Source organism: Lactuca virosa, chromosome 3 (genome assembly GCF_052849685.1).
Source record: "Lactuca virosa cultivar CGN04683 chromosome 3, Lactuca_virosa_CGN04683_v6, whole genome shotgun sequence".
Classification (NCBI taxonomy): domain Eukaryota; kingdom Viridiplantae; phylum Streptophyta; class Magnoliopsida; order Asterales; family Asteraceae; genus Lactuca; species Lactuca virosa.
Window position 1 is genome coordinate 62,777,310 of NC_136428.1, and position 72,089 is coordinate 62,849,398.

Sequence of the window (72,089 nt, forward strand, 5' to 3'; positions counted from 1 at the left end):
TTTGGGCCTGAGCCCTATTTAAAGCCATTTATAGCCTTCAGTTGCGGCTACCTTCCCAGAAGAAAGAACCCTAGCATATTTGAGTGTGTGTAGTGAGAGAGAGAGAGAGAGAGAGAGAGAGAGAGCCATCTTGAACCATTTGTTGTGATTTTGCTAAGGAGGAGAAGAGATCCAGCAAGAAGGACCAAAGAAGGTTGTTGTTCTGAGGCTTTCAAGCAAGGAGGCTTCACTTTGAGGTAGCAATTTGGCCCTTTTCTTCTTTATTGTGTAGGCTTCTTGAATCAAGGGTTTCTTTACCCTTTCTTGAGTTGGAATAAGAGCATGAGAGGTCCCAATGTGAAATAGACCTTAGATCTGGACCTTGAGAGGTCCAGAGAGCCCCAAACATCCAGCTTTATGCAGTCCCTTTTTGGGTTTTAGAACATGGTTGTCATATTAGGGCTAAATCATCATATAGAGCCACATGAGTGTTGCATGAGCATAAAGTTTGGACCTTTACGTAACTTTTGAGTGTTAGAAGGCCATATCTATAGGTTAGAGAAACAGATATGACCTCAGAAGGTCGTTTGAGCATTCTCATGGAAGAAACTCGCCGAGTCCATGAGCGGACTCGACGAGTCGGATCGTGTTGCACCACGATTTGTGATCAGTGGTAACCCGTTCAGAGAAAGGTTAACTCAACGAGTCGAGTGAGGCCTTAGGAGGATTCAGAGGACACGCACGGACTCGCCGAGTCACCCGAGTGCACTCGACGAGTCTGGTCAAAGTTGGACCGTTGACTGAGGTTGACTTTTAGGGTTTGGTCAACATTTGGACATTGGACCATTGGAGGGGTAAAATGGTCTTTTTCCCTTCTGGGAAATTATAGGAAGGGATTAGTCTAGCCTATGAGAATCGTGTTAATAAGAGATAAAGTACTTTATATGATTAGGCAGAGGCTAGATCGGGGATATCGAGCACGAGAGTTTACTAGACATCATACGAGGTGAGTTTTCTCACTATACCTTACCTAGAGTGGTAATTATGTGTGACCAGAAGGTCTTATGTGCTATAACGAGTATGTGATATATGTTTTTATGTTTCTATGTATGTGTTATGTATGTATTGAGTAAGAATGGTATGGACCAGAAGGTCAGTATGGTATGGACCGGAAGGTCAGCAGTGTATGGACCGGAAGGTCAATATGGTATGAACCGGAAGGTCGAAAGAGTAGGACCGGAAGGTATACTCAGATTGTGGAACCGGAAGGCCCCTGAGACACATTGATCGGAAGGTCTCGTAGAGCTACAGCCTCGAGTGGCTTATGTGTTGTATGTAGTATCTTGGGGAACTCACTAAGCATTTATGCTTACCGTGTTATGTGATATGTGTTTCAGGTACTAGCGAGGATCGCGGGAAGGTGCCGGCGTGATCTGTACACACTGATAGAGGATTATGTATTTGAGATTTTGGGATATGTTTTATTATGATGACATTTGATACACGGGATTTTGAGAATATTATATGAGTTTTATTATGTGGAAAAATGAAAAATTGTTTTATAATTTACGTCATTACACATCATATAATCAGGCAATTCTATCATGCAATTCCTGAAGATCCCTAGCCTATCTCTAGCATGTTGTTCTAACATATCACATAATCAAATAATTGTATGGTATTTTGGGGTCTACTCATTGGCTCCGGCTGATCGTACACCCTGCATCCTCCTTTACTTATTTGAAAACCATTTTAGAAATCATTTTTGAAAACCTTTCCTTGATTTGAGACTGGATTCACACTCATGTTCCTCCAATTCACTCAAACCAAGGCTCTGATACCAACTTGTAATACCCATAAAAATGAGACCAAATTTAAACTTTTCAAAACATTAAAGATCCATTAAGGATTACAAATTCGTTTTCCAAAATAGTTTATATCAGAGTTTTTCCCCAGAACCATAAACAAAACAGGAGGAGCTGTACGATCATGCCTTCGCCTTGTCGCGATCCCCTGATGTGCCTGAAACAATAAACTGAAATTGTAAGCCCAAAAGCTTAGTGAGCTCCCCCAAAATACCGATACACTGCACATAACACACAAATAAGCAACAACATGTACTGGGTCCACAACTTTGCAGACTGGATCACCCCTGAGCCCACAGTGTGAGTCTAGATTGCCTTACGGGCCCACAGCTCACATCTGGATTGCCATCGAGCCCATAGTACGAGTCTCCCTTAGCCCGTAACTGGAATGCTCTCGGGTTTGTTGGTTACCGCACGGAGCAGTATCACCTCAACCCATCCCACATAACATATCAACATATAACATAACTACTGAGCATGCAGATATTCATATAACAACACAGGTAGGACTACAGATCTACCTAACTGGCATAACCACTAGCATGCAACACTAACTCATACTCAATATAACCACTGCTAGGATAACATATCCAATGGGCCGGCCTTGGTGCCTTAGACCCCTTAGTATAGTGAGGATAATTCACCTTGCGACTGCCGACTGGAAATAGAACGCTCAACTCTCGAATCACCGCCACGAACCCCACCACCTATACCCAACACATCTTAAGGTTTATAAATTCCTGAATATCCCAGAAGTCAACTGGTCAACCCTTGGTCAAGGTCAAAGTCAACTGTCAAGGTCAACAGTCCATGTTGACCTCAACTCGTCAAGTACCATCAACTACTCGCCGAGTTTCTTGCAATACTTGTCCGCTCGCCGAGTCACCATAATGACTCGTCGAGTTCCTAAGGTTCGTGGTCGAAGCTCCACGGCCACCCATCGGGTTTTCCTTCTTGCAACTCAACAAGTCCACACGCATCCATTATTTGGGAAACCTTAACTGACTCGCCGAGTTGTTCATCCAACTCGTCGCGTCTACGACAATCTTCATCGGACTCGCCGAGTTGTTCATCCAACTCGTCGGGTCCATGCCCATCTTCATATGACTCGCCGAGTCGACCATGCGGCTCGCCGAGTCCCTTCAGTCCTTTAACCATACAGACACTTTTTAAGCCATGCCAAGGCTCCAAATTGCAGATCCAACTTCCTTAGGCATGCTTATCACGTAAAGTTACAAACTTTACGTGCATGCAGGGCTTTTAAGACCCTAAAATGACAAAACTAAGCTTGCAATGAAGTTACACACTTGAGGGAAGGCTCATACTAGGCAAAGCTGATGACTTTATGAATCTAGAAGCCACGGGGAGTCCAGATCTGAAGTTACAACTTCAGATCTTGGCTTAAGCACAAGAAACCTTTCTTAAAACTCATGCAAAAGAGGGTTTAGGTGAAAATGAGCCAAGGAGAACGGTCAAGTACCTTCAAGAGAGTGCTTACTGATGCAGATCTTGAATCCCACGAGCTCTTGCTTCAACTAGCTTGTTTCCCCAAGTGTTTCCTTCACCCAAAATCCTTCCTCCACGCTCAAACTCTCCAAAAGAACACACACACACGACTTAGGGTTAAAGAGGGACAAGAAACAGTAAAGGGGAGGCTGGGGGAGGCCAATGATCCTTTAAATAGGGTGAAATGCCCCGAAATTTAGGGTTTCATCTGCCAGCTCCTGCTCGTCGAGTCCCTTCTTGGACTCGGCGAGTAGGTCACTAAAACGCGTGGACCATCCCGCTACTACTCGACGAGTAGGGCGACCAACTCGTCGAGTAGACCCATAGACCAAGAAGGATTCATACATAAATCAATACCTGAGAATCGGGGCGTTGCAACTTAAGAAGAGAAATGGGAGGATACGGAGGGAAAGTGAGGGTGTCGAAGGAAAATCGTGTTCCCGAGTTTCATTAATGGAAGGAAAGTGAGGGGAGGGGAAGGATTTTGGAGCCATATTTTCCTTCCAAATTTTCCTCCCAAATTGGGCGGATTTAGGAAGAAAGTGAGGGGAAGGAAAATTTCAAGTTTTATTTTCTTTTTCTTCCTAACTCGGGAACACAAAACTTAAAATTTTCCTTTCATTTCCTTTCATTTCCTTCGAACTCGGAAACACGGAATAATGAATATTTTCCATCACCTCCCTTTCTTTCTGTCAAAATTTTCCTTCCCTTTCCTTTAATGAAGTTGCAAAAAAAAAACTCGGGAACAAGGCGTAAAGCAAAATCATCACCACCACCAGACAACCGCGCACCACCATAGACCACCGCGCACCTCCACTGGACCACCACGCACCACTGTCGACCACCACTTCTTTGTCTCTCAAAAAAACTATCGACGACCCATTATTCCCTCCTTCTCGGTGTTCCTTAAGTCATCATCATCGACCTCCAGGTCCTGTAGAAATACCAGCTAGAGTAATCACCTCTTCACAGATCTACACTCCAGGTGGTGGTAGATTCATTTTTTTTCACAGAGGTTAACAATTGCAGACTTTATTTTTTCAAGGTTGAAACTCTGTTGAGTTGTATTCAACACAAAACCCTCTCCCTCTCGTAATACTCCGGCGGAATGTACCTCAGATCTAGGGTTTCAAAATGAGATGGGGGTGAAGCTAGGGTTTCAAATGGAGATGGAGGAGAAAAAAGCAGATCATTTGTTCCATTTTTTTCAGGTGAGGGTGAGGAAGAACACAATTATGGTGGTGCGCAGACGAAGGGTGATGATGATTTCGAATGGAGATGGAGGCGACAATGATTGTTGCGACGATGGAAGAGAAAGAAAGAGAAGATATGTGGTCGTGGTTGCCAGCAGCTTCATGGTTGCCGGCGACTTCATGAATGGTGTGTAGAGGCGGCAAACGGAAAACAAAGAGGGAGTGTTGGTCTTCATCTGGTTACCTGGTTTTCAATGATGTAGAAGGAAAAGGGGAAAACGAAGGGGAAGGGGGAGCCAGAGGGGTGGGTTGATGAGTGGGTTTTTTAATTTTTTTTCTTTTTTTTTAAATCTAAACAAATGATAAATGAATAATAAAAAAAATAATAAATTATTAAGGGTAAAAGAGTAATTTTATGTCTGTAGGGACGACCCGAGTGAAAAAATAATTATTCAGGGACGGTCTGAGTTAATTTTTGAAAATAGGGTCTGAACGTGCTTTTTGACACCTTGACTAGGGACGATTCGTGTAATTTACTCAAAAAAATGATTAAAATGTTGGCGGAGTCACCAAGAAAAAACCTTTTGGGTTTGTAACCAGAACCTATGAGGTTGAACCCAAGAAACCGGAGAACCGTTAAAATCGACTCCAGAACCTGAGAAACCGAATAGACCAGAAACTGACCTTATTAGGTTTCAACAACTAGAAACCGACCATTTTCGGATTGGGTTAAGTTTGGGTCTAAAACCAACCCAAACCGACTCATGCACAACCCTAATATTACGTTGCATACTTGCATATGATTATAAAAATATATATTGTTACAATAGTCATCTAAAATATTTAAATATAACAAGTTTAAAAGTTCGTACACATTAAAAAAATCAACCTAAATAACTTTCAACGCCTTTTTTATGTAGCTAAAAGTTTACTCAAACATATTTGATCAACCGACATGAAACCTAACCAATTAAAAATAGATAAGTTAATCTGTCATATAATAGAAAGAAAATCTAATGTGCTGATTTAAGACCTCAAAAAATTCTCAAAGTAAAGCCTACATGATACAAATACAATGATATATTATTTAAATATATATCTGGAAAAAGACAAGAACTGTTTTGGACCCTTGATGAACGTCGACCGATATAAAGTTGAATTAAGATATTAAATGTACGTTGTCATCATTAACAAATTATTTGCTAGGCATGTGACGAGTGGTTTCACACTTTCACTTCTTCTTGAATGAATTTGTATTTGTATGTCATGTGTATGTATTATAAAATTAGAATCATACCCTCTTTGTCGCCACCTCCCACATCTGCTACCATAAAAACATGCACCTTCATTTGTAAAACGAGGGAGCCTATTGATGAACACAACTCTTTTCACAAAAGAAACGTTTATTTCGATTTTTATTTTCAAATGATATTTTAAAATTTTGATAATAAGATTTAATCCATATTAATTGTTTACGATGTCAAATTTTTTGATAATGCAAGTATTCGAATTATTCCTTCAATTCATCTGTCAAAATTTTAAATTGCTCAACATTCAAATATCATCTCTTAATTTTCAAACTCCTATGAGTATTGAAATTTCTCAATGTTTGTTGGTTGTTTATGACATCTCGATTTTGATAAAATAGTAGCTTGGAGCTTTATCGACAATGCTAACATGGGAATTGACAATCATTTCCCACATAAACCCATGGGCGCATGTATAAGGTTGGAACTTGGAAGGGCATGCACTTGCATATCTTTAAAAATTGATTATTAGGTGTTGCTATATTTACATTGCAACTTTGGCTATAGTTAGACAAAAATAATTGGAAACTAAAGTTTTTAGTTGTATACAGACTATTCGTTCCAAAGTGGTTGAAAATTTTTAAAACATATAAAATTACATAAAATGATTTATCTAAATTCACATCATTGATTTAAAAAAAGAATAATTAAGTCAATTTGCAAAATTATATAATAGTTTTTTGTTAAAGGCTACTTGAAGTATCTTTAGAATTTGAAGTTTTTTGATTTAGTTAAAAGCTAGAAGCTCATACTTCGGAACGAAATTTTTTTTCCGAGTTCTTTCTTAAAAACTAAAATAGGCTTATAATATATATTTTTTCTATCAACCAAAATAGGCTTATAATATATATTTTTTCTATTAAAGCCCAATAAACAAATTACATCATTCCAATCAACCAAAATAGGGTTATAATATATATTTTTTTCTATCGACGGAAAGGTGTTATAAACCCCCAAAATCAATTTGTTTGAAAAAGCACATTAAACATTACAAGCTTTTAAAGATGAAAAACACCAATCATGTCAATTTAAACTTTTAAAGTAAAGAACTTTGTGATGGGTTTACTAGACATCTATACATATAAATTAGGCAACGAAAGCATTTATAACAAACCCTAAATGTGCATGCACCCTAAGATCTATGTTTTACTATTATGATAACGTACTTTCAAAAGTAGCATTATAAACTATAGAAAATGATTCATTTACTAACCTCTTAACAAATCGATTTTTTCTCTTGAACACTTGAAGAAATCGAACCCCTTGTTACTTTTGGAAAGACTAGCATCCAAAGTAAAATGTATCTAATGGCTCACACCTAAAAAGGCTAAAAACACTAGAACTTTATGAAAGAGAGGAGAGAGGTTGAGAAATCCGATTTCTCAATCTAGAGGAGAGTAAAATCCGTTTTTCTAAGGCCTAGAGGGGTCTCTATATAACTATGGTATTTAGCGGATAAATATGATTTGAATTAATTAAATAATCAGATTTAATCCTGATTCAAATTCTTATCATTATCATCGATCTAAAAGATTCTGGAAGCCTTCCAGAACCGTCCACCATAATGGAGTTCCAAAATATTATTGTTTTTCAACTATTAAACAATTACTATTTAGCCCATGTACCTTTAAATTAATTCCAAATTAATTGTAATTAATTTTAACTAGTTTCAAAATTATTTATTAACTTGTAATAAATTAATAAACTATTTATCTCAATCTCTCAAATTAGTTCTAGATACTTTAGTGTTTGAGGGCAACCCAAAGAGGACTTTGTTATTATTCCCAAAGTTATAAAAATTAGTTATGACATTGGACACATCTTTCCAACAGTCTCCCACTTGGACAAGTCAATAACTACTATTGGTCAAATACTTTTTGAATAACCAACAAAGCGTGCATTCCACAGCAACTGCCAAACTCTGATCTTATCAAAAGTCAACCCTTAGATAAGTGATCAATTACTCATTTGCTTCTACAAGATATCATTGTGAACTGAGTCATGGATAATGAATCAAACTAACAGTTCAACTTTTAGTTTCTCGGTTTTCGATTTATGATGATCAAATCAGACTACAAATTGAACACATCAATTCAGTACGGGCCAAGACTAGCACTTTAATGTCATCGTTAAATCACTGATGGGCCCACGATATCGCTTTTCCCACTAAGGCGAAAAGTAACAAATAAACTTCGACTATATAGTTTTTATCTTCTCATCAAATCATCCATAGACTTACCCGTTATGACTACCAGTTACGGAGTTGTTCAAACAAATGGGCACGAAGTTAAATTTCTCTACTAGCTTTCATCCCCAAACTGATGGACAGACGGAGAGAGCGAATGCCATACTCGAGCTATACTTGTGATACTATGTGAGTGCTAATCGAAGAGATTGGGTTAGGCTTGTTGATATAGCCTAATTCTCTTATAATATGCAAATAAGTGAAGCCATGGGTCAAAGTCCCTTCAAGATTGTCACGGGTGACAACCTTTGACCCCGAATGCTTTAGCCGCAATTTGTGAGGGAAGTAGCCGTGCTGCTTATAAGTCGGCAAAGGAGTGGCATGGGCAAACATATATGGCTCGAACGACGTTAGACAAAGCAGCCAAGAAAATGAAGAAATGGGTGGATAAGAACAAAAGGCATGTAGAATTCGAAGTTGGAGACGGGTCATGGTGAAACTTCTGCCACAACAATTCAAGACATTGAGGAAAGTACATAAGGCTTGGTGCGAAGATACGAAGGACCATTCGAGGTGATCGGAAGAGTGGGAAAAGTTTCGTACCGACTTGAACTCCCACTCAAGTTGAATATTCATCCGGTTTTCCATGTCAGCATGCTCAAGCCGTGTTACGAAGACTCAGAAGATCCCCAACGAGGAATATCGAAGCGTGCACCAACATCGTTTGTTACGTCTTTCGACCGCGAGATTGAGGAGATACTTTCGGAACGAACTATACGAAAGCGGGGAGAGCCGAGCTTCAAAGAATACTTAATCAAGTAAAGGAATTTACCCGATAACGAGGCGAGTTGGGAGTCCGAAGACTTACTATGACAATTTCAAGACGAGATCAAGAGACACTGGGATGCAAGCGTGAAGAGGACGTCACGAAAATAGGTGGGGGAGAATGTAACGATCTGCCTTATTTATATAGTTTTTCTAATTATTTTACCTCTAGAGTAGTCTTTTCTAGAAAGATTCTAGAAGATATCTAGAAACTCCATGGAAGGCTCATGAAGAGACATCTTCTAGAAACATTCTAGAAAATGTCCCTTAGTTCCTAGTAGTTTTTGTCTCTTGTATATATATGGCTCTTCCATTTCATTTCTCCTCACCTTGTAAATCAGTTGAGTTCTCTAGAGTAATAAAGAGCTTTCGAGTGTTGAGTCGCTTTCTTCCTTTCCTTGTTCCTGTGTTGGTGTTTCGAGCTAGGCTGACTTAGGCCTCGTTTGATAGACATCTTTCCAGATCCAAACAGATCTTTCTGGCTGAATGGACCGGAAAGACCGTTTGATATGCATAAAAAATGGGTCTTTCCCGGTAAGATGTGTCTTTCCCAGAAAGTTTCAAAACCATATCTTTCTGTCTAAATAGGTTGGAAAGACAATTGTGTCATAAACTCTGCCCTCTTTCTTTCTTGTATTATTAATTTCTTTTAAATAATCTTTTAATTTCTTTCTTATTTAATTATTATACATTAATAAATATTATTTTAATATATAATATTTATGTATTAATTAATATTATTTTATTAGATTATTAATTTCTTTTAAATAATTCTTTTTTATTTCTTTTTAATGGATTATTATATATTAAAAAATATTATTTATAAATATATAATACTTATATATTAAGAAATATTATTTTATTGGATTATTAATTTCTTTTAGTTAATTTTTTTAATTCATTTTTTTTCAACACTACCAACATCCTAATATATTTTGAAAAAATCCATCCATCCCACCACTATCGGACATAAACCGAGTCAAGAATCACATGTTGAGTTATAAAAAAATTAATTGTTTGAAAGAATAACAACGTAAAATTAAATTGAAAAAAAAAACTAAAAACAACTTAATCGACAATCTATTTTGAATTTAAATGATTATTATGTAATTTTGATTTTGTATGACAATTTGTATGTTTTTATAATTATTCAGCAACTTCATCCATCACAGTGAACAGCAGGGTAATATTGTCATTTTTTATCATTCAGTACAGTCAATCGGATGTACAATCAAACAACATGGTTTCTTTTCCAGTCAGAAAACTTTCTCATACAACACTTTCTCAGACAGCACTTTCCCGGACAAAAACTATCAAACGGGGCCTTAGTTTAAGAACTAAGTGCCGCCCGATGAGCTTGAAGAGTCAAGACCGTGACAATAGGCATTGCAAAATGTGTTGAATGGGTTGGGTCGAATCCACATAGTCCAAAATGGTCTCTGGAATGACCCATTCAGGATAAGATGGTTATTTTGAAAAAAAAAAATCAAATTGGTTATTTTTTATAAAGACTAATATAAAAGTGGTTAGTTTACTTAATTTTCCTAATTTCAAAAGTAAATGAATCATTTTTTTCAAACGGGAGAACCGTATAATTTTCTTAATTTTTTTATACAAAACCCAAGATTCTTAGGTAGTATTATTCGTTTATCATCATATTTAATCTACTCTAATAAAATATTTTTTTTTCACATGTCACACTCTCATTTATTTTGCTAAATGTTATTTTAAATTTTTTTTTTCACATGTCATTTTACGATTTTTTTTTTATTTTATTAAACTTCATATAATATTTAAATGTCATTGTTGTAATAAATATAATAATAAATATATATCAAATTCATTAATGTAAATTTTTTTTAATTTTTAAATTTGTAAACTAAAGCTCAATTATTTTCCTTATTTAATTATTTAAATTATTTATTTAAATTTCAATATTTCAATATTTTTTTATTTTTTATTTATAAACTCAAACTCCTAATGTATATTTAATTTTCTTTAAATAAACCGATATGTAACTATTGTATATACCCGTAAAAAGAATCTTTATTTTTTTACTATTACTGTTGATGGGATTGACGAGCCTTAAGTCGTGTAGAGAAATGAGTTTTGAAAGTTGAAGACTTTCTTTCTTATTTCTCTTTCTCCACCGCATCTTCATCTCACTCAACCAAACATCAAGCTGAAGTAAAGCATAAATCAGATTACAAATTCAAAAAAAAAAAAAAAACGAGTTCAAACAAGATTGCAGGAAAGGATTTGAAGGAACAACAAACAAAATCTCACAAGACCCATAATAACATTTGGTAATTTTTCACCCATCATTCTAGTTTGTTGACGCCTTATTTCTGATGTTTAATTATGTTTCTGTATAGCTGTTTCCTCCATTATGTGGTCATACGGATGTGGATTTGACGTGTATGTTCTGTTTTAATTACATTGCATGTATAGTTTAACCCTTTTGAGCTGAAATGAAGTTCATCTGTTTTGCTCTCAGTTTCTTATTCATTACTCCGATTTAATTTCATATTCCCGATGTATATGCAGATTTCAAATGGTTTTGCTAAATTTTTGTAATTATCGAGGTAACTGCTCAAAAATTAAACTTACTTTACCATAACGAACTTTTTCTCCCCCTTTCCAATTTAGTTTTGGCTTTATTTTCCCATCGCTTGCCGTTTTATAAAGATCCATACGCTCAAATTGGCAAAGATAATCCCTTCTTTCTGATGCATATCAAGTGTTTGCATATTTGCTTGAAAGAAATGTATACCTAATGTCCTAATCTATTTTCCGATTCTTATGCTTGTGATAGTGATTGGAATTTTGTTTTTGTAGATGCATTGTGATTTCTAACAATACCCCCCACAAAGGGCAATTTGACAGAATCTTAAAACCATGGTTCTGGGGTTGAGGTCTAAGCACAGAAAAGATGGATCAATTCAAGTAAACTATCTTGTTCATGTACAAGAGATTAAGCCTTGGTCTTCACCAGTACAATTTCTTGATCCAAGTCAATGTCTATCACTAGTATGGGAAAATGGTGATCAAATGTCTGGTTATCTTTCCCCCACTCTTATAGATTCCAAAATCGAGTTCAATCAATCTTTCATACTTCCATTAACCTTACGTAGAGATAAAAGGGATCGCGATAAGTTTCAAAAGAATTGTCTGGAGTTCCACTTGTATGAGCCTCGAAAAGATAAGCCAAATAAAGATCAACTTTTAGGGTCAGCTATAGTTAACCTTGGTGATTATGGGATCATTGAAAACATTTTGAGTGTTAGTGTCCCAATCAGCTCTAAAAAGAGTTCTAAATCTGTAGCACAACCGGTTTTGTTTCTTAATATACAATCAAATGACAAAGACGAGACTAATTCATCAAGTAAAAGTAGCTTATCAAAGCAATCATCAATGGAGAAGTATGGGCAAGAGTCTGCTTCAGAAGTAACAAATGATGGAGAACTTGGAATCGCTTCTTTCACAGACGATGATGACGATGATGATGATGCTGATGATGATTCTAAACATTCATCATACCAAAATAACAAGGTACCCTTGTGCACTATATTTTTCTTCCATTTATATGCTTGATATGATATCTTTATCAAACTGAAGTTGTTGCACTATTGCCAGTTCCATAAGTAACTGAGGTTGGAATGCAGGATTCCATGGAGGGCACGAAACAAGGTAATGGAAAGCACCCTGTTCTTCCCTTGGGAATGGAATCAACTTCAAAGCATCCTGAAAGGAGTATGACTTCAGTTAGAAAAGAACCTGCTTCCCCATTTCTTCAATCATCTTTTTCAACCATGGGTTCTCAAAATAAGACAGGAGAGCCCAAGACTCGCATGAGAATCTTGGAACCTAAAAATGGAAGCCATGGGGTTCAAGAAGATAAAGAAGGCAATCCACCTCCTGTTATTACCAATTCTGTTAGTAAAGTTGCATCTTTGCATGAACAAAGTGGAAACTCTGAAGCTACTAAAGAGGATATGAGTGAACCAGAAAGTGGGCAGGGTGAAGAGAAAAAGCAATTCTCAGAAGACAATCTTGTTGGTAAGTTTTTAGCTTCAAGAAAGCAAGATAAGTTAAGAAGCAACACTCTTGTGTCTAGTAGAAAAACACCTGGAGGACAAGGACAAGGGCAAGGGCAAGGGCAGGGAAGTAATAAACTGAAGCATTTGAAGTCTGTTCAGATACCGAAATCCGGTGGGATTTCTGGAAATGGAATTCCTCCTGCTAGCCCAAATAGAGATAAAGATAAAGGTGTAAAGAGTGAGTCAAGTGGGGTTTCAAAAAGTGAAGAAAGGTCAAGAATAGAGATGCTTGAAGAAGAACTTAGGGAAACTGCAGCTATTGAGGCTGGACTTTATTCCATAGTGGCTGAACACGGGAGTTCCACTAACAAAGTACATGCTCCTGCCAGACGTCTCTCTAGATTCTATTTACATTCTTGCAAACAAAATTTACAAGAAAGAAGAGTAAATGCAGCTAAAGCTATTGTCTCTGGACTAGTTTTGGTTTCCAAATCATGTGGAAATGATGTTCCAAGGTTCGTGTTAATGGGAGTTGAGACTTCCACTACACACATCTAACCAACTTTTTTTTTTTAAAAAAAAAAAAAAGATAAAATTTTCAAGATTTGGTGTGCTTCATTCTGCAGGTTAACTTTCTGGTTGTCAAATTCAGTCATGTTGAGGGGGATTGTCTCCCAGAGTGTTGGAGATTCTCAATCCAAAAACAAACATGGTTCAATCAAAGTACCTGATAACTGGCGGGACCCACAAACATTCATTGTTGCATTAGAAAAGGTTGAAGCTTGGATGTTTTCAAGAATCGTTGAGTCCGTTTGGTGGCAGGTAGCATTCACCCTGTAATTATGTTATATGTATAGCTCTTTTGGTTGACTTTGGTTTGACTTGACTATCTGCAGACTTTGACTCCACATATGCAAGCATCCTCCACAAATGCAACCGGAAAAATGATGGGTTTGAGTTCAAAGAAAACATCTGGAAGTAAAAACGGTTTGGGTAATCAACAAGGGAACTTATCTGTTGAGCTATGGAAGAAAGCTTTCAAAGATACTTGTGAAAGATTATGTCCTACACGAGCTGGAGGCCATGAATGTGGTTGCTTACCCGTGTTGCCAAGATTGGTATGATTTAACTAACATTTACTTCAAAGAGGGGTAAAATCGTAAATTTTCACATTTCCAATGTTGGTTTGGTTTTAGGTGATGGAGCAGTTGGTGGGTAGATTGGATGTTGCAATGTTTAATGCAATTCTTCGTGAATCAGAAGAAGATATGCCTACAGATCCGTTATCTGACCCCATTGGTGACTTGCGGGTCCTACCTATTCCTGCTGGAAGATCAAGCTTTGGAGCTGGTGCTCAATTGAAAAATACTGTGAGTTTACGTTTGACCTTGAAAGTCAAAGTTTAGACCTAACTATGAATGGTGTGTTATCTATGTTACTAGATTGGGACATGGTCTAGATGGCTAACGGATCTGTTTGGTATTGAGGATAACGACTCTCATGAAGAAGAAAATGATGATACGAATTTTAAGGCTTTTCGATTACTTCATGCATTGAGTGACCTCATGATGCTTCCTTTTGAAATGCTTGGAGATAAGTCCATAAGGAAGGAGGTACTTAAATTCATTTGATTTGATTATTTACTCGTTTTTAGCCTAATAATGTCTTATAGATTCTTTTTATTTTTTTATTTTTTAGGTTTGCCCAACATTTTCTACTCCATTGATCAGAAGGGTTGTTTGCAGTTTTGTGCCAGATGAGTTTTCTCCTAACCCAATTCCCAATTCCCTTATTCAGGCCCTTGATGCAGAGGTTGGTAATATATGCATTATTACGAATTTGCCCTTGGTTTTTTTTCTCAAATATTTTTTGAACAGATACAGGATGAGGAAATCGAGGCTTTTGATGGGTCCCACTCCCAGATACACTTCCCATGCATTGCACCTTCATCAACTTATACACCACCTCCATCGCATTCACTTTCTGGTGTAATCAACATGGAAGGAGCCCAATCTTTAAGGAGAAGCTCATCATCCGTGTCGGTGCTGAAGAAATCATACACAAGTGATGATGAGCTTGATGAGCTTGACTCACCTTTGACCTCAATCATTACAGACAGTTCCAGGGTTTCCTCAAGTTCCAAAGGACCTCAGTGGGTCCCCAAGGGTGGAAGGAGTATTGCCAGATATCAACTCCTTCGTGAAGTATGGAAAGATGGTGAATAGATTGTGACATTTTTTTCTTTAAAAGTTTAGTTAAGGATACTGCTTTTATCTTGTTTTTTTTTTGGTTATATAGCATGAGAGATGTTTGTATCAGAATAAGTTTTCTTGCATTTCTTTTGAAATACAATCCTTATTACCACTAGAAACTCTTGTTTGATTGTGTCACTACGTGCTTGTCCTAGCAGTAAAGATCATCTATAATCTATAAGGGAGGTCTATTCCAAGAAAAGATAAACATAATAACAGAATTTTAGTAACCTATGTTCATATGAGATTTTAACATAAAAAAACTGGCAAAACTTTGATTTCTCGGTTAATGGGTTTTAACCCATTTTCCAGTAAATGTAAACAACCTATCAAAGTAACTCATATTCTTTTCCAACCATTTAAAACAATCAAAAACACCAAAAATCAACTAAATTGTTCATGGAAATAGTCCATTACAACCAAAAGTTCAAGGGAGAATTTCGTTCTTAATCTCTTAAAATATCGTATTTGACCAAAACCTATTTTTTTAGTAGTTTTTAATATTTAATAATCCTTTTTTTTTATATATTTTAAAATCTTAAAAAAAATGGACGATTTTGCCCTTTACTCCTAAAACGCAGGAAATCTTGACAGTTTTACGCTCTGCCCTTCTTCCCCAGGATCGTCCTTGTTCAGTCTCCCGTTTGTCTCTCACCAGATTTGTTATTTTAGTCGCTAATAAGCACCAGGTATGCTCTTCCTCATTTGTCCTTTTTGGCAACATAATCAACCAAGAGAAAAGTATTACTCTAGGAAACTGATTTGAGCTGATTAATTGGTACTATTGTCTTTTGAGAATGCGTGATCAATTACCACTTTGACTACTTTCAGCATTTTTACCCAACACTGCAAAAAACAAAACGATCCTCAAAATGCAAGACAAAATAAGATAGGAATTAACGAAATCATTGAGGTAGCCTTTTCTTCCATTTACAATAAGCCTTCAGTGTACTTATAAGAGCAGGGCCGGCCCAAGAGGGTGGGCATGCTGGGCGACCGCCCGGGCCTCGCCAAATCTTGGGGCCCCCAAAATTTACTATCAATATATATATATATATATATATATATATATATATATATATATATATATATATATATATATATATATATATATATAGGTTTAGAGGATATAACTTATAATATGCAACAAAAACCACAAACTGATTCTAGTTGAGATGGTTCAATCGAATGGCAATTTTAATCCACGAGAAGATGCCTGTGTTCGAACCTCTCTCGTTATTATTACTGTTCTTGTATTCCAGAGGTAAAGTGGTAAACGAGGGGTCGCTTGCAACCTTAAAAATATTCCTTATTTTTCATTCATAGCAATTAGCAGACTGAAAACAGCAAATCCTCATCTTTAACGTCCGAAAACAATTATGTTTCATCCATCGATCATGAGAAGCGAACTTAAACACCTCTTTTCTTATACTTTTTATTTTTTCTGAGTTGATTAACTGTTGATTTTTTAATTTTGAGCTATTAAATGCTTCTGAATGGATTTAGAAACCATTGTGTTTATGTTATTATGATCATCCGTTTAGCTCCATTTTGTAGGGTATTCATAGGAAAGAAGCACATGTTATGGTGATTGTACTTGGTTTCCATCTTTTCTTGATTTTAGTGAATTTTTTATTTAATGTTTTGGGATTATTTATTTGATCTTTATGATTTTTGATGGGTTATTTGATTCAATTAACTTCATTGTTATTTTGGAGTTTTTTCCATGGATTCATTTTTGTTAAACCAGAAAAAATAGAGATCGATAATGTGTCTGAGTTAATTAATTATATTAAGAATTTTAGGTTCTAATATTTATTCAAAGAAAATTACAAAAATATAATTATAATTGAAGTCGGTGAAATTCTCCCTGAGGTACAAGTTTTGGATTCGAAAACAGTATTACGGATTTTGTTATGAAATTTACACCAACAAGGGTGTCTATGTTTATTTGTTTTTTTGCCTCTTTAAGACTAGATCAATTTAGGTACTGTAGCAATTAAAAAAAGATGTAATTTACGTTAATGCGGCTTCCTTACCTTTTGCTTCTATTATTTTCATTACAACTGTTTAATTTCTTTAATCTTGTTGCACAGTGCAAGAAGATTCGTAATAAGTTATTCGATTATAGGCATACTTGTCTTTATGTATTCTTGCTATTTGCAAAAGTTACAGGTCATATACATAGATACATCTGAATCAACTTATCAATAAAAGTGAAGATGCTTGGCAAGTGTTTTGAAAGGGGTTTTACATGTATATGGCTACATATTTTCTAGAGAGTTATATCCTGTGAAAGAACATTACTATGATTCTTCGCAAACTTAGTAAATCCATATGCTAATGCTAGTATTAACATGAAGGGCCTTTTTTTGCATTTGCCCCGGGCCTCCTCAGATTTGCTTGGACCGGCCCTGTATAAGAGCAATGACTTTGGCTGCTGTAGAGACCAAATAATATAATATCTACTATAATCGTCAAACCTTTTCATTTTCATATTAAAAATATCCTGATGAAAACCCTACTCCCAAAACTGAAACATCAACAGATATTGAAAATGATCATAGCATCCAAATCAGGAACTATAACATTCTACTTTCAAAGTACAACACTTTAATAAAGAAAAAAAGTAAAGAGTAAATTACACCAATCGTCCCTCGTACAAGTGTCAAAATACACGTTCAGTCCCTATTTTCAAAAATTGACTCGGATAGTCCCTGAATAATTTTTTTTCACTCTCACCGTCCCTACAGACATAAAATGATTATTTTACCCTTAATAATTTCTTTTTCAATTTTATTTATTTATTTATCATTTTTAAATTAAAAAGAAAAAAAATATATCGACACAAACCCACCCATCCCTCCCTTTCCCCAGATTCGTATCCCTCTCATTCATACCCATTCGTCTTCAACTCGATCGATCAAAAAACATCCCCCTCCGACGAACCTGAACCTTTCACCACCACCGCCTAATATGTTCATCGGCAGCCCTGAAGCCACTCCGGTGAGATCATGAAACCGAAGGTTCTACTTCCACCTCCGACAACCATCCGATTCCAGATTCTGATCTGGAAACCTTCATCATCTAAAACCGAATTTATCTAAGACACTCATTCCGAAACAAGATTTGCAGGTTCCTGGTGCATCATCGTTGCCCATCTCCTTCTCGATTTCATACTAAAAATGATGGTTTAAATAGATTCGAAGGTTTTGGTTTTATAAAAATCCCAAATCGACATCCCTTATTTTGTTTTCGATGCTTCAATCGGATTTCCAGAAGTTGATTATTTAATAGGGTTTCAAAACTTGATGAATAATATTGGAGGAATATGCTCTCTTATGACCGCTACATTAACTGGATCTTAGTGTTTGAATTAGCTTTGATGAATGAAGGAGGGTGCGGACTGTCGAATGGTTGTGACAGGTGGTGTAAAGTTTGATTGTGTCGACTGTGATGGGGATGACAATGAACATCGTACAACTGGTGAGGTGAGGGTAAAGGGCAAGGGGTGGCGGTGGTGCTCCATTTCCAGTAGTGGAGCAGATGATCGGTTATGGTGGTGGTTAAGTGTGATGGTTTCAATAGATTTGAATGTTTTGTTTCTGGTTTGATTTTCGAATTTAAGTTTAAGGTTTGATTTCTAGGTTTTCTTTTGATTTTGATTTATTTGAGATTTGAATTTCATTTGGATTTGATGTCACTGGTTAATGGTGGTGGTTTGACGATGGTTAGTGACGGTGGTTGCTAGAGGTAGACAAAATGTCGACTGGTGCTAGCTTGCAGGTGGTGGTTTTGCATATTTCCGGTGGTGGCGTAGATTTCCTGTGTGGTGGTGGTGATCAAGTGTTCTTCAACAGGTGTGTGTGTGTGTGTGTGTGTGTGTGTGTGTGTGTGTGTGTGTGTGTGTGTGTGTGTGTGTGTGAGAGAGAGAGAGAGAGAAATTTCCTGATAATAATAATAATAATAATAATAACTAGAAAGGTGACCCCGCGTTGCGGGGTGGGAAGGTGTCGTTTTTGTTTGGAAGTATAGTACAATGTTCTAATTGGTAGCTACAGTAAAGTATGTTGCTATTGTCTACGTTTCGCCCATTTACAAATACACAAATATGTTGTAGCACATTAGACTTTCAACTATACCAGATAAAGTATGTTGCTATTCTCTTTCGTCGAGCCCCGAGCTTGTGGTCCTCCTTTGAGTTTGGGTTCAATTGGATGAATCTGTCAAGTCAAGGTCAACGTACGTAGCAGCAAGGCTATATAGCACATTAGACTTTCAACTATACCAGATGTCTTTATCTAGAGACATATAACATTAGCATAATAGCATAAAAAACAGAAAGCAACAATTTAAACTGATTAAAAAAATTAGTTAATTATACCTTCATGTGTCCATCCATACCCGTCGCAGCTGCAACAATCCCCAAACCACCTTAAGACAGCTTCATGACAAGCTTTGTAGCATAGGCTCTAAGAACTCTCTTAAAGAATTGTCACCCAAAAATCACAGATTTTTTGATTATTATAATGAAAAAACACAATTTAAATCCCAAAATAAAAATCTTTAATATTCCTAAATGAAAATAGTAATAGCAGCAAGTATTATCACTTCAAATATCATAGTTTGTTTACTGTTTTAATTTTATAAAAGGTTTTTCTAATTTGTGAATATAACTTATATATTAATATGATATTCATGTCTAGGTTTCAATACTCATTTTAACAATTTAAATTTGTAATTATTTATCAAAAGGACATTATTACGCATAGCATTATAAATGAATACATAATTTTATAATTTGCATATTTAATTAAACCAAATACTAAATCAAATTCTAAGACCCAAAAAAGCAAAACCAATAATTCTTGTATATTCGGATAATAGGTAAGAGGATAAAAATAAAATTTATATTCTATAAATAAATGTGTCATCAATAAACAAACGAATAAAATAGAGAGTAAATGAAAGTTTTTAAACCTAGTCTCCAGGAAAATGATTGTATAAACCAATCAAACATGTTCAATAAATCATATCTAGATATAAAGGTAGGTATTTAACATGTGATTTCATATACAAATGAGTATTCAAAAATCCAATTTATCGTTCTCATAATGAACTCAAACATTATCAAAAACTTACATGTTAGATTGTAAGAGTAAAACCTTCTCGTACTTCAATAGAAATAATGAAGAATGTTCCTTAGGAAGAAGAGTTTCACATATAAGATTGAAAAAATACCTTGAAGAACAGAACCGCAACCACTGTAAACAGAGCATTCTAGAAGATCTAGTTACTTCATGATAATCGAGTCTTCCTGTAAATTAATACCCTGACTCTCAATGGATTCAGGCCTCCCTTATGTTGATGCTTTCTTACCACCAAAAAGAATTATCAATCTAACATTTATTTAGTTTGTAAAAAAATTAATAATATAGAATCATGAAAAGAAAACTTTGAGAGAATTTTATAAACAAAAAACTTGGCAGACATAAGTCCAAGAACAGACATTGAAGAACAGGTGATGAGGAGGAGGTGATCTTCCCATAAACATTTAGCAATGGCTACACAGCTCAAAAGAAATACCATCATCCTGCTCAAACTACACCAACTATGACTCACCCTTATGTGTTTTCTTAGCCAAACGCCTCATATCAACATCGAAATCAGCTAACATTATCATTTTATCTAATTCCTCAGTTCCACTAAAGCAGATTGAACGACACAGATCAATGGGGGATGAAAAAGAGACATAGGAGGTCAATCCATATCAGTTTCTTAACAAAACTATTACCTCTAAGGCGCTAACTAAAAGAAAGGAAATTAAGATTGAATTAAACCCGAGAGTATATACTTATTTTGGTTCACCAACCGTGAAGGGCGCCTAGGTTGACTAAGTCAACGGTGAAGGTGTAAATTACACGAAGTTGTTTAATGAAAATGTAGATGACAAGGTTGTGGATACAATCCAGTCATCCACGGTCAAATACAACAGTGTCAACAGATTGATTTCCAAATTACAAGCTTTTTAAGCCCTAATTTATAGCAGCCAAGGCAAAACTCCACAAAAACACGCAAATGGAGCAAATACACAAATAAAAAACGCTAGTGGGTTTGATAAAAATGTTACCTATTGATGCACAATCTCAGAGAAAGGGGAGAAACTGGAAGGAGGTGGAGCAAGGAAAGAGATGAACGTGAAGGGCTTGTTAGGAATAAACATGGATTTGTTGTTCCCCTGAAATGATCAAAAAACCAACATATTAAAAAAAATAAAGATTTCAACGTCATCGAATTCAACTCCAACATCAAATTTTCCAACATTCTTTGTGACATTTCAGTGAACACCTGGTGCCCAGCTCAGCCAAACCATAAGAATGTTAACTGAAGACCCATAGTATTCTCATTTTCAAGCTTCCAAAAGTCGACATATCTATGAGCCCCTAAAAAATCATTAGCCGAGAATCACCACAACCAAACCAACAAAGAGAAATTGAAATAAACGAAGATCAGAAAAACAGAAATAGGGTTGAAGGACCTTACCTCAAGCGATTGTGGATCTTTAGTCAACCAATCTTTGTGTGCATCTCGTTGCGTTGTTGCGACGGAGTAGAAAGTGCAGAGGAAATGAGGCCGATTCGACACGGATGGAGATATCGGATAAGGGAGGCGGTGGGGAGAATCTGATAAGGGGGAGTCGGCAGCGTTCGATTGTATGGGTCATGGTGAATAGAGATTGGAGGAAATATTGTTTGCCTCTCTCTTAATCGATTTCTGATGATGAATAGCACAACCAAAGAACGACCGGAATCAGAAATCGGCTTGCTGCCCACCATCTTTGATATTTCGATGGAGTTGAAGAATGGGAGGCGGTGGGTTTTTGGGAAAATAGGAATCGGTGCAGAGGATAACGTAGACAGAATGAAAACTAAATCCGACAGCAAACAGGGAAACAACACGTAGCAAGTAAGGGAAGGATCTGGAACTAAAAAGGAGCGGTGGATCCATAACCCACTAAACTTTTATTTATATATATATATTAATTACATTATTAAGGGACCAAACTGTAATTCAATAAAAGAAGCGGACCACTTCTGTCACATAATAAACAGGAACCAATTCTGCCAACTTCTAATGCAGTTTACTGTTAAAATTTTTCATAACTTTAATATATATATATATATATATATATATATATATATATAATAATAATAATAATAATAATCAAAAATGTAAAAAATAAATGAAAAATAAATTAAAAAGGGCATTATAGTCATTTTATGTCTCTCAAGGGATGAAACGTGTAAATTTAAACTAACAAGGGATGAAGCGTGAAACTTTTTACAATATAAGGGACGATCCGAGTTAATTTTTGAAAATATGGACTGAACGTGCATTTTCACACTTGCATGAGGGATGATTCGTGTAATTTACTCAAAAGTAAATAGATGCTAAAAATAAAAGATGATTTATAGGCGTTTTGTTACATTTTTGTGTTGGTAATATTATTTATTTAATTTTTTTCTTCTTTATTTTGTAGTTTCTTTGTGGTGATATTATGAATAGCTTGACTACAGGTTATTCTGCTCAATAAGTAATTATGTTCAAATATTGTAAATTTCACACTTTTTTTGTTGAAGGATTGGAGCCAAATTGGGATTGAGTTTCATTTAATATTGTGCAAAATGGTAATTAGGGATGCATGATTCTAACATTACATTTAAGATGTACTCAATTTTACCACTGGCATTTTCTTATTTACTTCCATAATCTCGTGCTCCATCATGACAATAATGTAGAAGACAAGAAATGTACTTGTACCAAATATCTTACATTTCAAAAGTCATTTTTAACTTAGGAACAACTTGTAGTATGATTGAAAAATTACAAGTTCAGAAGCAAACTTTAAACCTGTTATTTTGAGTCATGACTTAAATGAATGGCATATATGGAAAGAGAAGTTATAATCTACATTCTCAAAAACTTTGAAGCCCCTCAATAGTTCCAATTAATCACGCTCATATCAGTAATCAGTTTCCCTTCTCCTGAGTAATACATTTCTCATGGTTGATTATGTTGCCAAAAAGAAGGGCAAATAAGGAATGACATATTAGTTGGTGCTTATTAACGACCAAAATAAGGAATGTGGCAACAGGCAAAAGGGAAGACAACGAGTCTGAACAGTGACCATCCTAGGGAAGAAGAGAAGAACATAAAACAGTTAAAACTGTGAAGATTTCAGTTAAGGGCAAAATCGTCCGTTTTGATTTTATTTTCAATTTTGATGATTTTGGCAAAATATAAAAAATTATTATTAGATATTAAAACTATTAAAAACATAGATTTGGGCAAATCCGATATTTTAAAAGGTTAAGAAGGGAAAACATGATATTTAGAGTTTAGCTCGGGCAAATAGGATATTTAGACGTTTAATAAGGGCATATACGAAATTCTCCAAAAAGTTGAAACCATCAAAGTAAAATAGAAATAGTCCATTACAACCAAAAGTCCAAAATATGAAAACACCATTAAAAGTCAAAACATCAATCTTCAATCCTCATCCATGTGAATCTCTTCGACACTTTCTGGTTCATCAACAAACCAAAAAAGATTAGTATTGAGTTATAAATTTATAATTATGTAAAAATACTTACAAAGTTCTATTCCCGCCAATTTCCCTCCCATTTCTTCCACATATGTAGTTGTCAATCGGGGTGGAACGTAACGTATCCGATCCTCGGTGCAAATCAAAGCTTTCGCGGTCATGTCTGTAAGGGACTTTCTAGTTGCATCAATTATCCTCTTGTCAACACCAAGTTTCCACTAACTTAAAATCTGAAAATCCTCCACCATTTTTTCCATTACATTTGATAAATAAACCTACACCTCTGTTTTATTAACCCCTTGCCCACGTTGTGAAATCATCTTCCAAATCAACTCCATGCCCACTAACAAAATAACTAGGTGTCTTTACATAAGATGATATACCCTTTGTCTTTTCACATCTTTGTCTCTCATACATATAGTTGTTTACATGCTTTTATGTTCATTTTAAGGCCAAATTTCATAAAAATCACTTAAAGAAATTTCTTTTCTAGTTTAACCACTTTGATTTTGTTTTTGTTTTTCAAAAAAACCATTGTGAATTTTTTCCGGTATGGAATTGCAAAAAGCAATTGGAGGATTATTTTAGTTAAAGATTGGTTTTATAATAAAAAAAAATTAAAGTTTTAAACTTTTAATGGTTAAATCTAGGGATGAGTTTTAGAACCGGACCAGTTCGGAACCGGAACCGGTTTCCCTATATTATAAGAACCGGGAACCGGACCGCTGGTTCTAGCACAGGTTCCGGTTCCGGTCCCAGTTTTTCGGTTATTTTTCAAACTAGAACCGGTTAAAATGTTATAGATGATATGTTATCTTTCGGAACCTATAAATGATTCAATATTTAACCAAATTATGACTTTTTACATTCTAAATTGAAGTACAAACACTAAATTACATGATGAAAAAAGAATCAAGTAATTCTGACTTCATATGAGTGAGTTATGTGCATTTTAAAAGCGGGACAGATTCCAAAAAATAAAAACAAAATGCTGAAACAGAAAATACGCAGCATTGATATGCTGTCTTCCGAGGTCTATAACTGATTCAATATCTAACCAAAATATGTGTTTGTACAGTCTAAAATGAAGTACAAACACCAAATTACATGCTGGAAAAAAAATTAAGTAATTCTGACGTCATATGAATGAGTTATGCACATTTAAAAAAGCGGGACAGGTTTAGAAAAACAAAAAAAGTGCTGAAATATAAAAAACGCAGTATAAATATTCTTTCTTTCGGGGCATGTTTCTGATTCAATATCTAACCAAAATATATGTTTGTATAGTCAAAATAGAACTACAAGCTCCAAATAACATGTTGGAAAAAAAATCAAGTAATTCCGACTTCATATGAGTGAGTTATGCACATTTTAAAAAACGTGAAAAATATCAAACCGGTTCCGGTTTTTAGAACTGGGACCGGTTTTCATAAAAATGAAGAACCGGTAACCGGACCTTATTACCAATTCCGGTTCGGTTCCGACGGTTCTAATGCTCATCCCTAAGTTAAATCATTAACCAAAAAAAATCTCCTTGAGTGGTTTAACCGAAAAAATTCTTAAACTATAGTGAACTTTATAGAATTCAAAGTGTTTTAAAAAAAAAAAAAAAAAAAAAAAACTCTCAGAGGTTTAAACAAAAAAAAATCGATATTTAAACAGAAGAAATAGTTAAAAGTACAACATTTGTTTATGGAAATTGGCCGCATTTTAATGCATTTAGACAACTTTGAACTTGTTAGAGTCGTTTTCTTGACAAATAATATTTATCCATTTGTTTCGGTGTAAAATCTTTCAATGAGAATCAATAAATTACAATTCACATTTGATCTATTTCCACAACAATTAGTTGGCTTTCTAATATAGGCAATAATCAAATTTAGTACCAGTGACAATAAGTTTGAATATGACTAGACGTCCAAGTCAGCAATGAAACCGGTAAAATGTATGTTACATGTAGAAAATGGTTAAATCATCACTAAATTTTAGTTTGTGACTTATTCATAAATTATGATAAAATAATAAAGCTTTAATGGAACTAGGTAAGTAATTAAACCGGTAAACCGGAAAAAATGGGTCAAATCGTCATTTTTACCGGTAATTCATGTTTTTTTGTAAACAAATTTTAATTTGTGACTTTATTATAAATTAAGGTAAAATATTAAGATTTTTCTAGAGATTTTCCTTTTCTAAAGGTAAACAGAAAGCTATTACTGCATAAACTCGCAGGTTTGTTTTATTGAAGAAATATCACTCAAAAACTTCAATTGATCATATGAGTACAAGATCCTATCTCATTATATACTAAACAAAGCAAAATAGAATATAACTAGGATTCTCTTATAGGAACATCTACACTTTCCTAATATACGTTTCCTTATGACTCAAGGACTATACAACTTGGACAACACTCCAAGTAATTGTGATATGGACCAAACACGCATAACTTGCCATATTGGACTCAGATATTCACCAACAATCACCCCCTGAATTTCTGAGTCGAGGGTAATTCTTGCACGCCAAGCAACGCTCTCATCTCTGCGAACCTTATTCGAGCTAAGGCCTTCGTAAGAGGATCTGCTCGTTGCTTATCTCCCGAAACATGTTCAACAATCACTTGCTCGTTTTCCACACGCTCTCGAATGAAGTGGAATCGAGTGTGAATGTGTTTGCTTCTTCCATGAAAGACAGGATTCTTTGACAATGCAATTGTTGATTTGTTGTCTATGCGAATCAGCACCTTCTGTTTCTTCATTCCTGTCAACTCAGCTAACAACTCCCTTAACCAAACTGCCTGACACGCAGCTGCAGTAGCTGCCATGAACTCAGCTTCACACGAGGACAACGCTAATGTATCTTGCTTCTAGGAGCACCAAGTGATAGGTGAGTCACCAAGGTAGAAAACATGCCCTGTTGTACTTCTACCATCATCAACATCAACATTATGACTGCTATCACTGTAACCTATCAAGCTCATATTTTTACTTCGTTTATATATTATCCCAAAAGATGGAGTACCACGCAAGTAACGAAGAATTTGCTTAATAGCGTTTGCGTGAGATTTTCTCGGACTTTGCATATAACGGCTAACTACTCCAACCGAATATGCTAAATCTGGACAAGTGTGTAAGAGATATCGTAAACAACCCACTAATTTTCGATAATGGGTAGCTTCAACTTCTGGTTCATCTTCAACTTTAGACAAATTTAGTCCCGGCTCCATCAGACATTAAGTTGCATTATACTCTTGCATGCCTGCCTCTTTTAGACTCTTCATAGCATAACTCTCTTGCTTCACCTTTACACACCAATTTTCTTGCAATACTTCAATACCCAAGTAGCAAGTTAGTTCACCAAGGTCCGACATTTCAAACTGTAATGCCATTAGTCTCTTGAATTGGTTTATGAACTCTAAACTTGTTCCAGACACGAACAAATCATCTACATAAACTGCAACTATTATGTATTCTCCATTTGCAACCTTTCTATAAACCGCATTTTCTTGCATGCACCGTTTAAAACCCATATTTTTCAACGTGTAATTAAGCTTCAAATTCCATGCACGTGGAGATTGTCGGAGACCGTATAAAGATTTTTCCAATTTGTAGACTTTTGTTTCTTTACCTTGCTTCACGAAACCTTCTGGTTGGCACACATACACTTCTTCTTTTAAATCTCCATATAAAATGCCGTTTTTACGTCTAAGTGATGAATGTTCCATCCGTTCCCGGCCGCAAGAGCAATCAATAGTCTTATTGTCTCGAGTCGAGCTACCGACGCAAATACTTCATCAAAATCAATGCCTTGCTCTTGTACATAGCCTTTAGCGACTAGACGCGTTTTGTACCTTGTAATCGCTCCATTCATATTTCTTTTAATTTTATACAACCATCTTAACCCGATAGGTTTAACATCTTTAGGCGGAGGAACTAATTTCCAAGTATTATTCTTCTCGATGGAGTCAATTTCAGCCTTCATTGCATCGAGCCAATTCTTGTTCACTTTGGCTTCTTTAAAATTCTTTGGTTCTTCATCGAATGTCAACATTAAATGATCCACATCTAACTCGTAGTCATTTAATCTTCTTGGCAACACTGAAGTTCGAGTGGACCACCGACGTAGGACAAAACTTTCATCGTTATTTTGATCATCAATAGGTTGTGATGGGTTGCTATCATCGTTATAAGTGTCATTGGTTTGGTCGGTTTGGGCCGAATCAGTGAATTGCTCGGTTTCTGTTGCAGTTGGGATCGAACCACCATTATCTTGAGTTGCTTGACCATTACTCCACATGACCGTAAATGTACCCGGTCCATTTCCATCTTGATTTTTGGTTTCATTATTTCATTGCCATGTCCTATTTTCATCATAAATTACATGGGCACTAATAATAATTTTATTTTTCCGCGGATTATATAACCGAGATCCTCCTGAATTAGGTTCCTTTCCAAAATATACCAACGGTCGTGACCTATCATCAAGCTTCTTCAAATGTTTTGAGACTACTCTTTCATATGCAACACAACCAAATACTTTCAAATCTTCAAGATTTGGTTTTTCACCATAAAATTTCTTGAATGGTGTAGCACCTATCAATGCTCGAGTAGGTGTACGATTTATGTTGAACGTTGCATGTCGTACCGCTCGCCCCAAAAGTGGTTTGGAATATCTTTTGCTTTCATTAGGCATCGTGTCATCTCGAGTAGAGTCCGATTTCTCCGTTCGACTATACCGTTTTGTTGAGGTGCATAAGGAGCCGTCAACATACGTGAAATCCCTTCTTCATCACAAAAACGGTTCAACTCAGTCGATGTGAATTCTCCACCTCTATCTGTATGTAAAGTCTTGATCTCTTTACCGGTTCGTTTTTCAATTGATAGCTTGAATCGTTTAATAATTTCGGATGAATCGCTTTTGTGCTTCAAAAGAAAAGACCACATATATCTAGAATAATCATCAATAAGAACTAAAATATAAATATTATCCGCTTGGGTGGGGGGATCAACCGGTCCACAAATATCTCCATGCACCATCTCGAGAATATTTGTAGCTCTATAATTAGCTTTCTTTGCAAACGACTGCTTTGTTTGTTTTCCAACCATGCAAGATTCACAAAGTTGGTCTTGATGTTGGATTGTCGGTACCACTTTAGCTAGCTTGTGCATCAAGTTTATCGCGCCAAAATTAATGTGGCCAAGTCACGCGTGCCATGACCAAGCTTGCTCATTAAACTTGGCTTGTAAGCAATGTGGTTTTCCAACTTTTAACTTTATTTTGTAGAGTCGGTTTGCACTTCTCGGGACTTTCATAAGTAATCTTCCGTCTCCATCTCGCATGGTTAGGAAATCACCTCGCATCCGAATATCACAACCGGCTATTGTAGACTGCCCGAGGCTAATAACATTGCTACGAAGTGATGGGATATAATAAATATCTTTCATTAATTTTTGCTCACTGCTAATTTCCCTTCGAACAAAATTGACCATTTCCCTTTAATGCTAACACACGATCCATCTCCAAATCTCACTTTACCCGTTATGTTTTTATTTAATTCAGAAAAATAAGAGTAGTTTCCGGTCATGTGGTTGCTCGCACCATTATCTAAGTACCAAATTCCGTCTTCATCGGCATTTGCTTCAACTTTTGGAGGGATGTATTTGTCTTCATTTAAGAACACCGTTTCCTGAATTGTATTCATCATAAAGAACGTCCCTTCTTCATGATATGTATCTCCTTCGTGTGTCTGATTAAGGTTAGCCTCATGATTTTTTATTTGGTCGGGGCATCTTGAAGCAAAGTGGTCATACTTGTCACACCGGTAACATTGAATATTTTAGAGATCTCTTTGCTCGCGTAGTTTTTCTTTTTGCTTTTGATCGTCACGATTTTTAGAGGATTCCGAGTGACCATGATTTTGGGTGTTACCCCGACCACGTCCACCACCACGTCCTCTTCCACGATTATTTGAACCCCGACCTCTACCTCTTGATGAATCGGTGTTTCTGTTGGACAATTCAGTTTTGGAATAAAGTAATTTATTTTGAGAATCGATTACTTTGTCTTCATCCTTGATTCTTTCTTCATAAGCTTTTAAGCGACCAACCACGTCTTCAAAGCCAATCGTTTTAAGGTCCAAAACTTGTTCAAGGGCTGCAACAATGTGGACAAATCGCCTAGGGAGGCTCGTAAGAAACTTCTTCGCAAGTTTTTGTTCGGTCATGACCTCTCCTAGTGAAGCGGATTTCGAAGCAATTCCGGATAATTTTGCAGCGAACTCGTCTATTGTACTAGTATCACTCATCTTTAAATTTTCGAATTCCGTGATTAGAGTTTGGAGTCGGGCTTCCTTCACACGATCAACTCCTAGGTTACGAGTTTTAATCGCTTTCCACATCTCTCTTCCGGTTTTCAAATTACCGATTTGAAGGATTAAATCCTCCGGAATCGATTGAAACAACAATCCTTTCACAATGTTGTTTTTCTTCACGTCATCTAGTCCGGGATCGATCACACCCCAAACGCCATGAATCCGAGTAGCACCTCCATGCGCATCCTCCAAATTGTGTAGTTCGTCGATGTCAAAGTCGGACATTGGAACGTGAACGACGTGTGTTCCTTAGCCAGTGGTTGGGATGATTCTCCTCCCGACATCATGATTCGATTTCTGATTCCTCCTTAGGTGTCGATTTATAGAAAATATTGTAACCCTCCACACAAATCAGAAAACTGATTTAATAATATTTGGGCCAATTAGTGAATAAAGGGATCCTAATTTGAACAAGGGCCCAAAAAGAAGAAAAACACGTTTTTTTAGGGCAAGACACGATCTCTTCCTCGCAGCAGGTTCACTTCGTGTGTTTGTCGATCTTCCAAAACAGCTTACGACCTCAAGATTATTCACGAGCCAAGTTTAAACTGTCGACGATTCTGAACAGGAGAGTTTTAATCGCCGATTTCTCTTGCTGCTATCACGATCTCAGAATAGGTAACGATCTTCTAAGAGATTATTTGCAGTCGCTAAGTTCTATTCCTGCAGAGCTTCTCCTCACGAGAATTTACTGAGTAGTTTTACTGCTTGATTTCTCCAAACAGATTCTGGAATAGGAATCGATTTCAGGAACTTATTTTTCTGTTTACACGAACTTGCATTCTTCCCTTCTTTGCTTTCTTCTTTGCTCTGATACCAATTAAAGGTAAATAGAAAGCTATTAATGCATAAACTCGCAGGTTTGTTTTATTGAAGAAATATCACTCAAAAACTTCAATCGATCATATGAGTACATGATCCTGTCTCATTATATACTAAACAAAGCACAATAGAATATAACTAGGATTTTGTTATAGGAACATCTACACTTTCCTAATATACGTTTCCTTATGACTCAAGGACTATACAACTTGGACAACACTCCAAGTAATTGTGATATGGACCAAACACGCATAACTTGCCATATTGGACTCAGATATTTACCAACATTTTCTTGAAAGATGGTATTTATCCCATATGTTTCGATGTAAAATATTTCAATAAGGATCAATAAATTACAATCTAATTGGCTTTCTAATACAATAACCAAAATTAGTAGTAGTGACAATACATTTGAACATGAGTGGGAAGTTACATCAATAAATTACACAAATTTACCTTTATAGTAACACATTTTACTAAAAACAAGAAATTAAGGGGGTGTTTGGCAAAGTTTAAAAAAAAAAGCTTTTTGACTTATTACCGGTTTGATACCGGTATAAGTAAAAAAAAAATGTTTGGGTAAAAAACAACTTATAGCTGTTGGTAACCTCTAATAAGTCAAAAAGTGATAAGTAATTTACCCCCTACTTATTAAAAACTCATTATTTCACCAAATAAGTTATAAATCAAAAAGTCATAAGTCTTTTTAAATAAGTTTTATCAAACACCTTCTAAGTAGTAAAAATGTTGATCAAGAAGTAGATGTTTAGAAAACTCTAAAACTAGATTTCGTTTATACTAATTAATTGTTATATAGAAGAGCACGGATACATTGACACATAGTTTGTTGATAGTTTTGTTAATGAGCAAGCTGTAATGCCTGAAAAGGCACAAAAAAACGCCCACCGTGGGGCTCGAACCCACGACCACAAGGTTAAGAGCCTTGCGCTCTACCAACTGAGCTAGACGGGCTACTTGGCTACAAACCCAATTAAAATTATAACTTTAATAGAAGTACTGACCTAAAGGTACCCACCAATCAAGTTCTTTTTAAAAAGTAACCACTAAAATAACATGATGAACAGTTAACCGCTAACTATTAAAGTCAACTCTGACCACTAAATAAATGCTAATGGTCCAGTTACCCTTAAAGGTAAATATTACCTTTTACTCTTTTACCTTGGGAAGAAAACCCAAATAAATTCATCCTTTTCTTTCTAATCTCAAAATTACCTTCAATTATAAAGTTCTTATAAAAAGGCATGCGACAACTATTTTTATACAGTATGTGATAAATTACATTACATTAACATATGATTTTCCATTACATGTACATAAATCTATGTTTTATAAGTATGGAAAAAATAAGAATTCAAATTTACAAGAGTTGGATATATATATATATATATATATATATATATATATATATATATATATATATATATATATATATATATATATATATATATATATATATATATATATATATATATATATATATATATAAAATGGACAAATTTGATATAGTGACAAAATGTAGGTATGCATATTGATATGAGGTTTTCAGAGTTATATCCTATATCTCTGGAGTGAGTACTTTAAAAAGTGATCTCTTTTTTTTTTCTTGTGATTATTAAAGCAGAATAATTATTTTAAAAATGATGTATAGTCAAGATGGATGCATAGTTACAGTTACTTTTAAGTTTGACCGGACAAGAAAATAGTACGGCATAGCCGTATAAGGATAAACATGGTCCCACTCCCACCTCCTTATACAAATATAACATTTGTCATGTAAATAGATAAATAAACATTGTCATATCTGTAAGTCTTGATTAATTATCAAAAATCTATAAACTATAGCTATTAAGAATATGTAAATAAATAAATTTCATCATTTTACATATATAATACACCTTTCTTTAACTTCATTACCATTGCAATATAGTTATCAAGATATACAAAAATTAATCAATGGTAGTTTTTGATAATTAATTATTTAGCAACGACAATGTAAATACAATTGTTGAGAAGCGGTAGCTAGCTTTGACATAAACTTTAGCAAATGCTTTAGTTGTATACAATGAAACAAGCATCCATAGATAAGAAAATTTAACAACTTAATTAACACGACTTAACACATGATATAATATATTTCAGTCATGACAAATGAAAGCTACATTGGTTTCATATATAAAGATATAAAAATTATACATAGAAAAACAATTTACTACCTATTATGTAAGGGATTAGGGCCTGTAGGTACAACTCTCTCTTCATTATTGAACTTGAAGAACTTCATCAGGTTTCCAATTACTGGGGTACTGCTGCTGCTGTTGATGACAAGTGATGATGATCTTACTATCAGCTTCTTTCTGGTAGCTCGTGCATATGAAATTGTACCCAATAGTACAACTATGAGTAACACCAACATCATCATCTTCCTCCTCATTGAAAGAGATAGCTAGAGAGAGAGAGAGAGAGAGAGAGATTTGAAGGGGGTATGGAGTGGAAGGACAGAAGGTGGTGTGGTTGTATACATCACAGACAATTCAACTACATTTACTAAGGGTACCTGAATGTTAAGGATTCCATTAACTCTTCCTGATACATCAACATCTCTCTCTCTCTCTCTCTCTCTATATGTATGTATGTATGTGTGTGTATGTGTCTGTGTATATCTCTCAGTGTAAGAGCAGAAAGGCTTTTTATGGTCATACCAAAGTGCATTAATTTCTTTGAATTCCATTGGCTGTATGTTAAGAGAGGAACAGAACTTGAAAGACTCCAATGGCTATCAGAGTATATATCCCAAGATTACATGGAGGGAATTTGAAAAATTCCCATGCCAATAATGCTCCCTTTGGTATTGGTTAATTGCATTACACCCCCCATACTTTGGATCTAGAAGGGTTTGTACTTTATAGTATATAAGTGTTACCCTAAATCACATTTTTGAAGTGTAAAAATAAATTTTTTGTAATAATATAATACGGATCTGAATTAGCAGAGAGACTTTTGTAAAGTTGTATGAATCTGTCAGCTGCAAATAGGTAGATAGTTCGCACAAATATGGGAGAATTTATTAGCCATAACCATAAGCATCTGTTAATGCCTATTTAATGTCGATATCATATAACGTTTGAGGTAAAATAGTAAATCATCAAAAATCTAAGGGACTGTGATCGTGGATACCAACTTCTTAAGGGTTGAAAGCTGAAAATAATGCTGAGCCACAGCCCACAAGGTGTATGCCGTATGCAAGAAATAAATGAGGGTACAGATTTATTTTTACTTATTTTTTTTTATTTTTTTTTTTAATGAAGGTGCAGATGACCCGAACACCCTGATTATGGATGATGTGAAAAGATAATGATTTCATGATGATTTATAAGTACGAATTTCAAAAGAAATTTTGTGAATAAAATAAGTAAGATATTGCCCAGGTAGGATTTATAAAAATGCTAATGTGACATTTATGCTAAAGTAAATGTGGTATTTGTGTATATTTGATAAATCTATTTTTTTGGACTGTAGTTATGAACATATAAAATCATTAATAATCATATTATTTTGTGTTAATTTAAAAGGAAAAGTCTTGAAAAATCCATTGTATTATCTTCTATACTAAAAAAAGTTATTATATTACTTTTTTGTCCATTAAATTGATTTTTGTTAATTCGTTAACTAATTTTTCTTAGCCGTATAACCCAAGAAAACCAACAAGATATCCTCCATGGAGTTAAAAGTTTATATGGCATCTCCTTATTTTAATAAAAAAATAAATTTTTACTCTTTTATCATGTATCATCTTATTAGGACTTCTAATTAATATTATACCACTTATCAACCTATTGTTTCTTTATTTTTAATTTCAAATTTCAAATTTGTCATTTTAATTACATTAAATTAATAATATTATAATAAAAATTAAAATAAAATTAATACAGATTATAAAGTGATATAATTTCACGTATTTATTTAAATCAATGATTATAATTTTATATAACTAAAAAGATATCTCTTAATTAATAGTTTATTTAAAATAATTGATTAATAATTTTAAGTTTTTACTATGAAAGTTTAATTAATTTTATAACCGTCGTTCATACGTGTTATAAACTAGTTAATGAATAACAATCATAACTTCTTAAAATAAATGTTATTATATATAGTTTCTAACAGATCTCTTAAAAACAATAATACTATTGGAAATTATTAATATAGAGCATCTCCCACTCCACTCTGTTAACCCTCTACTTTTCACACTAACCCTCTAGTTTTAGAATGTAAAATATAATAAAATATACAACCCAACTTAAACTAGAATGTAAAATATAATAAAATATACAACCCAACTCTATTTTACCCTAGCAATGAATAATAAAACTACATTTAGAGTTGTTACTATTCATTCTATCTATTTATATTTATAGAGGGTGACTTTATTATTGTCAAATTTGATCCCTCCACTTTGGGTTTATATATAGTTAATTTATTTAACTTGTTTTAATTTTATGAGAGCAAAATATAAAAAAACACAATCATTTATCCACCGGCATTTAGGAAAGCCTTTATATTTGTTTATATGTAGAAAAACTCTTACATTTTCAGTTATCTTTCAGATTTACCAAAATGTCCGTTTTTTTTTTAAATCATTAGTTTATTTGTGACATGACATTCATTTTGTTCGTTTTTAGGTTGACATGTAAGATTTTTGCTTGAGTAAATGGTCATTAAGTAAATGATTTATTTATTACGTTTTACCTTAAACAAGAGACAATATCACTTATTTTTGTTTCCATGTTTATCTAAAAACAAAAAAGATAAATGTCATGTTACAAAACAATCGGTATTTTTTATAAAAAACATGGTATTTGAGTTAATATTAAAGTTAATTAAAAATGTAAAGATTTTTTTGCATATAAAAATTCAAACTGGCAAACACAAACACAAACACAATACTAATATCATAATATTACATTATTACTAATCTAATGGTCCGGTAAACTAGATCTAGATGTTGAAACAACGATAGATGAAGATACTCTATTTCAACAATTTATTGGTCGGTATAAATGCATAAAAGACAAAAATGATCACATCGCTTTATGGAAGTTCTAATGTTTGAATATGTATGTTTTTTTTAATGTATATTTTATATTTCTTCAAATGTATGTATAATTTCTTTAATATATTATGAATGAAATGATTTATTTAATAAAATTTTTGTTTTATTAATATTTTTATCGGAACAAACTTTTTATTTGGCTATATTTATTCAAAGTATAAGTTTTAATGATATTGTAACCAAAAAATTGTTAGAAAAATTTGTAAAACCTTATAATTAGAAGGAATATTTATAAAAATATAAATAAAAAAATGATGAAAGAGAAATAGAGTATGAAAAAAAAGTGCGATTGGGGATTACTTCCTCTAAATTTTGTTTTTACATTCTAAAAATAAAGTGTGATTAGAAATGTTTTAAGTGGTTTTCTATGGTTATCTTGTGGTGAAATGTTAATTTAAACAAAAACATATATTATAATGATTTTAATGGACACATAAATAATATAATGTTTCTTTTTAAATAATAATGAGAGTATGAGACAATACCTTGGGTTTTTTATTTTTCTAAAATTTAAATATAAGTTTAGCTAGGGTCACGCTGCATCCTAGTAGTGAAATGGATGAAAGCTCAAGAGAAAAGAATATACAATTTATTATTAGCAAGACTTGATAAAATGATACGACATGTTTATTTACTTTACGTATAAACTAAAAGGAAAGCTAAATTAGCTTTGATATAAAAGTGGACAAAACCGATTATATACGTAAACCAAAATAACTAAAATCTATAATGTTTCAATTACAAATTAGTTGGTATCAATCCAACTCGTCAAGTGTAAAATATTCATGTTCCATCTCTATTCTCTAGTAGGATTTATTTATTTATTTTGGAAAAATGTCACGACTGTCCTTAGTAAAAGAAGTTTAAATTATTATATTCATGCATATAACAAATAAATAAAAGTAAAATAGATTAGAAGAATTTACAAGTTGCAACAAAGTTATAGACATAGAGATGGATGTCAACATTGGTGCACTAAGAAACTCTTGTTTCTCCATAAAGAACTCCAAGATCGCCCCATTTTTCTCCTTGACACCGACACCGACTTACTCAAACCCTTTGCTTCTTCATCAACCCGGCCCACACCCACACCCATCTCCGGCGAACCACCACCACCGCCATGATTCACCGGTGGCTCCCGCTGGCGGTGCTCCCTAAACAGCATCAACAGTTTCTCGGCCTTTTGTCTCCCCCTCACCGTCCCATTAGCCGAAATGGCGACTAAAGACGGAATTACCCCTTCCTGAAGCACCATCTGAATACACTTATCATTTTCCGTACACAAAACCAAGAGACAACCCGCAGCTTGCTCCTGAACCATCGGCTCACCAACATCAAGAACCGTTGACAGCCCACTCACCAAACCATGAGCCGATACCATCTCCTCTCTGGCTAGGGCTAAGTTATTAGCCATGTTGGTCAACACGGCTATCACTGTCTCACTCCATGTTTGGTCATCCATCAGTGGCTGAAGGGCATTCAGGATTCCGAATGACACCAACCGCTGGATGTTGGAATTGCAGGTTGAAAGATGGTACACAGCATGAAGGGCGTCGGATTTCGATTCCGATTCCGACCCGTTTTCGAGGATGTGGATCAAGAATGGAATCGCATCACTTGAACCGATCACGGGTTTCGCTTGTTCTAAAGAGGAAAGGTTCATGTACAGGGCGGCAACCGCCGCTGGAGAACTGGAATTTCTGATCATCTCCTCCAGCAATGGAAGTACTCCGGCCGCTACCATGTTTTCTTTGTTCCTGAAATAATTTTCATAGTTATTAAATAAAACGGTAAATTACAAAAATGACCCTACGTATTTTTTTATTTTTATTTTTTAAATTTTGGTCTCTCTTTGACGTTTCATAACGATTTTGGTCCCAATTCCAAATAAAATGGCTATTTTACCCTTTATCTAACCTTTTTTTACAAATTTTTATCAGTTATTTTGTATTTATAAGAGTAAATTATATTGTTAGTCCCTAAGTAGAGCTGATGTTAGCAATTTTTGTAGCAAAAAGTTTCTCTTGTAATTTTAGTACTTACTTGAGGTTACTCTAACATTGTCTCTGTTCAAAATAAAATGACTATTTTCGGTCCCTGAATAATTGATATTAGCTCATTTTTGCAGTTTTGGTTTCATTTTCTTGAAACAATGACAAAAAATCTCAAATAGTGACCAAGATTGCAAACAAAACCTCTTTGGGGACCAAAATCATAAAAATTGGCTACATTTAATGACCAAAAATGTAAATTACTCTTTATAAAATTACTAAAATCAAATTGGCACCACGCCGCCACCTCCAAAAAGGGTAATATAGTCATTTTACTTGAAAAACGTAAAACAAAACTCACATAAGGACCAAAATTAAAAGAAAAAAAAAAACATTCTCGTACCAAAATTGCAAAGCATTCAAACATGAAACATACCTGTTGTTATTAAGAGAGAGGTTGAAGAGAGCCATGGCTGCACTTTCTTGTGCAACAATCTTTCTTTCATGCACACTTGACTCAAAAAAACGTATTAGAGCTTCAACAACACCATTTTCACCCATAAAGATTCGAGCCTCTTCATCATCTTTCGACAAATGGCGTATCTGGTCCACAACTTTAAGTTTCTTTCTCTCATCCCCCCTGTCCAAAACACTCAAAAAACGCTCAGGGAGAACCTCAGCTTCAGCTTCATCTTCATCTCCATCTCTTTCTCCCTCATTAAAGGATCCAATGTTTTCAACCAAAGCAGACTCGGTTTCTGAAAAAGATATGTTCCAGTAGTTGACGTCCAGGGAATCCGGTGGACCTTCGGGCACCAAAACTCCATTCTGTTCACACCAATTAGCAACTAGACCCTTGACAGAGTAATTAGGAGTCAAACAAAGATGAGCCAAATGCTGGCGAGTTTTCGGGCAGGTGTTGTGCCCGTTTCCAAACCATTTCTCAATGCAAACCCTCTCGTATGTCTGCCCGGAAGCAATAATAACCGGATCATACATCAGTTGTAATGATATCGGGCACCTTAGTTCTTCGGGCGGCACTGACATCTGCCCGGATCTTCTAAAGTTTGGTTTGAAGTTAAAAGAACTCATCTTTGACAGCTGTCTGTCAAAACCATTTGTGAAAGATCCATTGACTGTAGGTGAACAAGGAGTTGACCCACCTTGTGAATCATTATCATCTGAGAAATCACTTCTGAATACTTTTGAGTATTTTCTCATGAGATGCAACAGATAAGCTATAATGGATTCTTTCCTTTTGTCATCTTCAATTCTAGCTTTTTCTATAAGTTTCTTCAGAGCCCTTCTTTCTCGAAGAGCTCCTCTTGAAGAAGTGATATTAAGCCTTGATGCAGCTTGATGGAAAGTTTCTAACTCGTTCATGTCACTGCTGCTGTTTAAATTTCTCCCTTCTTGCAACAATCCAATTATTTCATCGCCTATTTGTTTCTCTAATGGATCGAGTGAAAACTCTATTCCTTCAAGTTCACCTAAAATCTCAGAAATCTGACAACCTATTGATTGTGGGACAATATCTTCAACTCGTCTAAGACTATCTTCTAGAGCAGATCTTGCTTTCTCAAATTTTAGAACAACAGAGTCTCCTGTTATAGCCTGCAAAATCCATATCCATAAGATATATACAGAGGTAACAAAAGAAAAAAAAAATATATGTATACGAAAATTTGAGGGGAGAGATTTTACCAGGTAAAGTTTACTGCATTCTGCACAATGTTGAAGAATAGTCTTTGTCTTCTCTAATGCTATATGCAAAGAACATAATGCTTGAATTCCTGAAGTGCTTCTAGGTCTGGCTGCTTCAAGGTCAGGAAAGATGCCCAATACTTTGACATAGATAAAGGAGAGTGTTGTGCACATTCCTCCATGTAACTACAATAACATTGCTATGAATTAGCAGGTGTTGTGTTGGGGACCCTGTAATCATTACCATTGTAGGGAAGTACCTTTGGTTCACCAAGTGCAAACAAGTTCTCTTCAATTTCTGAATGCTCCATGATTTACATCAACCAGCAGATGATGAGATGGATGATAACAGAACTTCAGATTACCTGAAATCATTAGAATTTAACATGAATTACAATCAATCAAGTGAATATGAACAGGCACACCTCATCAAACGTTTAAAAATGATGAAGGCGATAACATTTAACAGATAGAGCAAAAACCGAAACATATATTACCATTTACATACACAAAATAACATTAAAATGTCATCCGTAATCTTCGTAGATCTCCAGAACAAAAGTTTACAAAAGAAATCAAAATTGACACCACAATTTCCATTTAAAGTATATAATAAAACTGAAATGTGAAGAAGCCAATAACTCCGTGATAACCGGATAAAGTGGACGGTTTACCTGTTATCTAACCAGGAAAAACAGAATCATCAAATGATGAGGCTTCACCAAATGAATACTTTATACTCGAAAACAACATCAATCAATTTAGGGTTCCTCGTATACGAATGTGACACAAAACGCCCCACTTTCGGTACCTCTCATACCATTTTAAGAAGAAAAAAAACCGCACAATTGAATTCGAATTATCCCCAAATCTTAGCAAGATAAAAAGTGTACGGATGTAGGGAGGGAAGAAGAATTTAGGTCGAAAGGTGCTAGCAATGGATTTGGAAACTGGAAAGGAGATCGAAGAACAGTATAATACTAATTATAGGAATAAAACATTATGAACCGATCTGATTGTTTAAGAAAGAAATATTAGTTTAATGATGAAAGTTTGAAGTATGATTGAAACGAGAGACCACATGTATTTCTATCGTTAGGAGAGAAGTGATGCGGATCTTCCCGGTTTCGACTCCCCCGTCACCGGCCGACAGCTGCCGACCTCCAAGTTGTCGGCTGACATATCTGTCCACATAAATCATAAATGAGGGTACTGAAAGGTCAAAATTACCAATCAAATTTGGACCTATTGTCAACAGTAAAAGTGTGAAAAACATTTTACATACGGTTTTACAAATCACTAATCTTATTTTTGTTTTTGTTTTAATCTTCATTTGAGCAAATATATACGTAAAAGTTAATATTTAATATTTATAAGTTTTCTTCCGTTTATAATCGTAAAAGAATTTTATCATTATTATATACATATTAAAGTTATGAAAAGTTTTAACAGTAAAATGACATTTTTTTGTCAATTTTGGTCCTCCAACTTACAACATTGACCCTTCATCTTTATGCTTTTGTTCACAAACAACTCTTTCACTTTGGTTTGAATTTTTCATTACACTCGCCTTTTATTACATACTTTTGGCAGAAATTATATATATATTAAAGTTATGAAAAGTTTTAACAGTAAAGTGCAACCTTTTTTGTCAATTTTGGTCCTCCAACTTACAACATTGACCCTTCATCTTTATGTTTTTGTTCACAAACAACCCTTTTACTTTGGTTTGAATTTTTCATAACCCTCGCCTTTTATTACATACTTTTGGCAGAAATGGTCCCTCATCATTATTATTATTGTTAGACAAGATTACACGATTGGTCCCTGTGGTTTACCATATTTAACATTCTCTTTTTGGTTTTAAATTAATGTTTTATTTATTAGAAAATACCCACCCAATACCATAAACCCACCCACCATCTGTCATCACCACCACCACCACCACCGCCAAAATTACATAAATGGTCCATATGGTTTACCCATGGTGACAAATTCAGTCCCTACTACCTGAAAATACCAAATTACCCTCACATTAACGGACAAAAAGCAACCAACATGCTACTTTACTTTACAAAGCAATACCTTCCGACCACGGCAACGCCGGGGAATCTTTTCTAGTTAAAAATCAATTTATAACGTAAACAACCAAATTGATATATGACTTTATAAGTTTAAAGCATTGATTTTGAAATATGTTACTTATAAAAATGGTTCATGCATTCTATAAAAGTGTGGCAACTTTTGTTAAAGGTTTTATTTTGTTACGTGGGTAGCCTATTGTCTCAAAAAAATTTCTAATACGATAGGTGTTTGACTTATATAAAATATCTATTTTTAGTTTTCAATTTATGTTATCTTTTTCTTTTATTAATTCAAATTTATATGGTTAGTATTAGACTCATGTAGAATAATAAGGTATTAGTTTTCGCATAATTTGTGTGTTTGAGAAAAAAAATACAATTTCTAATTAATAGTAAATAAATAAAAACATTTAATTATAATATCTAAAACTATTCATATGAAATATGAATAGACTAGACGATTAAACTATAACTAATTTACTAATATAATAAAAACTAGTTGTGAGATCCATTTATTATATGGGTTAATTTAAAAAAAAGTTAAATATAAATGTCAAAATAATTGATAACTTTGAATTTATAAGAAAATAAGAAAAATAATAAATTATTATAATAGAAATGTTTATTTTTTAAATTTAAACAAATAATTTAAATAAATAAAAGAAACTAATAAGTTTTAATTTTGAGAATTTTGAAATTAAAAGGTAAGTTCATTAATGAAATTGATATTCATTTATTACTACATTTATTGCAATTATTATATTAAAATATTATGTTAAATTTAATAAAATAGAAAAACTCATAAAATGACATGTAGAAAAAAAAATTAATTCAAAATAACCACAAAATGACATTTGACAAATTGAATGCGAGTGTGACAAGTAGCAAAAAAAACTTTCATTTATTAGAGAGGATGATTTTTATCATCTAAACTAAAGTTTTTTTTTATTTTTTTATTTTTTTGAATGGTGATGATACACCTTACTCTTGGGGTTGGGAGATGGGGAGGAGATTCTCATTTGGTATAAAAAAATAGTAGAGTTCTCGACATCCTATATCCAAAAGAATGCAACTCAAACTTTAATTAAAAAGAACGGTTAACATTAAGCCATTAATAGTATTTTTGGAGGAGGTCCCACGAATACATTTCAATATGAAAGTAAAAGAATATTAATGGAAAGTATGGGTATGTAGTTAGTTACCTTATGCATGATACAAAAGTTGGTATTTATAGTTGTGGATAGGAGATATAAGATGGAGTAAGGCCTCCACGATATGTCATTTTGTACAAAAGTCATCTATGGCCAACTTTTTCCAAGATAGTAGGGCGAAGTGATCCATCCAGGACGTCAACCCTTACTAGAGAGGCAATGGGATAATACCTAGAACCATGGTTGTAGAAATCGCTAATCGGTGGACTAGCTATTAGGGATTAATCGGGGATCATTAATTATTAAGAAAATTATTCAAACATTTACAAATCTAACTTTAATCCTACAAAATAAGCGATTAATCGGCGATTAGGTCCGATTAGGGCCGATTAGGTCCGACTTTGACCTGCGTTGACCAAACCCGATTAGGTTCGATTAATTCCGACTTTGACCTGTATTGACCAAACCCGATTATAGTTACCGATTAACAATAAATCTCATCGGTGAAGGTTCGATTAGCGATTAATCGGCCGATTTCTGCAACACTGCCTAAAACAAATATTTTGTATGATATCTTACATGTGGCATCATGGTGGACACCTCATATTGACAAGTTGATTTATATGGCATTTTTTTAGTTTTAGACACATTGGTTGAGAGTCTGCCTTGATGTTTGTCGACCCCACATGTTCGTAATGGAAAAGAGGCATCCTTGTGGTATCCCTGTTAGGTTGATCGGTATGCTTCCTGGTCCTCCTTATCCTAACACTCATCCATCCATGATAATATAGTCCTAAAAGAAACGGAGTGACTCTCACCCCTTACATTCCTCCCTCGTCATGTTGTTCCTTCAGATAATACATTTGTCTTATTTCTCTCTTTCCCGCATCGGGACTGTTTTATACACACACACACACTTTTATATATATATATATATATATATATATATATGCAGCTGATCTCGACCCACTCTTTAGTCGGTCCCAAACTAACCATCTCGATAACATATCAACTAACCTTATCATATAAGAAAACTAATAATATAACTTTTTTTTCTTAGATATGGTATTTTTCCCTAGCTAAAAGAACGAAATATATGACTTTATATAAAGGTTTATCTTAACTACAACAGTATAAAGCAAATTCATAACTCATTATCAAAATGTCTAAGTTAATAACTATTATAATCGAGGTCGAATATTTGATAAAAGATCTTTTGTTTTAAAAAACTACTAGAACCATTGTCGTTGACTTAACGTTGATTTTGTTGTTTTCGATCACCGGTGGCAAAGGGTTGGTGTCATGCTTCTACAACATCATATGAATTTTGTCCTTGCATAAAGAGTGATTAGTTTACTATTTGAAGATGATATTGTGACAATGACATGATCACTTAAAACTAAATCAAATTCTTCTAAATGGAAATGGAATATTTTTTGGAATAAGGTGTCTAAGGTCCTAACTAAATTGGTATAATATTGATGAATAGGAGTAAAATCCTTTTTGGGTTGACCTCATAACCAAGAAATTCCTTAGATTGATTTTAGGAGAGATATAAATGATTTATTAATATATTATATGACTAATATTTTAATTAGAAATATTTATAATTAATTTAGAATTAATTTGGAATTAATTATGGGTTAATTAGAGTTAATTAAAAGTTGAAGGACTATAACTGTAATTGTTCAAAAGTTGAGCAGAGGACAAGTTCTAGAACCGTCCTGTGTGGGACAGTTTTGAGGCTCCTCTCGGAGTCTTCTGGAAGCCTTCATGTAGATAATAAAGGAACTAGATAATTACCTTATTTGAAATAATATTATTTTATGTTCAAATAAAGGTTTCTAAGTGTTTACCAATCAGCTATAAATAGGACCTAATACTTGAGAATTTTAGGCCATACTTTTTTAAGAGACCCTAGCCAAAAATTTTCCCCTCTCCATCTCTCCTAAATCTTCTAGGGTTCTTGTGTTGTGGGTGTGAACCATTAGATACTTGCACACAGTTGAAGCTAGTTTTCAAGAGACTATTGGATTGATCAAAAGGGTTTGTTTACAATAACAAATGAAAGGTATGTTCTTATCCTTGTGAATTTCGATTTCAGTTAGGGTTAAAAGTTTTGTTGTTCAATAGTATGTTGCTTCAATAGAGTTATGACATAGATCAAATTAGTTTGCATGTACCCTTTAGAGTTTAAGGTATTTTTCGCATTATTACATGTTAAACCCGTCAATATTTAGTCTAGAAAGAATTGTAATTGTAGTAAAGGAAAAGTAATCAAAATGATATGGGATTAGGGTGGATTTGGTGGTTGTTGATGAGGTTGTCGAGTTGATATATTGTAGGTTGGATTCTCTTCTGTTCACGTATCTTGCTATTCCAGTGCATTACTCCTGTGTGATTTTTTGGAAGACGGTTATTGAAAGGTTTCAACAAAAGTTGTCAAAGTGAAAGTGTGAATGCTTTCTGTTGGTGGTCATGCTATGTTGCTTAAGTAAGTTTTCGAACTTCTTAGACGTTCTAGGACTCGTTAGAAGTTTTATGACTCCACTTATATATCTTTTTGTTGGTGGTCGTGCTACGTTGCTTAAGTAAGTTCTAGGACTCCTTAGAATATATTATATGTTTATTTTTGAGATACCTACAAAGGTCAATAAGATTTTAGACGGCTTATGTGCTAAGTTATTATGAGGAGGGGATTTTCAAGATCGAAAAATCTAATAGGTGAAGTGAAGGTTGGGCTTTCTAGTAAAGACAGATGGGGTTTATATATTGGAAGTTTAATGACTTTCAATGATGCCCTGTTATATAAGTGGGAGTGGAGGTTGTTAAATGAACAACATGCATTATGGGTAAAGTCTTGTAAGTTATTCATAGTGAGGAGGTTGGTCTCGATCCCTTACATGACATGGTTAGATTCAAGGGGCGTGGAACAAGATAGTTGGTTCAATTAATAAATTAGAAGATACAGTTATAGTTTTACATTACAATATCCAAAGATAGGTAGGTGGTCATGCAACTACTTGATTTTGGAAAGATATATGGATTGGTGATATGGATCTTATGTTTAAATTCCATCGGCCGTTTCTTTTGGGTTGAGACAAGAATTTATAAAGTAAAGGTTTATAGAGGCTGCTTAGGTGTGGAATTGGTCGATGGAGCCAAAGGGCGATGCTCATCAATTGCAATCGGTTAATTTGGTGAGCTTAGTTTGCCAGTTTTAACCTTCAAATCAACATGACAGAAACGATGGTTACTGGACATCTCCACTGCTTTCACAGTTAATAATATTAGATGTCACACATACATTAAGAGGTTTCATAATATATCTTTTGTTACTTGGTGTAATAGGTTGATCCCAAGAAAGGTGAACATTTTTTTGTTGGAGTCTTCGATTGGGTAGGTTGTCTAACTATCCACATTTGGTGTGAATGATGTTCATACGACTCTTTATATCATATATATGTTCCATGGTTCCGGAATCGGTGTCACACACTTTATTTCATGCGAGCTGGAAAGGGAAGTGTTATGATCCCACATCGACCGAAAGTACTATACGTTGGTGGCTTATAAGTCTAGGTGTCCCCTCCTCCTACAAGTTGGCTTTTAGGAGTGAGTTCTACACTTGGGCTTATGGCATGATACAGACCTAGTATGGGATGGGTTCTTATCAATTGGTATCAGAGCCATACCCATCTTTCGAGGTGCCAACACTTAGAGTGGTGGCCTACGGAGTGGTAGCTTGGACTTGAAAAGAGGGGTTCCAACCGTGGCCAACGTAGCCGTGACCAACAATGACTCGGAGTGGTGTCTTGGACCGAAAGGGGGTGCCAACCGTGACCAACGAGGACGTTGGCTCTTCAAAGCGTGGGGTATTGTTATGATCCCACATCGGCCAAAAGTACTATAAGTTGGTGGCTTATAAGTCTAGGTGTCCCCTCCTCCTATAAGATGGCTTTTGGGAGTGAGTTCTACACTTGGGCTTTGGGCATGATACGGGCCTAGTATGGAGTGGTGGCCTACGGAGTGGTGGCTTGGACCCAAAAAGAGGGGTGCCAGCCGTGACCAACGTAGCCATGACCAACAAGGACTCGGAGCGGTGGCTTGGACCAAAAGGGGGTTCCAACCGTGACCAACGAGGACGTTGGCTCTTCAAAGCGTGGGGTATTTGTAACATCCCAAAATTTAGAAGTATGATTGAAGGACTTAAGTGTAATTGAAGAAGGTACTCGACGAGTAGGTACGCTTACTCGTCGAGTCGGAGCGGGTTCTGGACGCGAGTTAAGTGACCAACTCGCTGAGTCGGCAGCTGGACTCGACGAGTTGGTGCTGAAAAGAGAAAACCCTAATCTTAAGGGTTGCACCCTATTTAAAGGACCATATGTCCTCCCTTCAGCCTCCTTATTGCCCTTAAGAGTCAGTAAACCCTAAAATCGTGTGAGCTTCCATTGTTAAAGAGATTTGAGCTTTGGAGGAGGAATTTTGAGAAGGGAGCTTGAAGATCAAGAGGCTAGCATCAAGGGATTGGTGTAGATCCAGAATCTACTTCAACTTGGGCACATTTTGGAGGTAACAAGCTGTTACCTTGACTCTATTGCATTTATATCTATTCAAGAATGAGATTTGGGGCCATTTTGGCATGTTAAGGATCCATTTCGGGTTAGGGGTCTAGATCTGAGGTTGCTACTTCAGATCTAGACTTGTCTTGGTCCAGAAACTCACAAAGTATCAGTCCTTGGCTTATTGGTGAAGCATCCTTGTCTTAAACCTTAGCCCTAGATTGATTTGGGCCTATAGCTCTTTGTTTCCACGTAAAGTTTGCAACTTTACGTGAGAATCATGCCCTAGAAGAGTGGATCTACAGTTTGGAGCCCCTGCATTACTCGAAAAGCCTCTATATGAATAAAGGGCTGAAGAGACTCGGCGAGTCTGTTCTTGGACTCGGCGAGTCTGTTGAAGATAGGCATGGACTCGACGAGTTGGAGGAACAACTCGGCGAGCCTGTTGAAGATTGTCGTGGACTCGGCGAGTCTGTTCTTGGACTCGGCGAGTCAGAACGCAAAACCCCAACCCCCTTCTGGTTAAGACTCAGATCAGCAAGTTGAGTGGTGACTCAGTGAGTTGGACATGATAGGACTCAGAGATTGTTGAACTCGACGAGTCATGGGGTGACTTGGCGAGTCAAGTCGTGATATGAGAGTTTTCTGAGTTTAGGAACTCGGCGAGTCAGCGGGTTGACTCGGCGAGCAGGGTCAATCAGGAAGGTTGACTTTGACTTTGACTTTGACCAGTTTGACCTTCAAGGGTATTATGGTAAATTGGATATTTATGCCAATGGATCATTGATGGCTATAGGTGTTGGAGTTTGGGGCAGTGCTTCGGGATTGTGCTTTCGTGTTTCGGTTCGGCAGTTGCAAGGCGAGTTCTCCTCACTATACCCAAGGGTCTAAGGCACCAAGGCCGACCCTTTGATTTGTTATTTGAGATAGTTATTGCTGTGATATGTTAGTTAGCATCCTGGTAGATAGGATGGTTATATGTGGCTATGCTTAGTGACCTGTAGTTGGTCTGAGTGTCTGTATGCTGGTAGGAGATTACCTGTTATATGTGCACGTGTTGAGCAGTAGTAGAGGGTATTCCATCCCGGTAGGATGATAGGGCCCTAGTATGTTGTCTTGTAGACTATTATATGATTATTTGATAGGTGCACATGTTTGCTAGTAGGTGGGCATTCCAACCCGAGGGTTGTGGGCCAGGAGTATTCCATCCCGGTAGGATGATTGGACTCATAGTAGGTGGGCATTCCAACCTGATGGTTGTGGGCCAGGAGTATTCCATCCCGGTAGGATGATTGGACTCATAGTAGTTGGGCATTCCAACCTGATGGTTGAGGGCCTGGGGTATTCCTGTTGGATTAGTGTCTAAGTCCATAACTATTTTGGTATGTACTTGACCTGATTATGAGCATGGTCCTTTTGGGTTGCCTTCACCATAGCAATATGTAGGATGAATTAAGGAGAGAAAGGTTTAATTATGATTTATTAATATATTATAAGAATAATATATTAAAGGAGAAATCATATTGTTTAATTAATATTAGTCAAGAATTTATAAAGAATTAATTTTGTGACTAAAAGAGATTAATTAAACTTAAGGGACTTATTGTGTAATTATAAGATAATTACATAATTGGGCTATGGATCACCTTGGAATAATAGGTTGGACGAATTCTATGGGGAAGCCCATCAGAAATCGTCCAAGGCATGTTCCAGAAGGGGTCCATGGGCTGCTTAGGGCTTAAGCAGTCAGATTAGGGTTTCCTATCTGTAAACCCTAATAGTCAGCATATATAAGGAACCCTTATGGCCCCAAAAACGTGGTGAACTAATCCTTTAGGGTTTCCAGCCGTTTTTGGTGCCTCCTCTCTCCTCCCTCTTCATCCAAGTTGCTTAGTGGTGTTTGTGACTCCATTAGAGGTGCAGCACTTGAGGCACTAAGCTTTCTGAAGCCAAGGATTGATTGTTATTGCTATATAACAATCAAAGGTAAGATCTAAACCCTAATTTCAGTTATAGTTTATTAGATCTAGGGTTTATAGCTTTGGATATTCAATTGCATGTTCATTAGACAAACTAGATCCAAAAGCTATTAGGGTTTGCATGTACACCATAAGAATGATGTATTGCTCGAAACCGATCAGTGGTATCAGAGCCTAGGGTGTTCTTCTATTGTATTTGATGCAAAATTATGTTTTCAAAGCTGAAAAATTGTGAATTTCGAATCTGACCCGATTCACGTCGTGAACACAGTCTGTTCACCTCGTGAATTCAGTCTGTCAGCAAATTTTCGAATTAAACCAGACTCATTTCGTGAACATAGTGTGTTCACCTCGTGAATTCAGTCTGACAGCACAATTTCGAGATTTTTGCCTTAATTTGCTTAGGATAATTACCATAAATTGCTTTATTCAAATAAAAATAAGATTTTTTGTTATGGTAATTGATATCCTAATCAAATTAATGGATAATTGTCAAAATTAAGATAATTATTTGTTTTATTAGATAAAGATTGATTATTTGTAATTTTGATTTGAATTATCTTATGAAAAATTAAATTAGATCAAATTTAGATCATTCAAATTATTTGATTAATTTAATTATTTGCAATTTGATCTTGTGTGTTTTGAATAGTTTCAAAAACTTGCCCTCAAGTTTTAGAATTTAAAATTTTGATTAAAAGTTTAATTATGTAATATTTAAATTCTAAACCCAAATGTTTTGATAAAGTTCAAATTACACCCTTATGGTTTTATTAATTAATTAAGGTGTATAATTAAAAGAGATTTAATAAACCCATGAAGTTTTGGTTTACATCTAATTAAATTAAAAATATAATTTATTAAATTAGACCACCTAGTATTTTAAAAGTGTAAAATACACCCTATACTACATATAACATTAAAAGTCTAATATTATATATGTATGAGTAAACAGTCAGTCTTACCGTTAGTAGGCCTCATTCACGAAGCTGGTCTATAAGGGGTGTTTAAGGAAATTGCATATAAAATGACGATTGAATGGGTATCCACTCTTACCCACCGCACTCTTGACTAGTGGAGGGTCGTTAGCCGAACGGGTAGGATAGGACAAAACCTTCCATTATAAGTATAATGAAGTACAAAGTAACTAAATGCTTTTACAAATTCCCAAATCATAGTTACTTTAGGCAAAATGTGAAATCGTATGCTAATCCATGGAATTACACTTCACACCCTTGCCAAACGTTAGTGGAGCGTGCGTGGTTAACCGGCACACTAATTTGGGGTTGACATCGGTAGTGAAGGGTGGCTCGATGTTTATCATAGATCAATGGAGCGTGTGTGGTTAACCGGCACATTGATTAGGTGATAGTAGTATTGAGTGCATCACGTAGATTCGTATGGTTATTCACACCTTGTTTGTGATCCTCGGCATCCCAGTCGCAACTTTAAAGGGCATAATCGAGATTAAACATGCCATTGAAAAGTTCAACAAATCTCAAAAGATCTAGGAGTTTCAATTCATTTAAAACTTAAACTTTTTTTTTTCGTTTTTCATGGTGGAAATTGGTAAATCGCCATTTACCTACCTTCAAATATTCTGCAACTAGATTACGGCATCCCTCTTCTAGGTTGTAGAGTATTGTGTTTGGATCCTAGCCTTGATGTTTCATTTGGGTGTTACATCAAGGATTCTTATCAACTAACTTGAATTTTCTCCCGTTTTGTAGATGTCTAAATCTTACAATGGTCTTCCCAAGTCCCTTGGAACAAGCTTTCCAAATGAAGATGACGTTCCACGATACGATCAAGGAAATGAGAGTCATGCTTCACTTCCTCCACCTCCTCCAATTATTCTCCCTAACCCACAAGTTCGAAGGCTTGAAAAGTTCAAGCTTACTCAAGCCCTATTGGCAAGTAAACACGAAGATGGGAAACCTGTGTGTGCACACGTCTTGGAGATAAAGTCACACATTGACAGGTTAAGGATGTTGGGTGTCGAGATTTCAGGTGAGTTGGCTGTTGACTGGGTTCTTCAGTCACTTCCTGAATCATATAGTGAGTTCGTAAGAGAGTACTATATGATGGAACACGACGTGACCCTCATTGATCTCACCTATTTGCTTATAGCTGCTGAATCAGCAATGATTTGGCGTGCTGGTCAAGCAAATTTGTCTGGTGAATCAAACTCCCAAACTTCAATGGACATTGAAAATGGTGACATTGGGAATCCAGAAAAGGTAAATTCTGAGATAGTTCCTTGTGCCATTCCAAAAGAGTCCATTTGCTTCTATTGCCAAGAGAAGGGGCATTGGAGACGAAGCTGCCCTGTTTACCTGAGAGATCTAAGAGATGGGAGAGTCAAGACTTATGGCTCTACTTCAGGTAAAATCCATTATCTAACTCTGTAAGTTCCTATTTTTGATTCTTAATACATGATGTGATAAGATTACATTTTGATGTTTTGCAGGATCAAAGAAAAGAGAGGAAGGTTAAGGAAGAAGCGTGCTGAATCTGATCATGAAGAAATGGATTTCGATCGCATGGATTCGAAGATCAGATTTTTGAGCTGCTAATCTAGAGTTAGGATAGAATGATAAGAAATATGAAATATCATAGTTTTTCAGTTGAATTGCATTGTAAGGACAAATTTTTCCGCAATAAAATAAATTTTGATTTTGTCTTATTTATTTATCCTTGCAATGGTGTGTATGAAAAATTGATGTTTAATTGTTTCTATTATTAGCAATAACGGATTTGATTCTTAATTATGTTATTTGTGGAAATGTCGAGAATTTGCCAAATAAGGGAAGATTCTCATCGCCCAAGTTTCAATTGGACAGAAACTTGGAATCATACAACTTGGTTGCGTGATGAATGAGAAACTTCATATTTGGAAATTAGACTATTTTTGACAAAGTGTCAAGAGAAGGACTAGGGGATCGAGTACACTAGATTGTGCGTTGATCAAGTCCACCACAAGAGTGATAAATATATTTGTCATGATTTACTAAAGTTTAGTAAATATGGTTATACTTATAAGATTAAGTATAATTCTGAGTTGATCGAAAGAGTTTCAATCAATAGCAGAACGAATAAGAAGAATCAAGTAGGCAGAAAGATAAAAGTTTCTCTATTCTAAGAAGAAGGGAGAGTACCTTTTATTGTGTTTTATGATAGGTCTTAATGATTAAGAACCATGTCTCAATTGATCCTCTAAGTGAGTCTTAGTGCAATTGCATGTCTAAGAAGAGGAATCGAGAATTGTAGAAATGGTTAAATCAAGAAGTCAATCATACTTCGTTCCAATATCAAGTCTTAGAGTCAAGATTCTGACATGAGTGACAAGTCTTAAGTAGGTTTATAACACTCGACAAATGTGGAATTTGGAAAAGTTTTCTTATTCTTGCACATTTGAAATTGGTAAGTTGTGATGTCTTGGATAAGACAAAGACCAACCAGGACTAATTGTGTGAAGTGTTAAACTTTGACAAAAGACTACACTAACTCTTGAATATTTGTTTGTCAAGAAATGTTTCTTGACAAGAGAATCTTATATGTCAAGGAGTCAGTGGGAGTCTTAATGGTCTTGAAAAGTTTCAAGAAAAAATCAAGAGTAAACCTAGTTAATCATCACTAGCGCACGACTTGAGGTTTATAACCTATCGTGTTAACATTATTTTGTTTCTGTGCCATTCCAATTAAGCTAAATATGTATGTGAGTTCTATGAGTTCTCATTTGAATTCATAAAGACAAATCACCTTGATCAATGGAAAGTACATTGATATGTAGGGGTGAGTTGCTTGGAAGACATGGTGGGCACTCGTGTTACCATGAGGCAAGAAATCGAGATTGAACAAGTTCAGTCCATATGGTTTTGGATTTGTTGCAAACTTTCGTTTTGACGAATTCGCATGGATAGGAACACATACATCATAAAATCTAAGTGTCATAAGGTTTCCCTCCTTCATGAAAATGATTGTGGGGAAATGCTTTCACTGAGAGAGATTTTAAGAAGATAGCAATTGTGAAAATTGTATTCTCAAATTCGATTATGATTACGGCATCCCTTTTCATAGTTCGAATTGTGAGATTTGGCAATTGGTCTGAACATTTGGGACTTAGTAACATAAATTCTGAATTGTTTAGACACACATGTGAGCTATCTAAGGCAAAGATGTATGAGCTTAAAAAGATTAGATAAAGGATTATCAAAGCATCAAGTGTTAGAAATATGAACTTAAGGAATTCAATAAGCATTGTCTTCTAGAAGTTCAACTATTTTCGGAATACATGTCAAAGCTAGTGGGAGCATAAGTGTTATACTTGTATTGTAATAATCATCATGTTAGTGGGAGCATGATTATTATAGTAAGTATTGCAAGTTAGCAATATTAGTTATAGAAAACAAAGATTCACTTTGCAAAGTTGCTAGGGTTGAAAAGTTGTTTTGCTATAATTAAGGGAGAGAATATTATACTTCGTTTCAAAATTCTAAAGCTTAGATCGAGAAATGTTAATAAATTTAGTCAATGATACATAGTGCATTCTCAATATTCGATTATGATTACGGCATCCCTCTTCATAGTTCGAATAGTGGGAACATAGCACATAAAATATTATGGCAGAAGGATGATAAAGTATCACGTCTTTATGTGAGACATTATGCATCGTGTCCAATACTCTTCGGGTATAGGATCGATTGCATATGCTATAATATTTGACCATTCTAAAATTTTCAAAATGTCTAGGGCATTAAGAGGGAAAAAGGGACTAGAATCGGTTTTGACTAAAATAATTAAACAACTATCAAAGGACGATCTGAGGTTCACTGAGGATTTGTCGCTTGTGGGTAGTTGGAAGTATAGTACTGGATGGACTATATTGACATTATTATGAATAGATAAGATTCTTTTAAGAATGAGTTGTCATATAGCAAATATGGAAATGTTTCCATAAATGGGAGTTGGAAATTAAGAATCTATGTAGATTAGAAACTTTTATGCAAATAGGATGTTCAAAGGAATGTACTTAGAGTGAGAGACATCACATCTATACAATTGTTTTATAACAATTTCTGATAGAGTACCTTGTGATTTCATTGGCCGAGTCGTTGTGACTTTTGTTGTGACTTCACGAAAGGATCGTTTCATAAAATGTTAGAATCTGACATTCTAAAAGTGGAAAGAATTTGGTATTCTTATACTAATAATAAGGATTGGAGATTGTGAAATGAGTTTCATTGGAAAAGTTTTTCAATTGATCTATTTCACAAAGCATGGGCCATAGGAAACCAAAGTGTGCATGCTTGGAGCATGGGACAATTGTGGTTATAATTCAAGTAATAAGTTGATTTTCTGAAACAGTAAGCAATGAATAATGAGTAATCTATATGGTGTTTAAATAAAAGTGTTTTTATTTACGCTCAAAAGTTTTGGGGCCATATAGGATTAATATTATTATTGCGTTTCACTTTGCATGTTTTGACTTCCAGAATAACTGAGTTCTTCAAACCTCCACAGTCGGTCATACGTTGGAAGTAGGTATGAAGGAAGACTGTCATGAATCTGTCTGCAAATTGTCTAAAGTGTTTAGACATAGCACAAGTTTGCTGCAGAGTTCATGAGTGCTTTGATAAGATTAAAGTATTGGATTAAACCCACGCTCACTTGAATCACTTCATGGATTTATCACGGGTGATTAGTGAGACGATAACATTGTATATTCTTGAAACTGAGACATGTGAGTTGTTATTTGCTGGTCGGTTGCACATTGATGATAAGTAAACGACAAGTAACTTGGTGTTATAAAACGTATTGTTGTGTGTGATTCGATTAGTAGGTGCAAGCAAGCATGTGAGTCGAAGTTTATCCATTCCTTTTACCCAAAGTGGGATAAAAGCGATATCTGTGGGCCCCTCGATGATTTAGTGATGACACCCTAAGCGCTTGGCCAAGCCGGGACTAAGTTGATGTGTTCAATTGTAGTCTGTTGCCAGTCGTCATAAATCGGAAGTCGGGAAACAGTATAGAGAGAATGGTCGAAATTCATGTCTTATGTCTATACGATATCTTGAGAATGGAGGAATATATGATCCCTTACCTAAAGGACACACATATCTGATAAGATCAGAGTTGACAACGGTTTTTGAAAGCTACGATTGCTGATCAGGTTCTGAAGTTATGCAAAATAGTTATTAGACTTATCCAAGTGGAAGACTGTTGGATTAGTGTCTAAGTCCATAACTATTTTGGTATGTACTTGACCTGATTATGAGCATGGTCCTTTTGGGTTGCCTTCACCATAACAATATATAGGATGAATTAAGGAGAGAAAGGTTTAATTATGATTTATTAATATATTATAAGAATAATATATTAAAGGAGAAATCATATTGTTTAATTAATATTAGTCAAGAATTTATAAAGAATTAATTTTGTGACTAAAAAAGATTAATTAAACTTAAGGGACTTATTGTGTAATTATAAGATAATTACATAATTGGGCTATGGATCACCTTGGAATAATAGGTTGGACGAATTCTATGGGGAAGCCCATCAGAAATCGTCCAAGGCATGTTCCAGAAGGGGTCCATGAGCTGCTTAGGGCTTAAGCAGTCAGATTAGGGTTTCCTATCTGTAAACCCTAATAGCCAGCATATATAAGGAACCCTTATGGCCCCAAAAACGTGGTGAACTAATCCTTTAGGGTTTCCAGCCGTTTTTGGTGCCTCCTCTCTCCTCCCTCTTCATCCAAGTTGCTTAGTGGTGTTTGTGACTCCATTAGAGGTGCAGCACTTGAGGCACTAAGCTTTCTGAAGCCAAGGATTGATTGTTATTGCTATATAACAATCAAAGGTAAGATCTAAACCCTAATTTCAGTTATAGTTTATTAGATCTAGGGTTTATAGCTTTGGATATTCAATTGCATGTTCATTAGACAAACTAGATCCAAAAGCTATTAGGGTTTGCATGTACACCATAGGAATGATGTATTGCTCGAAACCCATCAATTCCATCCCGAGGGATGATTGGACCCATAGTAGTTATTGTATGTATAGGTGTGTGGGCATTCCAACCCGATGGTTGTGGGCCGAGAGTATTCATCCCGAGGATGATTGGACTCGTAGTATGCTGGCATTCCAACCCGATGGTTGAGGGCCTGGGGTATTCCAACCTGACGGTTGATTGGACCCATAATATGCTGTTCATTATTGTATGTGTATGGTTATGTGTGTACGGGTATTTTGGGGGAACTCACTAAGCTTTCGAGCTTACGGTTTCAGTTTATTGTTTCAGGTACATCAGGTGATCGTGGCAAGGCAAAGGCGTGATCGTACCGCTCCTCATATTTCATGATTTTGTGATTTGGTTCTGGGGATACTCTGATGTTTAAACTGTTTTGAAAACAAGTTGTAATAACTTAATGGTTTTTGAATGAGTTAAAATGTTTTAAATTGGCTTGAATTTTATGGGTGTTACAGTATTGTTATGATCCCACATCGACTGAAAGTACTATAAGTTGGTGGCTTATAAGTCTAGGTGTCCCCTCCTCCCACAAGTTGGCTTTTGGGAGTGAGTTCTACATTTGGGTTTATGGCATGATACGGGCCTAATATGGGATGGGTTCGTATAAGGAAGTTTGTCATTTTATTGGTATTTGGTGTGGTTTGTTGTTCTAGTGTTCAATTCAGTGGAAGAGGTCTTTGTATGGAGTGATACGATTTACTTATCGGTTGATAAACAAGAAACTTTGGATGGGATTATCCTGACGATGTGGTAGGTAATTTGAAAATTTCATAATAATTGTCTCTTTGGAGTTTACTCTTTTACTTGGACTGTAAATAGGAACCGAAAACTTATAGTCACTTAGGTTTCGTGGTTATAAAAATCAATCTTGGCAATCACTTCGTAAATTTTGCTAATTTTTTTCTAATTTTATATACAATCATCTCGCTGTTAAAATGACTATTATAATCACATAAAAAGTACAACTAGAATTAAGAAGTTGCAAAAAGAAAAAAAAACAATATAATTAAATCAAAAACTATTATTAATTAAATGCTGAGTAAGTATCATATATTTGAGATTCCGAGAAGGTATTAGGAGAATTCTAACCTTAATTCATCTAACGATTCTTGATTCATTGGGAACAAATTACCCTTACAGACAATATTTTACTCGTTCCCATTTTTTTTTCTCTTTCATCTTTGATCATGTTACTTTTATTCTAACATATACAATCATAATAATCACTCAAAATTGCATATACAAAGGCTATGGGAGTCGATGGATGGCTTGGTGATGACTTTTTGGAAAAATAAAGTGGTTGAAGTGATATTTTTTTCAATGATTTGGGTCCTTTAGTGGTATTGAAACTTTGTGTTGTTTGTCCTAAATACAATTCAGAAAAGTTCGATTGTCGAGAAAGTGGTGATTTTTTCTTTTGATTGGTTTAATAATAGGAACAATAAATTTGGTATAGATTTTCACCATTGGCTAAAAAAATCCCTTTATGAGTATCTTTTTAATTTGTTGGTCATTTCTCTAGCTCATTGCTAGTTTTGTGTTTATAAAGTTCCTTAGCTGCTAAAAGAAGGCTATGTTTCGCGCCCCACAAATATCTTTTTTTTAGTTGTTTTTATGTTGTTATGCTTGACAATCCAAAAAGTAGTTGATAAACTAACTTATAAGCTATTTGTTTTTTTAACTACTCATAGTAACTTTTCAACTAGCTTATAGAGTTTTTCTTTAAAAAAAATCTCCCGTGTACCATTTATTAATTATAATAAACACATATTTGTACATACCTTTAAGTTTGGGGGAGTTATGTTGCATTTACTGAGTTACACCTCAGCCCGAGCAAGGCTTATGGTGTTGTCGAACTAACTTTGCCAAGAGAAGGGAGTGGGTGGAGAGAGAGAGAGAGAGAGAGAGAGAGAAGGTGGAGAGAGACTCGACATCTGTCACACCCCAAAACCAGAATGGCGGAAACGTTCTGGGGTGGAGGACGTCATGTGTAGCATCACAACCAATGAATAATAGCAATCATAGCAACTCAACCATTAAAGTGAATACTTAAATAAAAATGTTTACATCAGTTTGAAACTTTGTCTGATACTTGTTTGAATTACATCAACTAGCTTTGTAAAGTATAAACATAAAACTCTTATTGCTCCGGCTTCTCAAAAATCCAGCAAGTACCTGCCTACTGATTTCCTGAGAATACAAGCAGTTTGAAAATATCAGCATAAAGCTGGTGAGTTCATAAGCGGTAGTTTGTAATGAAAAATCGTCGATGAGCTCGTAAAAGTGTTTTGTATAGTTTCAAGAAAATCCGATATTTTCTTTAATGAAAATGTAGTTTTCTCAATTCTGTATGAAATCGTGAGTGTTCGTTACTGAAAACTATAGTGATGCGCGAAAGTAATACTTCATGTGACTAGCTAATGCTAATCATGGTGTATAAGTATTTCGTACGTGAAACCATTGTATGTTCAGTTCTGTTTGAAAACTCTGAAAGTTCTCCAGTTGTAGTGTGTATTAGTTCTATTTAGTAAAAATAAAACTGTTGAAGAGTGTCAAGTTGTAAACTAAAGTTGATTTATACATAATGTGAGTCGTATAACCATGCTTGATATGACTAGAGACCTTTCCAACGTTCTTCAGGCGTCGAGTTAAATAACATTTGTACTGTTGGATTAGGTGTCTAAGCCCATAACTATAATTGGTATGTACTTGAATTGATAGCAGCACAGTCCTTTTGGGTTGCCCTCAACCTAGCAACTGGACAAGGAAATTATGAAAGGAGAGATATTAATTTATAAGATTAATAAATTAATACATAAATGATTTATTAATATGTTAATAGATTAATATATTAATTAGAAATCATTATGTTTAATTAATAGTTAGCCAGAAATTAATCAGAATTAATTTTGGGGTTAAAAGAATTAATTATAAAGTGCAGGGACTAGTTTGCAATTAACTAATAGTTGAGTGGAAGGATCCAGAACCCCCTTGGAAGGAGGTGGACGAAATTCATAGGGGAAACCCTAGAGATTTCGTCCAAGGGGTCCAGATAAGGCCCTTAGGTTTTGCTTAGGCCCTAAGCAAAGGATAACTAGGGTTTTCCCTAAACCCTAGATCCCTCAGCTATTTAAGGAGCCTCCTGGCTCACATTTGAGATCACTTGTTCTTTGGAAGAAACCCTGGCCGAAATTGCATACTCTCTCCATCCTCTCTCCTCCAAGTTTCCTTCTTGCTAGTTCTTGGGTGTGATTCCATTAGAGGCATTACATTTGTGGTGCTAAGCTTCCAAGAAGATCAAGATCAAGATCAAGAGGATTATCAATTGTTTGCTATAACAATTGAAAGGTATGTAATTCCCAAACCCTAGTTTGTTAATTTCGAAATTAGCCTCTCTCCTCTAGGGTTCTTGTTTTGCAATTCAAAGTTATATGTTCAATAGTTAAAACATAGATCCAAAGTAGGTTGCATGTGAACTTAGGAATTGTTTTTCTAGTTTATTTGTTTTACCTAAAACCCATCAGTGGTATCAGAGCCATTGTTTGTTTTAAATTGAATTGCTATAATAGTTGAATTGCAAATTAGGGTTTATAGCCATTAAACCCTAAAGGCCAAATTTTCGCAATTAGGGTTTTGGATTGAAGGGTTTTCGAAAACCCTAGCCTCCAAAGAACCCTAATCGAAATTAGGGTTAGGGTTTTGAAAACCGTAGCCTCCTCCCTTGTAAATTTCGAAATATGCTAGTAATTTTAGGGTTTCTTGTTTTGGATAATTGTTGCTTAATTAGATTAATTGGATAATTATCCTTACCCTAATTTTCGAAATTTAGAGGGATAAGGATTAGGATTAAATTAATTGATTAATTTAATTAGATAATCCTTACAAGATTTAATAAATTGATTAAAAGTTAATTAATAGATAAATATTAAATCTAGTTAATTGGTTTATTTAAATTCAAATTTAATAGTTTGAATTTCGAAATTTATATATAAACCTTGAAGTTTTAAAAGGTTTTAAAACACACCTTATATATGTATTATGATTAAATGTTTAATATTATATGTATAAGAATATGGTCAGTCAAATCGCTAGTATGCCTCATTCACGAAGCTAGTCTATAAGGGGGGTATAAGGAAACTGCCTATAAAATGGTAGTTGAATGGGTGTCCACTCTCACCCACCGCTTCCTTGATTAGTGGAGGGTCGTTAGCAGAACGGATTTAATAGGACAACTACTTCTCATTAAAAGTATAATGTTATTAAAGAAAGTACTAGAACATTATTTTACAAAATCCCAACTCTAGTTACTTTAGGAAAAATGTGAAAAGTATGCTAATCCATGAAATTGCACATTATGCTTTATTGGTCGTTAGTGGAGCGTGTGTGGTTAACCAGCACACTAAAAGGCACTAATAAAGAGTAGTAATGGGTATCTCATAATTGTCATTTTGATGGAGCGTGTGTGGTTTACCAGCACATCAATAGTTAATGATAAAGACAATGAGGTTACCAAGCACATTTGCATGGTTATTCACATCTTGTTTGTGATCCTCGGCATCCCAGTCACAAATAGAAGAGCATAATCTGAGATTAAAACATGCCATTGAATAGTTTCAATGTATCTCAAAAGAATTAGGAATTTCACTTCGTTTGTTTCGTCTAATGGTGGAATTGGTGAATCGTCATTCACCTACCTTTATGAAATTTACTCTTGGATCTCGGCATCCCATTTCTAAGTTGTGAATCTTCATAGTTGGATCCTAACCTTGATATTATATCTTTGGGTTATTTTATTAAGGTATCTTGAAATCTAACTAAAACTTTCTTTCTTTTCAGATGTCTACTCCTGGAAACACTTCTGCTTCGTCCTCCTCCAACCAAAACTTCTCCTTGCTCAATATCTGCTCCAAAGTCGTTATGGATGGCTCTAACTATAACGATTGGATGCGCAACATCAAGATGGCGCTTCGTTTTGAGAACAAAGAATATGTTCTTGAAAAGGAGCTCAAAGAGCTTGATGAGTCTGAAGCTACTCCTGAAGATCTTGCTGCCTACAAGAAACATTACAATGATGCTACTAAAGTGGCGTGTATCATGGTGGCAACCATGTCCCCAGAATTGCAAAGGTACTATGAGGACTACTGGCCTTTTGAGATGAACAAGGACCTTATGGAAAAGTACCATAAGCGAGCTCGTCAAGAAAAGTTTGAAGTATTCAAGTCACTCATGGCTTGCAAGATGAAAGAAGGGGAGTCGGTTGTGTCACATGTGCAAAGAATGCAACGCTACATAGAGCGTTTGGTCAAGCTCAACATTCACTTTGATGAGGATTTGGCCATTGACATGGTCTTGAACTCACTACCTGATTGTTATGGTCAGTTTATTCTAACTTACCATTTGAACAATACTGAGCAGACTTTGGCCCAATTGCACAACTTGTTGCAGACAGCTGAAGCAGGAATGAAGGGTAAAAGTATACCCTCCACGCCTGCAAGTTCCCCTGTGTTGGCTATTGGACATGGAAAGGGGAAAAAGAGGAAATGTCCTCCCAAGCAAAACTGGAAGAGCAAGGCTCAAGCTGGGTCGTCTAGTAATGGCCCAAAAGCTAAGCCCAATGGTTCCACTCCCCATGTTTCTGATCCAAAAGAGACCGTTTGCTTTTACTGCAATCAAAAGGGGCATTGGAAGAGATCTTGCCCACAATATCTGCAGGATATCAAGGATGGCAAAGTGAAGCCATCTTCGGCAGGTATTTACACTATTTCTGCTAATAACTCATTATCTTCTCGTTCATGGGTCCTTGATACAGGATGTGGTTTTCATATCTGTTCTGATATGCAGGGCCTAAAGGAAAGTGGGAGATAGAGCGAGGAAGGATAAACTTGATCATGGGAAACAGAAAGTCTTCACCAGTAACCAAGATCGGAGTTTATCAGCTTTTGCTTAGTAATGATGTTAGATTAGATTTGATAAATTGTTGCTATTCGTCTGAGATGACGAGAAACATTATTTCATTTCATGCATTGTTCAGACAAGGTTTTAAATATTCTTTTAATGATTTGAATGGTTCAATTTATGTTTATAAGAATGGTGTTTTTATGTTTGAAGCTTTACCTTGTGATGGTGTGTATGAAACAGTGACTTGTGTTGATAGCTTATTAAATAGTGTACTTAATATTGACTTGTCTAATAGTGTAGACAAGGCATGCTTGTGGCATTGTCGTCTTGGACACATTAACAAGAAACGCATAGCCCAACTCCAAAAGGATGGAGTGTTGGAATCATTTGACCTAAAATCAGATGATATGTGTGAATCTTGTCTTTTGGGAAAGATGACAAAATCACCATTCACAGGGTCTTATGAAAGAGGTGAAGGTCTGTTGGATCTCATACACACAGATGTGTGTGGGCCCTTCAGATCAACTACAAGGGATGCTAATCGATTCTATGTGACGTTCACTGACGATTATAGCAGATATGGTTATATCTACTTGATCAAGCATAAGTCAGAAACCTTTGAAAGGTTCAAAGAGTTTAAACATGAGGTCGAAAATCAATTGGGCAGGAAGATAAAGATACTTAGATCCGATAGAGGCGGGGAGTATCTTAGTATCGAGTTTAACGACTATCTGAAAGAATGTGGGATAGTCTCACAATTGACTCCTCCTAGGACACCACAATTAAATGGTGTAGCTGAGAGGCGTAATCGGACCTTGTTAGACATGGTTCGTTCAATGATGAGTCGTGCTTCGCTTCCTATTCACTTCTGGGGGTATGCCTTTGAGACAGCCGCCCACATCCTCAATCTTGTCCCTACAAAGAAGGTTGCCAAAACACCTCACGAAATGTGGACTGGGAAAGTTCCCTCGTTAGCACATATTAAAGTCTGGGGTTGTGAAGCTTTCGTAAGACGAGAGACTCACGACAAGCTAGCAGCTAGAAATGAGAAATGTGTTTTCATAGGTTACCCAAAGCAGTCTTTTGGATATTTGTTCTACAGGCCTAGTGAAAATGTGGTCTTTATAGCACGAAGAAGAGTCTTTCTAGAAAGGGAGCTCATATTCAAAGAGGACAGTGGGAGCACCATTGAACTTGAAGAAATTCAAGAGTCAGCCAATGAAGGAACCTTAGATGACACTAGCACTCAACCAGAGGAAACAGTTTCTGTTGAACCAGTTGATAACTCATTACCTCTTCGAAGGTCCACTAGGGTGAGTGTGCCACCTGAGTTGTATGGCTTTCATATTACTTCATATGGTGACACATTCATAAGTGACAGAACACTGGTAAACTTAGATGAACCAGTCACTTATAAGGAAGCGATGGCAGGCCCAGAGGCTTCCAAGTGGAAAGAGGCAATGGACAGCGAGATTAAGTTCATGTATGACAACCAAGTTTGGAATTTGGTTGATAGTGCACCAGGTCGTAAGACAGTTGGGTGCAAATGGATCTTCAAGAAGAAGACAGACATGGATGGGAATGTGCATACATTCAAGGCTCGACTGGTTGCAAAAGGTTTCACTCAAACCCCAGGGGTTGACTATGATGAGACCTTCTCGCCAGTAGCTAAGATTAAATCTATTAGGATATTGCTCGCCATAGCTGCCTTTCATGACTATGAAATCTGGCAGATGGATGTCAAGACTGCTTTCCTTAACGGGAAGTTGGCTGAGGATGTTTACATGAATCAGCCAGAGGGTTTTGTTGATGCAAAGTTTCCCAATAGAGTGTGCAAGCTTGAGAAATCCATTTATGGATTGAAACAAGCATCTCGCAGCTGGAATCTTTGCTTCCATGAGAAAGTCAAAGAGTTTGGTTTCTCTAGAAGTGAAGATGAGTTTTGTGTGTATATCAAGGCTAGTGGGAGTATAGTAACTTTTCTGGTGTTATATGTCGATGACATATTACTCATTGGTAACGACGTTCCAACCTTGAAAGAAGTTAAGTCTTGGCTTGGAAAGTGTTTTGCCATGAAAGACCTTAGAGAAGCTGCCTATATTCTTGGGATTAGAATATTGAGAGATAGAAAGAAGAGACTAATTGGACTTAGTCAGAGCACATACTTGGATAAGGTACTAAAGAGGTTTAGTATGGAAAATTCCAAGAAGGGAGAGCTACCTATCCAGAGCAATACCAAATTGAGTAAGACTCAATGCCCGAGTACAGATGAGGAAATAGATGACATGAGTCGTGTACCTTATGCTTCCGTTGTCGGATCGATCATGTACGCTATCACATGTACTCGCCCTGATGTGGCATTTGCTTTGAGCATGGTCAGTCGCTATCAGGGAAACCCAGGTAGAGCTCATTGGATAGCAGTAAAGAATATACTCAAGTATTTGCGAAGGACAAAGGACTGGGTCCTTGTGCTTGGTGGCAATGATACTTTGAGAGTAGATGGTTACAGTGATGCCAGCTTTCAGACGGATAGAGATAACTTCCGTTCTCAATCAGACTGGGTATTTTTACTGAATGGAGGAGCAGTTACTTGGAAAAGTTCCAAGCAAGATACGGTGGCTGATTCTACTTGTGAATCAGAGTACATAGCAGCGAGTGAAGCGTCGAAAGAAGCAGCGTGGTTGAGGAACTTCATCGGAGATCTCGGAGTTGTTCCAACCATCCAGGAGCCTATGGAACTGTTCTGCGATAATGAAGGAGCGGTTGCCTTGACAAAGGAACCGAGAGATCATGGTAAGACCAGACATATCGACAGAAAGTACCATTTCATCAGACATAGAGTAGAAGAAGGCCATCTTATAGTTAAGAGGGTGTCATCTGAAGATAACCCAGCAGATCGCCTCACAAAGGGTCTGAATAGGGCTAAGCATATTCAGCATGCTCGAAGCATAGGACTGAAAGATGATATTAGCTTTAGTAGTTAGATTAGTTTTGTTCTGAAACTTGTAACAAAGTAAATGTAATTGACTTTTGGTGATTAAATAATAAAGTATTGTTTATAAGTTTGGTTACTGCCTTTTGTCAATTGTTTATTATTGTGTTTCATATTTTGCATGTTTTACTTCCTGAATAATAAGATTATTCAAACTCCACAGTCGCTCGTACTTTTGGAAGTAAGTAGTGAATTAAGACTGTCGTGAATTGGATTGCAGATTGTCTAAGGATAGACATGTCAATATAATTGATGCAACGTTCATGAGTACTCAGAAATTGAGATTTGAGTATTGGATAAACCCTCGCTCAGAGTATCACTTCATGGAATTCATCATGAGTAATACTGAGACGATAATATCTTATAATCTTGAAACGAAGATATATGAGTTGTAATTTACAAGTCGGTTATACATTGGTGATACGAAAACGCATCAGTAACTTGGTGTTATAAAACGTATTGTCATGTATAATTTGATGAGTAAAAGGTACAAGCATATGAGTCAACGTTTATTCGTTCCTTTTGCCCTAATCGGAAAAGCGATATCTGTGGGCCCCTCGATGATTTGGTGTTGACTTATGTGTTGGGCCCAGCCAGGACTAAATTGATGTGTTCAATTAGAAGTCCTACATCATCACAAATCAGAAATCGGGAAACATAGATTCTGGACAAAGAGATTGATTACATTCCATGTATTATGTCTAGGGATATCTAGCAGAACGAAGGATTATATGATCACTTATCTTAGGACACGTAACTGACCGGGTCAGAGTTCGGCGACAGCTTTTTGGAAGCTACAATTTGCTGGTCAAATTTAGAAGGCATACTAGCAATTATACTTACAGACTTATGCAAGTGGGAGACTGTTGGATTAGGTGTCTAAGCCCATAACTATAATTGGTATGTACTTGAATTGATAGCAGCACAGTCCTTTTGGGTTGCCCTCAACCTAGCAACTGGACAAGGAAATTATGAAAGGAGAGATATTAATTTATAAGATTAATAAATTAATACATAAATGATTTATTAATATGTTAATAGATTAATATATTAATTAGAAATCATTATGTTTAATTAATAGTTAGCCAGAAATTAATCAGAATTAATTTTGGGGTTAAAAGAATTAATTATAAAGTGCAGGGACTAGTTTGCAATTAACTAATAGTTGAGTGGAAGGATCCAGAACCCCCTTGGAAGGAGGTGGACGAAATTCATAGGGGAAACCCTAGAGATTTCGTCCAAGGGGTCCAGATAAGGCCCTTGGGTTTTGCTTAGGCCCTAAGCAAAGGATAACTAGGGTTTTCCCTAAACCCTAGATCCCTCAGCTATTTAAGGAGCCTCCTGGCTCACATTTGAGATCACTTGTTCTTTGGAAGAAACCCTGGCCGAAGTTGCATACTCTCTCCATCCTCTCTCCTCCAAGTTTCCTTCTTGCTAGTTCTTGGGTGTGATTCCATTAGAGACATTACATTTGTGGTGCTAAGCTTCCAAGAAGATCAAGATCAAGATCAAGAGGATTATCAATTGTTTGCTATAACAATTGAAAGGTATGTAATTCCTAAACCCTAGTTTGTTAATTTCGAAATTAGCCTCTCTCCTCTAGGGTTCTTGTTTTGCAATTCGAAGTTATATGTTCAATAGTTAAAACATAGATCCAAAGTAGGTTGCATGTGAACTTAGGAATTGTTTTTCTAGTTTATTTGTTTTACCTAAAACCCATCAGGCGTGCCCGCCTAACTGTAGCTAGCAGTTCAGGTGTGGGATTGTCAGTCCCAAATAGATCTATTTACAAATCTCACGCTCTCCCTCCAGGAGACTCTGATTATACTATGATAGGATTTATCCCTGTATACCTAAGGGTACAATATTGAAGTAGCGCCTCACAGTATCGTACAATCTTGTTTACAAGTAGTGTAGTAGCGTTCTACTGTAGTGAAAACCCGTATGTATACCATATGTAGTGATAATTACAGTTATGAAAACCATGATAAAGTAGTGATGAAATCTGTAAATTGTTTCTGTCTTAGTGCATATGTTTAGTAGTGAAAGTTTCTGTACTTGTTATGTTTAGAAAATCCCAAACTATACCGATTATAGTTTGCATGTATAACGTAGTGAATAGCGTGTCCGGAAACTATGCATTTATAGTGAAAACGTCCCTTATGCTCAACACAGTACAAAAGGGTTAAAGTATGAGATTTGCATAAGTTTTGAAAACATTTATGTTTAGCTTGTATTTCCCCCCTGAAAACATTAAAAATACGGAAAATGTAGGGGTATGAACTCACCTGCAGTGAGTAGTTTGGATGAAAGAGTGGTATAGGATGCTAGATGCCAAGTGGATACTTGAGTACACACACAGATCCTAATAAGCATACAAGGACACAAATGAATATAATTAGTGTTTACCCTACTAATCAAGTGAGTGAAGCATCTTAGGGCTAGGAAACACTCATATAGAAGTGTTATAACCACAAAGGATTGCATCTAAGGAGTTTAAGGCCAAACTATTGTGTTTACAGCCAGGGGTTTGCGGTCCATGGGTTTACGGCCCATGTGTTTACGGTCGTAAACACTTGATGAGGGATACGATTTTCGGTGTTTCATGGTCATTTCTAGCCTCATGGAAACGTTCTAAGCCTCGTGCATAGCTAAAAGGGGAGTTTAAGGTCGATTCTTGACCATTTACTAGGGTTTACGGCTAATGAGGGGTGTACGGCCGTACACAGGGTTTACGGCCGTAAACCCTTCGTGTTCATGTCTTTTGGGTCGATTTTTAGGTGAAAACCCAAAGTTTCTAGCAGATAACATGTACAGATGGTAGTTACTTACTATAAGAGGCTTGGAATGAGGTTTTTAGCCACCAAGAACTAGTGTGTGTTCTTGGTGTTCTTGGTGAGAGAGAAAATCTAGACAAAGATGAGATTTAGGAGATGAGACATGGATTCATCTGTAGAATAAAGATAGAAACACAATCCAAGTGAAGAATCACTTACATTCTTGAGGATCCTTGGGCAAATTCGAAGTTTGTAGAGAGAGAGAGAGAGAGAGAGAGAGAGAGAGTAGAGAGAGAAAGCTCCTGTGATGCGTAAAGTGAGAAATGAAGGCCACTCATCCCTTATATAGGGGTGAGTTTACGGCCAAGGGGTTGGTGGGGGTTTACGGCCGTGAACAGGGTTTACGGTCGTAAACTGAGTTTGCGGCCGTAAACTTCTCTCGAAGGGCTGTTTGGCCCGGATGCTATGCTTTAACTTAGAAACCTCGATTTTGGACCCAAAACTTAATTGGACCGAGCCTAGAATAGTTAATTAAGTTCAAAATAATATTGCCAAGAGCAGAAATAAATTCCAAATTGATTTATTTTTAACGATTTGAACGAAAGAAATTTCGGGTTGTCACAACATCTGTTGGAAATGGCACCCATGGTCATTAACTAATTGGCAATATTTCTAAATAATAACATGGTGTCTCATAACACAAATAACTAAAAGAAAATGGAGAAAATAAGTTGTTAATTTATTAAGGAATTAATAAATAATTAGAAATTATTTTGGTAATTAATTAAAATGTTTTAATTAATTAAAGAGCTTGAATATTAGTTGATCCAAGAGATTAATTGGAATATTCCAGAAGCTCTTAGAAGAGTTATATGGGATGATTTTAGTATCTCTTGGGTATGGATAAGGTAGGTTTGAATCAGATAAGGATAAACCATAGAGTTGGTATCTATCTGGAATTCTAACAGCTGCCTATAAATAGACTGCTAGGGGTCAACCATAGGAGCCCATTTTCTCCTCTAAAATTCATCCACCTCTCATATTATCTCTCCATAACCACAATTATAACCCTATCCTAGAGTTAGTTGAATTTCGTATAAACCCTGGCTTAGGGTTTCATCCTTTTGGCTTTTGGCGTTGGGGGTCTGACTGCATTAGAGGAGTTATACTTTGGGCTCTTCATCTGCAAGAGATGTCCATTCCATGATCTAAAGATCATGATGTAAGTATTTAGTCCTTCTTTTAGTAGATTTTAAAGTACGTTGCTAAAACTAATAAACCTAGATTCTAGGATGCATGTGCATTTAGATAAATCTGTTGAATGTTACGCTACCTTTAGATGGTGTACTTGATGTAATAAATCCCCAACAACATCTTCATGCCGAGTTGAGATACAAACCTCAACATATCGAGGAGGTGACTCGGTGTTTGTGGAGTCGGGTAAACGTTGCCGAAGAGGGTTTCGAGCCCACTCCCCTCAGTTTAATGTCATTCTATACTTTCCAGGTAGCTCATCAGCTAGTTTTTAGCTAGCTTATTAGCTACCAATAACTTTTTCCCTACCAACAATCAAGTTAATTTTTTAGTTACCAACTAGATTTTCAACCATTAACCATATGAAGTATTCCCCTAAATGTTTTAATCAAACTCCTCTCATCAAGTAGTGTGGTAAACAACTAAACATATTGGCAACGTGGGTGGTCGGGCCACGACCAACATTTACATATTCATTTTTTTTAAATATATATGGTATAGTTTTAAATGTGGATTATGGTCGTTTTATATAATGAATTTATATATATTTAACAAAAATCAGCATCCTTTTTTATTTTATGAAATATCCATCAAAAAAGTAATAACTGTTTTAAGGAAATAGTTGGAGGATACCACGACCCATGTTACTCTTTCCATTTTCCAATAAGGCCCAGACATTTGATCTATATTGTCGTTTTTTATATTTTTAAAATAAATTATTGTGTCTATAAGAATTAAGGTAGATACTATATTCGAAAGTGCACTCTTGGTACGATCCTTGTATATATATTAAATTATTAATTTATTTTATTAATGAGATGTGGTTTAAATCGCGGTTTTTTAATTATAAACCGCGAACCGTACTACGTAATGCGGTTTAACAAAAATACAAATCACAAACTGCATTGCTACTGTTTTAAACCAAGTTATGCAATACGGTTTGGTGAATTGCGGTTGGTTTATGCAGTTTTACGCACACCACTAGTTTAAAGTTCTTTATACAACTGTAGTAATGTTTTTAACTAAAATATGAAATTGGTGCAATAAAATTTGTAAGTTCAATAATTATTTTAATTCTTACGAGAAACAAGGCTTGCATATTTTGAATACATTTAAATTATGGAGATTGGAGAGGCGAAATAAATCCATAATCAAATACAATTTTTATTTGAAGATAGTGTAACAAATTAACAATAACTGAAAGTCTAAGAATAATCATCCGGAATATCTTGAAATAAAGAATAATCAAATTGATATTTTTATCAATGTACAACAAAAAAGGAACAAGGTACGATCATATACCACCTTATCTTTTTTGTATATACAAAGTTAAACAATATCATAAGATAAAGAATATTAGATGTAAAGCAATAAATATATTTGTCGTCATAACGTGACAACCGTGTGCTAGACCGCCTATATATACACAATCGGCTTCAACTTTCTATGTGTCGATGCATTTTAAAATCTAAAACCTTGAATTTGTTAATTAAAAAACTTGATATCACCCTTTACAAACACTTTAATCACGTTAAACTTAAGAACACATTAACACGCCACATTGTATATATACTTAATTTTGCATACTTAGTTAGATTGTACTAAGAATTAATTGATAACTTATACACATTAAAATAATCAAAATTATGTTGGTAGTTTTAAAGACATTAAACTTATTTTGGATAATTGAAAACAAAAATAGATTTTAAGACTTCAAGTGCAGTTCCAAAATATAAATCAATAATTGTTATTGTTTTTGTAGTGGATCAACGCTACAAATACAATCAACGACTGCTGATAAGGGTTACATTTTGTTGATGATGTTGAAATATGTTGTTAATCATCCAAACAAATCATACAATTAATTGTTATATTGTCGTTTGATTGGACTATAAAATTAGTGTATGTATACAATTAGAGGTGAATTGTTATTTACGGACAATATCCAACATGGCATTTTCGAAATTTTGATCATAGTTATCACATTAGACATTTATATAATGTACAAAGTATTTTCAACGATTTAATGTTAAAAATGTAATAATAGAAGGATAGTGATGAGCGCACGTTGATGGTTGGTTTACGGGGAGACAGGAGTTGAAAAACTAATTAAGACAAGACAATCATAATAATCCATGGCACGTGCAAATACAGTGACCTGGCACATCCCCAATATCTTTGTGTTGTTGCTATCCCTCCAACAAATGTTTAAGCAAATAAAATATGTATGAGAAGTACCAAAAATATATGACACCTAAGTACTTTAGGACGGGTCGAATCAAAAGTTATTACAACAACATAATGCCATATTTTCATCTCAAAACACCCTCTGATTTTTTATAATATTTTCGTTAAAGTATTTTAGACCTAAGGCCTAAGGGAGTCGTGTTGGTGGGTGTCGAGCTTCACGTCATGCGCCACATTAGTAGCCATTTTCCCACATCAGTAATTTTTTTGTTAGATCCAGGGGTTTCGAATAACAATAAACATGGATAATTTCTTAGATCGTGTATAAATATTTTTCAAAATCTGTAATTCGCCCTAAGCATGGGGTTACACGAATTCAGATCGAGAGATAATCAAAGAAAGCGATT

At 35.4% G+C, this 72,089-nt stretch overlaps 2 protein-coding genes, 1 long non-coding RNA gene and 1 other non-coding gene across 12 annotated transcripts; 1 reads left to right on the top strand and 3 right to left on the bottom strand.

The window, feature by feature from the left end:
- The first annotated feature begins 10,963 nt into the window (after nt 1-10,963).
- LOC145165848 (uncharacterized) lies at nt 10,964-15,271 on the top strand. Of its 2 annotated transcripts, XM_079084755.1 has the most exons (10): nt 10,964-11,166; nt 11,408-11,445; nt 11,699-12,412; nt 12,526-13,415; nt 13,527-13,722; nt 13,797-14,018; nt 14,097-14,270; nt 14,343-14,513; nt 14,599-14,712; nt 14,778-15,271. In XM_079084755.1, exons 3-10 carry the CDS (start codon nt 11,759-11,761, stop codon nt 15,123-15,125), a joined length of 2,769 nt encoding a protein of 922 aa, XP_078940881.1. In that variant the 5' UTR covers nt 10,964-11,166; nt 11,408-11,445; nt 11,699-11,758; the 3' UTR covers nt 15,126-15,271. The 2 variants fall into 2 exon arrangements, with proteins under 2 accessions (XP_078940881.1, XP_078940880.1); XM_079084754.1 differs by lacking the exon at nt 11,408-11,445.
- Nucleotides 15,272-19,096: 3,825 nt separating this feature from the next.
- Nucleotides 19,097-22,120, bottom strand: LOC145165849 (uncharacterized). Of its 6 annotated transcripts, none has more exons than XR_013740207.1 (4): nt 21,696-22,120; nt 21,501-21,595; nt 20,394-21,390; nt 19,097-19,635 (listed from the first exon to the last, which is right to left on the bottom strand). It is a non-coding gene; the product is annotated as an uncharacterized LOC145165849 (long non-coding RNA). The 6 variants fall into 6 exon arrangements; XR_013740208.1 differs by having other exon boundaries at nt 21,475-21,595; XR_013740211.1 differs by having other exon boundaries at nt 20,394-20,526; nt 21,283-21,595.
- Nucleotides 22,121-31,845: 9,725 nt separating this feature from the next.
- Nucleotides 31,846-31,918, bottom strand: TRNAK-CUU (transfer RNA lysine (anticodon CUU)). Its single transcript has one exon. It is a non-coding gene; the product is annotated as a tRNA-Lys (tRNA).
- Nucleotides 31,919-36,963: 5,045 nt separating this feature from the next.
- On the bottom strand, nt 36,964-40,964 carry LOC145165851 (U-box domain-containing protein 45-like). Of its 3 annotated transcripts, none has more exons than XM_079084758.1 (5): nt 40,854-40,964; nt 40,033-40,137; nt 39,773-39,958; nt 38,505-39,682; nt 36,964-37,834 (listed from the first exon to the last, which is right to left on the bottom strand). In XM_079084758.1, exons 2-5 carry the CDS (start codon nt 40,081-40,083, stop codon nt 37,039-37,041), a joined length of 2,211 nt encoding a protein of 736 aa, XP_078940884.1. In that variant the 5' UTR covers nt 40,084-40,137; nt 40,854-40,964; the 3' UTR covers nt 36,964-37,038. The 3 variants fall into 3 exon arrangements, with proteins under 3 accessions (XP_078940884.1, XP_078940882.1, XP_078940883.1); XM_079084756.1 differs by having other exon boundaries at nt 40,447-40,964; XM_079084757.1 differs by having other exon boundaries at nt 40,851-40,961.
- Between the last annotated feature and the right edge of the window lie 31,125 nt (nt 40,965-72,089).

Excerpts from the sequence above, each read along its gene's own strand:
- LOC145165848 (XM_079084755.1), top strand. The coding sequence starts at position 11,759 with ATGGTTCTGGGGTTGAGGTCTAAGCACAGAAAAGATGGATCAATTCAA. Across the intron at positions 13,416-13,526 it reads TGTGGAAATGATGTTCCAAG|GTTAACTTTCTGGTTGTCAA; the intron begins GTTCGTGTTAAT and ends TTCATTCTGCAG. Across the intron at positions 14,514-14,598 it reads ATAAGTCCATAAGGAAGGAG|GTTTGCCCAACATTTTCTAC; the intron begins GTACTTAAATTC and ends TTTATTTTTTAG.
- LOC145165851 (XM_079084758.1), bottom strand. The coding sequence starts at position 40,083 with ATGGAGCATTCAGAAATTGAAGAGAACTTGTTTGCACTTGGTGAACCA. Across the intron at positions 39,683-39,772 it reads AATGCAGTAAACTTTACCTG|GCTATAACAGGAGACTCTGT; the intron begins GTAAAATCTCTC and ends TGGATTTTGCAG. Across the intron at positions 37,835-38,504 it reads CTCTCTCTTAATAACAACAG|GAACAAAGAAAACATGGTAG; the intron begins GTATGTTTCATG and ends AAATTATTTCAG.